This window comes from Hevea brasiliensis, chromosome 10 (genome assembly GCF_030052815.1).
Source record: "Hevea brasiliensis isolate MT/VB/25A 57/8 chromosome 10, ASM3005281v1, whole genome shotgun sequence".
Taxonomy (NCBI): Eukaryota; Viridiplantae; Streptophyta; class Magnoliopsida; order Malpighiales; family Euphorbiaceae; genus Hevea; species Hevea brasiliensis.
The window spans coordinates 1,753,932-1,823,485 of NC_079502.1; the positions used below are offsets into that span (position 1 = coordinate 1,753,932).

At 33.6% G+C, this 69,554-nt stretch overlaps 9 protein-coding genes and 1 pseudogene across 11 annotated transcripts in view; 5 read left to right on the forward strand and 5 right to left on the reverse strand.

The window, feature by feature from the left end:
• Positions 1-2,405: 2,405 nt before the first annotated feature.
• On the forward strand, positions 2,406-3,544 carry LOC110639086 (auxin-responsive protein SAUR71). The gene has a single exon (XM_021789906.2). The coding sequence runs from the start codon at positions 2,801-2,803 to the stop codon at positions 3,296-3,298; it is 498 nt and encodes a 165-aa protein (XP_021645598.1). The 5' UTR covers positions 2,406-2,800; the 3' UTR covers positions 3,299-3,544.
• A 2,258-nt stretch (positions 3,545-5,802) lies between these two features.
• LOC110639095 (uncharacterized) lies at positions 5,803-11,020 on the forward strand. 2 transcript variants are annotated; one of them, XM_021789916.2, is made up of 10 exons: positions 5,805-6,095; positions 6,181-6,353; positions 6,458-6,616; positions 6,852-7,001; positions 7,305-7,448; positions 8,331-8,487; positions 8,879-9,051; positions 9,242-9,297; positions 9,782-9,884; positions 10,885-11,020. In XM_021789916.2, the coding sequence occupies exons 1-10, from the start codon at positions 5,879-5,881 to the stop codon at positions 10,972-10,974; spliced, it is 1,422 nt and encodes a 473-aa protein (XP_021645608.2). In that variant the 5' UTR covers positions 5,805-5,878; the 3' UTR covers positions 10,975-11,020. The 2 variants fall into 2 exon arrangements, 1 of the variants encoding a protein (XP_021645608.2); XR_002491839.2 differs by lacking the exon at positions 9,242-9,297 and having other exon boundaries at positions 5,803-6,095.
• A 553-nt stretch (positions 11,021-11,573) lies between these two features.
• On the forward strand, positions 11,574-12,800 carry LOC110639119 (BAG family molecular chaperone regulator 6). The gene has a single exon (XM_021789949.2). It carries the CDS (start codon positions 11,574-11,576, stop codon positions 12,798-12,800), a length of 1,227 nt encoding a protein of 408 aa, XP_021645641.2.
• Positions 12,801-14,772: 1,972 nt separating this feature from the next.
• On the forward strand, positions 14,773-23,059 carry LOC110639092 (protein ESSENTIAL FOR POTEXVIRUS ACCUMULATION 1). 2 transcript variants are annotated; one of them, XM_021789911.2, is made up of 12 exons: positions 14,773-14,883; positions 15,094-15,204; positions 15,813-15,872; positions 15,999-16,069; positions 16,811-17,677; positions 17,801-17,894; positions 17,995-18,159; positions 18,286-19,056; positions 19,167-21,386; positions 21,472-21,532; positions 22,327-22,466; positions 22,634-23,059. In XM_021789911.2, exons 2-12 carry the CDS (start codon positions 15,126-15,128, stop codon positions 22,951-22,953), a joined length of 4,848 nt encoding a protein of 1,615 aa, XP_021645603.2. In that variant the 5' UTR covers positions 14,773-14,883; positions 15,094-15,125; the 3' UTR covers positions 22,954-23,059. The 2 variants fall into 2 exon arrangements, with proteins under 2 accessions (XP_021645603.2, XP_057984842.1); XM_058128859.1 differs by having other exon boundaries at positions 14,787-15,204.
• An 84-nt stretch (positions 23,060-23,143) lies between these two features.
• On the reverse strand, positions 23,144-27,406 carry LOC110639093 (uncharacterized). The gene is made up of 10 exons (XM_058128860.1): positions 27,037-27,406; positions 26,795-26,866; positions 26,245-26,324; positions 25,640-25,739; positions 25,506-25,559; positions 24,569-24,646; positions 24,345-24,442; positions 24,196-24,253; positions 23,654-23,775; positions 23,144-23,566 (listed from the first exon to the last, which is right to left on the reverse strand). The coding sequence occupies exons 1-10, from the start codon at positions 27,256-27,258 to the stop codon at positions 23,413-23,415; spliced, it is 1,038 nt and encodes a 345-aa protein (XP_057984843.1). The 5' UTR covers positions 27,259-27,406; the 3' UTR covers positions 23,144-23,412.
• Positions 27,407-27,419: 13 nt separating this feature from the next.
• On the forward strand, positions 27,420-30,031 carry LOC110639094 (photosynthetic NDH subunit of lumenal location 5, chloroplastic). Its single transcript, XM_021789915.2, has 7 exons — positions 27,420-27,560; positions 27,647-27,862; positions 27,969-28,119; positions 28,261-28,349; positions 28,925-28,979; positions 29,310-29,395; positions 29,747-30,031. Exons 1-7 carry the CDS (start codon positions 27,537-27,539, stop codon positions 29,903-29,905), a joined length of 780 nt encoding a protein of 259 aa, XP_021645607.2. The 5' UTR covers positions 27,420-27,536; the 3' UTR covers positions 29,906-30,031.
• Positions 30,032-32,417: 2,386 nt separating this feature from the next.
• LOC110639088 (ACT domain-containing protein ACR4-like) lies at positions 32,418-35,348 on the reverse strand (annotated as a pseudogene).
• A 16,079-nt stretch (positions 35,349-51,427) lies between these two features.
• LOC110632425 (transcription factor TCP20) lies at positions 51,428-53,019 on the reverse strand. The gene is made up of 2 exons (XM_021780649.2): positions 51,849-53,019; positions 51,428-51,752 (listed from the first exon to the last, which is right to left on the reverse strand). Exon 1 carries the CDS (start codon positions 52,934-52,936, stop codon positions 52,046-52,048), a length of 891 nt encoding a protein of 296 aa, XP_021636341.1. The 5' UTR covers positions 52,937-53,019; the 3' UTR covers positions 51,428-51,752; positions 51,849-52,045.
• A 3,213-nt stretch (positions 53,020-56,232) lies between these two features.
• On the reverse strand, positions 56,233-62,006 carry LOC110632416 (glucose-6-phosphate 1-dehydrogenase 2, chloroplastic). The gene is made up of 10 exons (XM_058128861.1): positions 61,517-62,006; positions 60,962-61,197; positions 60,743-60,837; positions 60,447-60,561; positions 58,234-58,439; positions 58,001-58,150; positions 57,795-57,915; positions 57,476-57,705; positions 57,191-57,391; positions 56,233-56,742 (listed from the first exon to the last, which is right to left on the reverse strand). Exons 1-10 carry the CDS (start codon positions 61,716-61,718, stop codon positions 56,493-56,495), a joined length of 1,806 nt encoding a protein of 601 aa, XP_057984844.1. The 5' UTR covers positions 61,719-62,006; the 3' UTR covers positions 56,233-56,492.
• Positions 62,007-69,526: 7,520 nt separating this feature from the next.
• LOC110632426 (uncharacterized) overlaps positions 69,527-69,554 on the reverse strand; it is a 2,389-nt gene continuing 2,361 nt past the window's right edge. The window contains exon 5 of the mRNA XM_021780652.2: positions 69,527-69,545. Within this exon, the coding sequence (XP_021636344.2) occupies positions 69,543-69,545 (3 nt within the window). The 3' untranslated portion in view covers positions 69,527-69,542. The remainder of the gene's footprint in view (positions 69,546-69,554) is intronic.

Consider the following 69,554-nt stretch of genomic DNA (forward strand, 5'->3'; position numbering starts at 1 on the left):
ATATTTATTTTAAAATAGAGAGACTAATAGTAATTTGTCCTATTATAAAAGCAAATTTAATTGTTTTGAATTTTGAAAATTAATTAAATATGTTATATTTGAAGTAAATGACATAAGTTATAAAAAAAAAATCAATTTTTTAATGTTTATTCAATTATCAAATGCAACATATATTTTTATAATGTTCTTCGTTTAATTATCAAATGTAGTCAATAATTTAATTATAGTATTTAATTTTTTGCAAATAGAAATTCAATATATAGGATTTTTAAATATAAAAATTCAACGTGTTAATTTATTATAATACCATTACTCATGTATAGGATAATTCAAAGAACTGTTCCTAAATTATTTAATTAATAAATTAAAAAAATAAAATAATTAATATTAAAAATGAAAATAAAATCTCAGCCACATATCTACTAATTTCATAATTGCATTGACAAAAAAATCAACAATGTAATAAATTAAATATGGAGTTTAAGATGGACTAGGCAGAGTGCTCTTTGTAATGTGTTGATTGTGCAACATACAACAAGATTCTGATGAGTCCAACTTTATGAAGAAGGCATTAATGGAATATTACGCCACAAATCAAATGTAACATGAAATTCACTCTTCATTTCCACAATCTTTTTCACATTTTCAAAACCAACATAACAAAGTCAATTTCAATTATTTTTTTTAATTAAATGGCATTTATTTACAAATTAATCACATATAATTAAAGTCAATGTTATTTTCTCAACCCAGAAAAAAAAAAAGTCAATGTTTTTTCCTCTATTAAAATTAACTTCGTTTGGATAGATGTAATACCCATCTCTTATTCGTATTAAGCTTAAAATTTATTAGAAATTGGATAAATTAAATTTGGGGTTGATGAGAAAGTTTTTAAAAGTTAGATATGAATTTGTTTGGATAAAGGTTTTTTAGAAACACAAAGGTTCTTTTAGAATAAATTATTTGTAAGAAATGAATTTTATTTCTTTTAAAATGAATTATTTTTTTAAGTATAAATAATTAAATATTTTTTATAAAATATTTTTTGTTATTTAGATATAATATTAAATTAATAATATATATTTATTTCATATATATATATATATAAATATTTAATATTTTAATAAAATTATAAAAGTGTATAAGTATTTCATATTTTCTTCGTTTTTCTTTTTTATCAAAAAAATATCTTCCATTGATTCTTTTTTCTTAGTGTCCTTAACGTTAAAAAATGTGAAAAATATTTTTTTAAAAAATATTTTCTATGAAATAAATAAAATCTAAAAAATTTATTATTTTCTTTTGATATTTCCCCTTCAATTAAATATTTAAATTAGCAGTGACAATTTTCATTTTCCCTTTTCCCAACAGTAAGAACAAAGCTACGAATTGAAACCCACTAATTCAATGGGGGATTTTCTTGCTCCACTATCAATTCATTGAGCCATGAAGAGAAATCACTTAATCATCTAATAATTAATATTTAAAGTTAATAGAAAAAAGAAAGAAATTTCTTCATGGAGCTAGCCCTTAGAGATGACTCAAATATATATATATATATGATTTGTCTTTGGTAGAAAGGGGTTTGAATTTGAATTTGAATATATATATATATATATATATATATGTATTCAGAAAAATTGGATTAAGAATTGGGTGGTGTCAGTAGCAAGTTTCCAGGAAGCTTCCTTATTGTGATCATCATGAAGGCTATGCAATTTAAATATACATGCAAACATAATTCACTTGGAAAACTTTAATTTCAAAATGTGTTAGGTGGTAAATCTAAATTATTCAGCAATAATCACAGTGTTCTACTAGTGGCCTTGATGGTGCCAAAATAGTAGACTACTAGGAAAACTTTTATAATTAATTAACCAAGGTCTATATATATTTTCTAAAACATCTACTAATTTATCCTTCATTAATATGCGTATCAATTTCAGTGACCTGATCACAAAATCTATTTTGCAATAAAACCGAAATAACGGGCTAGTTTTTCTATCAAATCATGGTTTTCATGTCATTGCAAGGATATATCAAATAGTCTTCCAATTATTAATAGATACTTGATGTGAGTGGTTTGATATTTTTATATATTAAATGTTCGATCTTCGTAAATAAAGACGATATTCATTAAAAACGTTTCACCTCTCAGTAGATTAACTCAATATAAACATAATTAATCTTGATCCGTTAAACTGAGATACCTGTGGAGTATAAAAAAAAAAATGATAAATACCATATAAAGTAAGAGGTAGACCTTTCATATGATCAGTGGGCTATATATTTACATAATTATTTAAAGAGACTAATTTTTGTATCCATTTATGCTTTTATATATACAGGCCAACAGCATCTTTTTTTTGCACGTATTTGTCCTCTTGAAGAATAATAGCAGAACCTCTCTTCTCTTCTATTTCCTCCCGAAAATTCTTGAGATATATATGCACTTCTCTTATGGCTGCTTTCTGTTGAACCCTTCGTTTTTATCAGTTTATAGTTATTCTTGGCTTGTTTACTCTTAATTTGCATGATCTCATATTTCTCTGTTGATTTAGATCGATATATGAGTAACACAATGAGGCCAAGAACAAAGGTCATGGTTCACTTAGTTTATGATAGGGGATGAGTGATTCAAATTAAACCCAATTAAATCCCCAAATCATTCTTTTCTTTTCTCTTTGGTTGTTGTGTGTGATTTTTGAGCTCAACATCCATTTCTTGCATATAGATATATATATATAATTTTTCGTGATTTTTTTTTTATTATTTTCCAAACATTAATCATATATAGTGAATGGAAGTGATTAAGGGAAAAGGAAGGAAAGCAAATTTGATCATCCAAACATGGGAGAGATGCAAATCCTTGGGCCGCAACAGCAAGAAAACATCAAGACTCGTCCGTTCTTTAACACCTAAGAGCAAATCATGGCCATGGCTCCACCCTTCAATGGAAGAAGATGGTGAGAAATACTCGAGAAGAAAAAGGCAGGTAGCTCCTGAAGGATGCTTCTCTGTGTACGTTGGACCCCAGAAGCAGAGATTTGTGATCAAGACTGAATATGCAAATCACCCACTTTTCAAGATCCTACTTGAAGAAGCAGAATCAGAATATGGTTACAACCCACAAGGCCCTCTTGCTCTCCCATGCAACGTTGATCTCTTCTACGAGGTGCTTGTGGCTATGGATGATCATAGTGATGAAACCAATCCTAAGGGATGTGGCTTCTCCATGAATCATGGCTCCTATCGCCTTCTCAGCCCCGCTCGAATGATCGCTATGAATAAATTCTAAAAGCTGAAGAGTATTTTCGAGTCAACTTTCAACACAATATAAGAAGAAAAAAGGCATTTTAATCTGTGGCTTTTGTGCTTGTTTAAATTAATCTTGTTCAAAATCAAGTATATGCATGGTGAAATCATGTACAGTAGAAGAGGATAAGCAAAAAATAATCAAAATCCATGTCTTGTAAGATCACTGCTGTTTTATCAACTTGTGCTTTGTTGTTATTATAATAAAAATTTGAAAAATTCTTGATTATGTCAAGGTATAATTAGCTGTTTAGATGGCAAAAGAAGACGTGCATTGGCTTGTTCACCACTTAATCAAATAGATAAGAAAAGGCAGCTGGTAGATGGGGATTGGGGATTGATAGAAAACAAAGCAAGAAAAGGAGATAGCCAACTAGCCACACAGAGATACAAATTATAGTCAATTAATTAAGATGCCATTTTCTTATATGTAGACCCCATTTTGCACTCTCACTTTTAAAATAGCTTTTAGTAATTTAAGTATTTTTTTTATTTATGTTATTTCATAAAATAATATTTATATTAGTATTTAGAGATTGAGAAAGTGATTCATACTATCTTCCTAACTTTTAAAAATTAAAGAAGCGTTTTGACTAAGGTTAATAAGATTTTTTTCAATATTTTTATATTTAATCGCTAATATAATAGTTATTTTTATCAAATATTTATAAATAGTTAATTAACAATAATAATCATTAGTAAACTAATTGATAGTTACTAAAATAATTTATGACTACTAAAACAATTAATATTACCAAACAATACCTTAATATATATTTTTACAGTTCGTAGTAAAGAGTATTTTTATTTGTATCATGTAATACAATTCAGTTGATAAAAATAGAAGAATTTATTTTTATTAATTAGTGTTTGATTTTATTGAAATTTTAAAATTATTTAATTTAGATAAATTAAATTAATAAAAATGTATCAATAAAATCTTAAAAAAAAATAATTAAAAACACAACTCTTGATGAAAGGTAGAGGTTTCCATTTCGATGAATGAAAATAAAGCAAAAGAAGATTGTGGCAGGCAATGTTGAAAAAAAATAAAGCCGCCATTGTCAAATTCATGGAAAAGCATAAAGGGCAATGATCCATCCCACATCTTCAATATGGCGAGTTAGTGGCTCTATATGCAAATACTACATCAACTATGACCCACTAACAAAATTATATGATTTCCTTTTCCTCCTTTGCCTTTCTCCCACCAGTAAAATGAAATCACATGTCAATTTTTTGCACTATATTAAATTAATTTTTCATCCTCAATAAGTTTTAATTTATTGAATCATTTTTAATACTGTGAAATTTTCAAATTTCATAATTAAAATTAATTATTAAAAAAATCTCAAGATTAATTACATTAAAATAAAAAAAAATGTTTCATTTTTGGTTTAATTTTAGAATTTAAATCCTAATCAACAGAATTCAATTATTTATTTAAAATAAATAATATATGACTCCAAAATTCAAATCATAATCAATAAAAATAAGAATAATTTCATTTATTTAATTTTAAAATTTTAATGAAGTAAATACAAAAATAGATACATATTATGAATTTTTTGTATGTGATGAAAATAGCAAATGTATAGATGAGAGTTCATACTCTATTTTTTTTGATGTAATTTAATTAATTTGAGTATATCAAACTATATCGACTTAATATTTAACGACTAATAATTATTAAAATAATTAATAATTATTATAACAACTAATATTAATAAATATTTTTTATAATAAAAGTAACTTTAATTAATTTGGAGTTAGATATTTCAATTTAATTAGCTGGACAACTAAACTTTTTTCTGAAAATGTCACCATCTTAATTTTATTTTATTGGTAAAATAATACATGCATAGATGCAAATTTCTGTCAGTTTCTATCATGTATCATCTGTTGGAGATAAACTCCACTCCATTTGCAACTTGTCAATTGACTATAAATCTATAATCAATCAACCACTACTTTAACTTGTTATGCTGCTTCAAGAAAGTTCTTCTCATTTCTCATTGGGTGTGTTTGGGAAAAAAAAAATAGATTAAATTCTTTTTATCAAATAATAAAATTGTTAGAATATAATTCTTTAATTAAAAAAAAATAATTTGAAAGAAATGAATTCATGTCAAAACTGGTATAATTTTACGGAAATTTAACTTATTTAACGAAGTTTTTTTTTATCAAATAACTAAAATATCAATATTTAAGTTATATTTATTTATTTATAAATAAGAAAAAATATAAAAACAAATATATTTATTTCATTTATTAATATATTTATTTATTTAATAAATATTATATTTCAAATTTTATTTCTTTTTAACGAAAATTTTCACAAAGACTTTTTCATTTTATATTTCATTTAGTTAAATATGGAACCAAAAGCGAGTTTATATACATATATATACCCCTAAAACGATTCGTTTTTAGCTGTGCAGTGGATTATATTCTAGATTGAGAAAAACGGTGCGTCGTGGGAGCAGTTTACAAATGGAAGCAACAGTGACTAAAGTCAAAACTTTTGACACAGAAGGGAAGAAGCATTGCAGAGCAAAGAGAAATGGAAATGGAGAGGAAGAGCAGCTCAGACTCAGTGACGATAATCCACAATGCAACAATCGTTACTATGGACGCCGAGAGCCGAGTCTTCAGAAATGGCGGGATCGTTATCGACCAAGATAAAATCAAAGCCATTGGTCAATCCCCTGAGATTCTTGCTCAATTCTCCGCTATCGCCCACCATTGTGTCGACCTCCATGGCCAATTCTTGCTCCCTGGTTCTCCTCTTCTTCTTCCTCTTCCTACTTTTGTTTCTTTTTGAGCCATTTTGATTGTTAATTGACTCGGGGAATTGATTGTTAGGATTTATCAACACGCATGTTCATACCTCGCAACAGCTCGCTAGAGGGATAGCAGACGATGTGGATCTAATGACTTGGTTGCACCATCGAATTTGGCCTTATGAATCTAACATGACTGAGCAAGATTCTTACATTTCTACGTTACTATGTGGAATAGAACTCATCCACTCTGGGGTTAGTATTCTTCTAGTTTTTTTCCTTTTAGTTTTTACAGATTGGATTTTTAATTGGAGGATTGTGGGTGGATTTTGATGGTTTTTGGGATTAATTTGAATTAGGTTACATGCTTTGCTGAGGCAGGAGGGCAGCATGTCTCTGGAATGGCTCGAGCAGTTGAGGAACTGGGGTTGCGAGCTTGCTTAACTCAGTCTACTATGGACTCTGGTGAGGGTTTACCTCCGTCGTGGGCCAGTCGAACTTCAGATGACTGTATTCAGGTTAAGCATTACAAAATTCTCAAGAGTGGACATGCAATAAGTGCAAGTTATTGTATTACATTTATTTTACATGCAAATATAAAAGAGCTTTATTTTTTTTAAAAGTAGTTTTTGTTAAGTATTATTGCATTCTCATTTATATCCATTGTTGATAGAGTTTTGAATCTTTTGATCGATTTTCATTTTTCAAACACCAAGCCTTGGTTGATGCTGATTTCTCACTTCAAGGGTACAGTCTCAGAAGGAGCTTTACCAGAAGCACCACAACACTGCAGATGGGCGCATTAGGATATGGCTTGGAATTAGGCAAATTATGAATTCAACTGATCGCCTATTACTTGAAACAAGAGACACATCTAGGGAACTGAAAACTGGAATCCATATGGTAATGGTCTCTCTATCTATGTGTCTGACATGCTTACCATCTGGTACTTTTTGTGCATAATTTAGGTGTCTTGCTCTAAGAAATCTGCTCAGGCATGTATGTGTTTGCTTGATTGGATTTTGTATGAAATATGAAAAATTTTGTCTATCTGATATTTGTTTTTATTCCTTTTCATTCTAAGAAACTGTAATTGGTTCATAATTAAATAATTCTTGTAAAGGCAAATTAATAAAGGCTGAACTTTGATGCCATGGAGAAGATGCCGATTTTGAAGTAGATTCAACTAATCTTTACAATCTTTAGCATGTCTCGGAGATACCTTACGAGAATCAACTTGTGATGGATACACGAAAAGTTGAACATGGAACTGTTTCATACTTGGAGAAGATAGACTTCCTGCAGAAGAACTTGCTGGCTGCTCACACAGTTTGGGTCAACAATACTGAGGTTAGTAGCTGCTACTAACTTTTTGTTAGGCACTGCAAAAGAAAATTAGTTGTTTGCCTGTTTTCGTTCTCTAAAATGTTAAAGTTACCAATGAGATAGACCATATGGTATAGTGTAATATTAGTGAAGGGATTGGCAATTGCTGGGGAACTGTGAATTTTTTTTTTTTAATTATCGAGTGAGCTTGACTGTCATGATGATTATTTTTGCTGTAAAGTTGTTTTTATTATTTACCCATTGGTGTTTCATAATATGTGTTATTTGTTCTGACATTTTTGAGTCATATAGCGGATGTTTAGGAAAATAGGAATTGCATATGTTATTTTGAATTACGACAAGGAACAAGATTTTCTAATCGGATTCCAATAGAGAATTTGTTGAATGAATTTTGATATATGCCATGCTTGCTTTCTTATAGACCATAAATAGTTAATCCCTACAGATATTTCACCTTTGCAGCCATCAGCATCTCAGAGTTTTGCATTGTGATGTGCAGTTAGCATTTTTGCTCTTGCATATTATTGCCAATGTTTGACTATTGACGCCTTATGTCTTACACATAAGGGAGAGCTGTATGAGATAAAATTCTTACATACCATTCTAAAAGTGTAGATTCTTTGAATCAAATACAACTGCAAGGTCTGTAATGGATATCTGTTTAATCCAAAGGAAATCATGCAAAAGCTTCACAGAATTATTAAGAAGCTGTGCTGCTAGAAATTGATTCTTATGATCAAGTTATATGCTCTTTAATTTACTCAATCCTTGGGTGTAATGATAATTGCTTGGTCATCAGCAAGTGCCAATTGGTCAAAGCTTTTGCCGATAGCTAGTCCCCAATATCACAATTTTTGCATTGTGACTGTTATTTGTCTCCCCCAGATTGGTTTTCTTTCAAGAGCTGGGGTCAAAGTATCTCACTGCCCAGCTTCTGCAATGCGAATGCTTGGATTTGCACCTATTAAGGAGATGCTTGATTCTGGAATTTGTGTTTCCTTGGGAACGGATGGCGCACCATCAAATAATAGAATGAGCATGGGTTTGTTTAACCTCTAAAATGCTAGTTTCCATTCTCACTTCTCATATGTGCTCAGTAATTTTCATATTACTGGGGTAGTTTATTTGCTACTTTGCCTATTTTTGGTTCCCCTTTTGTTGAACCCTATGCTATTAAAATATGGTTATAGAAGTACTCTCTTACAAGGTTTAAATATCTTGATTCACCATTATTGACATGAAAATTTTTGACCGGTGTGCGTTATATGAATAAAAAAAAATGTAAAGTAAAACAAAAGATTTATAGTGTTTATGCACTCAATATCTCGATTTTTGAGGAAAATTTTCCTTTTCATCAATTCTCATGCACTACTCTACGGTCCTCTTTGGAATATCAAAGACTTGAAATTTATGTAGGATTCACCTCTTTGCAGTTGATGAGATGTATCTGACTTCGTTGATTAATAAAGGAAGGGAAGTTTTTGCAAATGGAACGACTGATCCTACAGCTCTCCCATCTGAAACAGTTCTCAAAATGGCAACCATAAATGGTGCAAAAACAGTACTCTGGGATGATGAAATTGGATCAATTGAGACTGGGAAAAAGGTTGGACTACTATTTATTAAGTGGAATTTGGTTGCTCTTCTCCATGCCCCCTCCCCCTTTCTTTCCCAAATCTCTTTCTCTAACTTGCACATACTTCAATTACAATTAAGTCCATATCTTAGACTCCGATTTCTTCATTCTTTTCTAGAAAATCGAAGATGACTACATTTTGTTTTCTCAATTTTGGCAGGCTGACTTGGTTGTTGTGAATACTAACTTATGGTCTATGGTCCCTGTTCATGACTGGTATGAAACCATCCTTTGAAAATTTATGTGCAATTTAGAGCTCAGTCATTAAGTTCTTGAGGTTTATGTGAATTATAAGCAATCGTTAGATTCTGAGGGCACATGTAATTCTCTGTTGTCATTTTCTGTATGTTCATTGGAACTGTTGTTGAAGTTGCATGGAGGGATTGATCCTCTTTGTAGAATTAGTTCTGCTGGATGAGGGTTAAGAACCCTATTAACATTGCATCCCGAGCAAATATTGTTGTTGCAGATGGAACTGAAGGTTCTTTTTTTTTTTTTTTTTTTTTTTTTGGGGGGGGGGGGGGGGTGGTGTTTTAGAGAGCATAACATTTGGCACCATCATCTAATGTGTGTTTATTGAGCTTTCTTCGTCTTACCACCATGTGTTGTGGTTTGCTTTAAAAAGATCACCTTCCTGCGGTTCAATCCATTTGGTATTCAGCCTTATGGGTTGATTTTTCACTTTTTTCCTTTTCTGCAGCATTTCAAGCCTTGTTTACTGCATGCGGACTGAGAATATTGTCTCAGTAATGTGTAACGGCAAGTGGATTATGAAGGAGAAGAAGATTTTGAATGTGGATGAGGTACTTTTCTTTTCCCGTCTGGTGTGATCTAGATTGACAGCGGATATGCTTCATTCTCTTCAATTCATGTTAAATTTGTCCAATGAGTCTTTTGAATCCAACCCTCCATGGGAGTTCGGTATTGTAGTTTGACATATTGAGAAAGCACAACGGTAGCTTCTATAAAATTGAGAACTTTCACATGTGCAGTTTTTGAAAAATACCATTACACTAGAAGTTAAAATATTTAGTGCAATTTATCAAATGGAAATAAGCTCAATTTGCTTCCTATACATTTTAGAGATGTTCAATTTAGCCTATTTTTAACTTTTGGTTCAATTTAGCCCTTCTACTTTTTGTTTAAGTTCAAATTGGTCCAATTAATATACATGCACCATTTTTAAATGGAAATAAATTCAATTTGCCCCCTGTACTTTTTAGAGATGTCCAATTTAGCCTAATTTCAACTTTTGAGTCCAATTTAGCCTTTATACATTTGGTTTAAGTTCAAATTAGCCATTTTTTATTTTTTATATTAAAATGTTATTTTTATTTTTTATAATTAATAAAATAATAAAAATAATATTATTTAATATTAATAAATAAAATGAAAGTATAAAAAATATTTTTATATTTTCATTATTTAATTAAAAATAAATTAACTAAATTGAAAAATAAGTACAAAAAAATAAAAATAACATTTTAATATTAGAAAATGAAAAAATGGACTAATTTGAACTTAAATTAAAAGTAGAAGAGTTAAATTGGACATCCCTACAAAGTATATGGAGCAAATTAAGCTTATTTAAAAAAAAAAAAGTAACTCACGTACCAAGTGGTGCGTGAGTTGCATATTGGGCAATTTGAATTTAAATTAAAAGAGGACTAAATTGGACTAAAAGTTAAAAATGGACTAAATTGAACATCCGTAAAAAATAAAAAGTACAGTGAGTGGGCAGATTGAGCTTATTTCCTTTACCAAATTGTATGCAAACTCACCCTCTATGTTAATTTTTGACAGGGAGAAGTAATTTCAATGGCAAAGGAGGCTTCGGGTAAACTCTTGAAGAGAGCTGGTATCAGCATCCCAAACAGAATGAATGTCCTCTAATCCTTCCTTTGAAGGTCCACTGTAATCACTCTTATTCCCTCCAAAATCACTCTTATTCCCTCCTAAAAAAAACATGTAATACCTAATTCCATACTTCACAATAGTAATAAAAAGAATACCTTGCTATGAGAGATCCTTCAGCTTGGTTCTTGTCCTTTTTGTTTTTTTTTGGTCTAAAATGGAGACGTCTCATTGAAGCCTGAGGGAGGCAAATTAGATACAAACAAAGCTTGGCTTATGGGATTAAACATGAAGGAGCTATCATTAAGAGCTTTGGCAGCTAGCAAAGCAAATATTAAAAAAATAATCAAAATATTAAATGGGCCGTAGCCCGTAAGATGCAGGATTTGAGTTTTGAAATCACAATTCTGACCCATGATTCAACGCACCGCGCGCCAACAGAAGATTCGAAAGTTCTCTAGAACCCTTAGAAACCTAAATCTCTCTCCCTGAATCTTCTGGAACTTCCTGGTCCTCTCCGAATTCGGATCAGAATACCTCCCTATATATACATATTTCGCAATTAATTAACACCAAATCATCTTTCTCATCACAACACGAAAAATCAAGCAAACAGGAATCAGATTTCTTCTTCGATAATGGATAATCTCTTCTTCAGGAGCCACCTTAGCTACCCGTCCACCCCTCGCTACTATTACCCACCTGTCCGACATGTACCTGTGCACCGCCAGACGACGACGGTTCAGAAGGTGGTGGAGATTCCCGTTCGTTATGTAGAGTCTGCGCCTAGCAGGTTGGATTCTGTGGTTAAGATTCAGAAGGTGTTCAGGGGGTTTTTGGTCAGAAAAAGCGTTAGGAAGATTGCTGCGATTAGGAGGGAGGTTGATGAGATAGAGACGAGGATTTCGATGAAGGAAACTGTGGAGCTGATTCGGAGGGATTCGAAAGAGCCGTTGAAGGTTAATGAGATGCTTATGAATTTGTTGTTGAGGTTGGATTCTGTGCCGGGTGTTGATTCTGGAGTTAAGAATTGCAGGAGGGCTGTGATTAAAAAGGCGATCAGGTTGCAGGAGATGGTTGATGCTATTGTTGCTGGTGATCAAGCATTGGAAGTAGATGATTTTGCCAAGAAAGGCGAAGAAGATGACGACCAAACCCCAGAAAACCAAGTTAGGGCCCCTGACTCTGAAGGTATTGTTGCTAATTCTGCTTTTAATTCCAATTCTTCGAAGAAATTGCAAAATCATGTTGGATCTGTACCAAAAAGCGATTCTGTTTCTATTGATGATGTGGGTGAATCGGAGAAGATGCCTGAAGTGTTTGAAGAAACGTCAAAATTGCAAAACCCAGGACAACAAGACTCTAAAACGGCTCGTGAAGGCCTGGGGGGTGTGGAAGCTGAAGTTGAAGTTATAGAAGATGGAAATATGGAAGATAATGTGTCATTATCAGGGAGTGAATGTGCAGAAAGTGTGGATGTAAGTCGAGAAGAGAGCCAAGTGGATTCCTCTGGGAACCCGGAAGATGATCCCTTGGAAAACCTTGAAGCTGTAGCTGATCAGAATGAAGTAAGACATGAGAAAGAGCAATCTTGTGGCGACAAAAATGAAGCAAGCGGAAAGAGCAGAGAACTTCTGGAGAGGATGATGGAAGACAATGAGAAAATGATGGGGATGATGACGGAGTTATTTGAGAGGAATGAGATGCAAACAGGGTTACTGAGCTCACTGTCACAGAGGGTTGAGCAGTTGGAGAGGGCTTTAATGTGTGAAAGATCAAAGAGGAAGAAGAAGAAGAGAAATGCTGTTGTATTAGTGGATTGTTTAGAATCAACACAAGATGCTAAAAAATGTGGAAAGAGATAATGAATCTTTAACACATGTGATAAGAGTAAAATTGATGTATGGATTTTGGGTTTGTTTCTGTAAGTTGATATGAATGTAGATTCTTTCTTTCAGTTTGTTCAATTCCCTTTTCTTTCATTTTCACCTTCTATTTCTCTTGAATTTGGAAATGTGCATATTTGCTCCTGGAAGCTCTGCCCACAGTATTATTGCATGCGCATACTGTGAAGTGTAAAATGGAATTACCCAACATCTCCTTTCATAGCTCATTTTGACAAAATTACCAAGATTTTAGATGTGCGTCTTCCCTGTTTTGTATAGGTGTCTGTGTTCTTTTTATAGGGATTGATTCTTTAAAATTTCACATTCCTGTTTCGTATATTGGGATTGGTTCTTTAAAATCTCAAATAATGATATAAGGCTCAGCACATTTTAATTTAATGTATATATATTTTTTTTATCCAGTGAGTTCCTGAATGTTCTTATCCTTAAATAAAAAAAAAAAAAAACAAAAGAGCTTTATCCCATAGCATAAGCATCCGTAAATGTAACAATCACAGCATCAAATTCTCTATCGCACTCTGCTTTAATTCTGTTTTATTTCAACGACAGTGGTGAGTTATCATTCACTGGTATTGATGTTTTGATTAAAAAAGGTTTGCCAAAAAATATATTATTGGAAAACCTTTTTTTAACTATTTAAAAATTTTTAAAGATGTAAGATAATTAAAAAATTATAATATAAATAAACATTAATGCCTTAATGTTGACATTATCTGATTCATAATTGCTATTTAAAATTTTAAATATGGTTTGAAAAAGATTTAACCATTTATTTTAAAATTCAATTACTAAAATTATGTGAATATAATAAATCATGTGTTGGGTGGTCTGCTGGTCATAGTTCGATTTTAATTTGAAATCGGTGGTTTCAATTTGTTAGAAGTATCTTGAATCAGTCTGTAAAGTCTTCTCACGATTTTAATTTTGATTCTAATTTTAATTGTAGTTTCAATTCAAATCAATTTAATTGGATTTTGATTAAATCTAATTATTTTATTATTATTTTTAAATGAAAAAAAAATAATTTGGCTTGAAATTAAACTCATCTATTTTAATTTAGTTTTAGGTCTGATTCAAATATGATTTAAATTTCTTACAGTTTTAATTGATTTTAATTCAATTTAAATCAATTCAATTTCAATTCTAATTTTAAAAAATTTACTTTTTACAAAGTAATTTATCTTAATAAAGTAAAAAAGTTACTTTTAAAAATAAAAGAAACGAAATTTGGTTTTATGGAAAGTTGAGATAAATGTTAATAAAATAAATTAAATTATTAACTTTTTTAAAATTTAAAGTTTACTAGTGAACATACTTTCAACCACAAAACACCTTAATTATGTCTAAAAAAAGGAAAAAATTAATTCTCAAATTCTTTATGTGTTGCCTTTTTTTTTATATATTATTATTATTATTATTATTATTATTATTATTATTATTGGTGCATATATAAAAATATTATATAAATAAAATATAACAGAACAATGCCTTGAATGATATATATGTCTCTACTTTGTAAACAAAATGTTACAACTTTATAAAATTTATCTATTTTACTTCATAAATTAAATATAAAGTAATATTTTTTATAAAGTAATTGATTTATAAAAAAAAAATATTAAATTGAAGTGTAATGGTAACATTTTAAAATATATAAATGATATTTATAAAAAAATAATATAAAAATATAAATTATATTATTATTATATTTTATTATAAAATAAATAATTTCACATTTTTATTAATTGAAAAAATATTTTGTAATATAATTTTATAAAAATTATAATTACATATTTTTTATTTATTCATAGTGTCTTTTTTATATGTTAATTTAATATATTTCTTTAAAATAAATATTAATTTACATGAAATTTATAAAATAAAATATATAAATTTTATAAAATTTATTTTTAGGCTATAAATTTATGTCATTTTCACTTGCGATTAAGTTGATTTCGCTCTTCTGACCCCCTAAGCAAAAGCCCAGCCCTCCTCGCGTCGCTCTCCTCCCTATCTCTCTCGCTCGCTGCAGCCTGCAAAGGTAATTTTCCATCAGAGCTTGAAAACCCTAGAACTCCCAAACCCAGTACCAGTGGCTCTCAATCTCCTCCTTGTTATTCTTCTACTTATCTTCTCTTCTCCAATTGGTCCTTACGCCTTCGCCCTTTCTCATCCCTCTGATTCTGACCTGTTTCGATCCTCACAGCTCTCTTTCTCATTTTCTCTTACACCCGTTTTTTTTTTTTTTGAGCTTTTTTGATTCCTCTATTTCTTCACCGACCGATGGCCGAAGGAAAGCTCGATCTGCCTGACGATCTCCTTTCCTCTAAACGGTCCGATCACTCCTGGACCGTCCCTAAAGGTAACTCTCTCAGTAACTTATCATAAATATTCCCTTTTAATTTCTTGCATTTAAAGTGATTCTGAGTTAATGCTAGGTTTGTTGTTTCTTTGATCTGAACTCTGCTATATCGGGCTAATCTTGGAACACCAAGCTCGTTTATTAGTTTGTTTGGTGATAAAGAATATCAAGAATTATTTTATTTTATTTTTTATCTGTTTACAATTTATGTACTGTTTGTGGTCGTTTTAAAATTAATTAGTTTTAATGCATATTCCAAAATTTCAGTTCATTTTTCTTTTATGTTTTTCCCTTTGTTGTTATTATTATTATTATTTATATAACCAATCCAATTAGTGAGGGGCTAACATCAAGTCGTTTTAGTATATTTTTGTTGTTATTGCTGACTGAAATGTGAATTTCATATCATAAAAGAATAAGAAATGATAATCTTCACAACATATTCTGTTTTGGATACCCAATTGAGTTTCAAGTTATGTGCCTGGATGATGAACCTGATCAATAAGTTTATCATTTTTTCTTAATTCGTTGGTCTGTTGTAGCTAACCACAGTCTTCAAAAGTGTAATGATTCAAATTTTGTTTCTACTTGTCTTGGTATTGTCCCAGTGGAAGCTTTGGGAAGTGATGAGGAAAAAGTTCCTGTGGGATTACATGATGAGACCAAAGGTAGCTCAGTTTATTTTTCATTTTATCTGGCAATTGAATCTTTTATCTGATGAGAAAATTTGGTATTCTTGGTTTTGCCTTTTTCCCCCCATGGATGTAATCATGTTGATTGACCATTTATGACAGATCAAGTGGCTTCAGAAAGCAGCATACCTTTGTCTCCTCAGTGGCTTTATAGCAAACCAAGTGACACCAAGGTGGTATATTTTAGTTCAACCAAACAAGATTATTTTATTTTATTCTAGTCTGTAATTCTTATAATAATTATAAATTTGCTTGTATTGTCACTTGGTCCTCATCTGTGAACTCATGAATTTGCAACTGTGAATCTGTGAAAAGAGATATTTCTTGTGAGACTCTGCACTTCTTATATTGACACTAAATTTATTATCATTCAGAAGCAACTTTCTTTCTGCCTTTCGGTTAAAAATTCTTTTTGCTTCTATTTTGTGGCTTTGTGAACCTGGGTTTTGCATCAGTTGACATTCCTATGCTTAATAATAAATTTTGTGAAGTGGAAAGAAGGGAATACTTTATATCTTTATCCTCATGTACATGTAGTGCTTGTGCATATGCCTTGCCCTAGGGCTTCTTTTAAAGCTTAAGACATCTTTTGAGGTTTGGAGTTACTTTACAAGTGAAACTTTGAGAAGTGTTTTATTATTCTTGCTTATTTGTCTCCAAAGAATTCTAGAGCTAATTAAGATGCAAAAATCTAAGCTCTGTTTATTATCGTGATCTTCCTGCTGACATGATTTGAAAGATAAATCCTTAACATCATACTAGGTAGTCTATCAGATGCCACTAGGCCTCAGCCTTGAGAATGTGTTGTTTCTGTTTGTCATTTTTTCTGGCTTCATTTTTCCATTATTTTCTTTCTTCCAGTGTTGTTATTAGTATTGTTTCATGGTGGGTCACTTTCCATGGGTGTATGACAGGACATGCGTTCTCTAACTTCAGTGTCTCTTGGGAATTCCGCTGATCCAAGTCAGAAGGATGGTTGGCGTTTCGATGGAACCGAGGAAAAAAAAGAATGGAGGAGGACTGCCACTGAGAATGAAAGTAGCCGCCGTTGGCGTGAAGAGGAAAGGGAAACTGGCTTACTTGGTCCTCGAAGAGATCGTAGGAAAACAGATCGTCGTGCTGACAGTGTTTCTGTCAGAGAAACAATGGAGAATAGAGCCTTTCCATCCCCTGATAGGTGGCATGAGGGTAGTAACCGTAACTCTGGGCATGAAGCACGGCGAGATAGCAAATGGTCCTCTAGGTGGGGTCCCGAAGACAAGGAGAAGGAATCACGAACTGAAAAGAGGACGGATGTGGATAAAGAGAAGGACGATGCTCACTATGACAATCAATCATCTATAGTTAGCAACCGTTCTGCTTCTGAGCGTGACTCAGATTCTCGTGATAAGTGGAGACCGCGGCATAGAATGGAGGTTCATTCCACAGGTTCCACTTCCTACCGTGCTGCACCTGGATTTGGACTTGAGAGAGGTCGGGGTGAAGGTTCAAATTTGGGGTTTGCTCTTGGACGAGGAAGGTCAAATGCCATTGGTAGATCTTCATCTGCAGGCACTGCTACTGCTCCTCATGCATATAAAAGTGGAAGTGTTATTGGAAAGCCAAACCCCACATTGGAGACATTTTGTTATCCAAGGGGTAAGCTCCTTGATATTTACCGTAGGCGGAAGCTTGATTCATCTTTTGCTGCAATGCCTGATGAAATGGAGGAATGTTTACCAATAACTCAATCTGACATTATTGAACCATTGGCCTTTGTTTCTCCTGATGCTGAAGAGGAGGTAAGTGATTGGGTCATTGCAATTAACCTATCAATTTTCATCATGCCACTTGTTCATTTGGGTAAAAGAACTTTCATTTGAGCTGATTAACCTTGACCTGTATTGTGCTTGTGATGCTGACAGGTTACTCTTGCTGACATATGGAGGGGCAAGATCACAAGTAGTGGGGTAGTATATAATTCTTTTAGAAAAGGATGGTCAACTGAAAATGTTTCAGGTACTTTAGGTCCAATCACTGTAACATTTTTCACGTTCTACTTTGTTGTTGTTAATTTCTTTTTATCTGAATCTTCTTTATGTTCCTTGTTTATGTGCAGGTACTGGAGACTATGAATCCAATGAGGGAAAACTGGGTATCCTCCCCTCAGTTCCCTGTGAGGAGACTGCTGATACATTTCAAGACGCCGCAAACAATGGTGCATATCAAACTGACGGTGATCATTCCTTTTGGAATCATGATTCATGTTTAGATGTATTAAATGGTGAGCATTTATTGATTTTGCCATTATATTTATTGTACGCAAGTTTTGTATATTTTAGTAAGAGATAGGTTACTTGGCCACCGCCCTTTTTATATTTGAATGAAATTGAGTTGCTCATTATTCTAGAAAAAGAGGTTGATCATGAAGGAAACAAGGTTACTGCTGATGAAGTCACTGCCACAGTTTTGGAATGTGATGTTGCTGGGACTACAAAAGAGATTGTCAATTCTTCCCGTGTTGCTTCTCAGATTGATATTTGTGATAATGGACAGATAGTGAACTCTGCTTTGACTGCACATTTTCATTCTGACAGAGTTGACTCAACCTCTTCTTTTGATGTTAAATCTAAGCTTCCTGATGATTCAAACTCGCTATTTGTTCTCCCCTCTCCCGATCAAGACCATAGTAGTGCTATGTTGCACTTGGCTAGTAAAAGTGAGGCAAAAGATCTGGAAAGGGGTGCACCACTTGAGGACCTTTACTTCGATTACGTTGATCCTCATGGGAATACTCAAGGACCATTTCTTGGAGCTGACATCATCATGTGGTTTGAAGAGGGCTATTTTGGGACAGATTTGCCAGTTCGCTTGGCAGATGCTCCTGAAGGCACACCTTTCCAAAGTTTGGGAGAGGTGATGCCACACCTAAAACTGAGAGGAGTGTATCCCAGTTCTGAGCAGGAACAGTCTGGTGCTTTAGGAGGAAAGTTGAAGCCTAGTTTACCTCTTACTGCTCCAGAAAATACCGATGTAATAAATGAGCTGTGTCAGCCATTGTCCGATTTAACTAGCTTCTCAGCTCAGCATGTTCAGTCAAGAATGTCTGAGCCTGAAAATCCACTTCAGTTGCCACATTCTGAGGGCCAAAGCTTTCATGACTTTATTGCACATGATGAAGGTTTTTCCTTGGTTCTTAATATCTTTCGGATTGTTAAGCAAAAATAATGTAATTTTATCAATGAGGCTTCTCCCTATATCTCATTCTAACGATGCTCTTTGATTTTCCAGAAATTGTTTTTCCAGGAAGACCTGGCAGTAGTGGCTATCCTACTGTGCAATCATCGGGGAATGTTTGTGATCCTGTAGCAAAATCTAATGGTCAACCATCTCTTCCAAATGAATTGACAAAACCTGGTTTACCATATCAGAGCGATAATAAGTTGCACCCTTTTGGCTTGTTCTGGTCTGAACTTGAAGGCTCTCAAACTAGACAAACTGAGTCATCTGATATGCCTTCCAGTATGGTAAGGCCTGCTCAACTTGGTGCTATCACTGATCCAGCTGCTATTGCGGAGAAATGGTCTGATATTTATAGACAAGATATTCTTTCTGTCCCTAACTCATTTCAAGATGCCACTGCTGCTCGCCATCTGTCACGTGTTGAACAAGAGCCTAATCATTTTGACCTAGCAGAGCAGCTTATGTCACGACAATTTCAGCAGCAACGGCAGCAACAAATATTATCTCATTCACACTTGAATGAATCACTCCAAGAAAATATGCCAGGGCAGAATCTTATTCATCATCAGCGGTTGATCAACCATCCTGTGCCAGATCTGGAACATCTTTTGGCACTGCAGCTACAGCAACAGCAACAGCAACAGCGGCAGCGGCAGCGGCAGCTTCAGCTCCAACAGCAACAGCAACAGCAACAGCAACAGCAGCAGTTTCATCAACAGCAAAAGCTTTTGCAGGAACGACAACAATCACAAGCTCGGCAGGTGCTTCTTGAACAGTTGCTGCATGGTCAGATGCCTGATCCTGGCCTTGTACAATCACGTGTTGATCATATTAGAGCTAATGATGTTCTTGATCAAGTTTTGTTGGAGCAGCAACTTCTACATGAGCTGCAACAACGGTCTCATCATCATCAAAGGCACTTTGTTCCATCTGTAGAACAGCTTACTCAGCAAGATCAACAGAGAGATTTATTTGAGCTATTATCTCGTGCACAGCATGGGCAAATGCAATCTTTAGAGCATCAAATTATTCAAGAACAGCTGCAGGCAAGACAATTGCCTATGGGATTGAGACAGCAGATGAATATGGAAGAAGAGAGGTATATTGATTCTATCTGGCCACAGGTTAATGAAAATGATCAGTTCTTCAGCAGTCTCTCTGGTAATCAGAGATCACACTCTTCGGGAATTAGCCCATTAGATTTTTATCAGCGGCAGCAGAGGCCACCACATGAGGACCAGTTGAGCCACCTTGAGCAAAATCTTTCATTTCAAGACCGACTGCGGCAAGGGCTTTATGAATCTGGCTCAATGCCATTTGAGAGGTCTCTGTCTTTCCCTGATGGTACTTCAGGGATGAATATGGATGTAAATGCAATGGTTCATGGTCATGGTTTAAATATGCAGGAGTTGAATACGCGAATGCAATCTGCTGGTCAAGTGGGAATGTTGTCTTCTGGTGGCCACCTGCATAATCCTCATCACCCTATGGTTCCTATTCCTAACCAATTCCATGTTTCACGTCTAGATGCGATTGATGGCCGCTGGCCTGAAAGCAATGGGCCACTAGCAAATGACTGGATGGAATCCCGAATTCAACAATTGCACATCAATTCTGAGCAGCGGAAAAGGGAATCTGACATTAAAATGACAGCTGAAGATTCAAGTTTGTGGATGACAGATGAATTGAATGATGACAAATCAAGGCGATTGTTAATGGAATTGCTCCGTCAGAAATCAGGTCATCAACCTTCTGATTCACTTTTGAGTGATGGAATGTCTTTCGAGAAGAGGTCACCTTCAGGCATTTACTCTGGATCAAGCTCTTCAGATCACCCTTTTGCTGTTGTTTCAGACCAAGAAGCCAGTCTAAACAACTCATTTGCAATAGGGTCTTATGGTTCTAATGCTGGTGAACCAGCAGAGGTTTCTTCAGCTGGTGAACAGGTCAGCAGTATGGGAAGTACAGAAAAATTACTGTTTAGATCTGAATCGGGAGCAACATGTGAGGGACTTTTGTCATTGTTAGGTGTTAGTGAGACTTCTCAGGCTGTTCTTGCGGATTCTAACTTCATTGATAAGTCTTCTATCAACAAAGAGTACCTAGAGGTGGAAGGGAGGAAGTATGGGTCCAAAGCACTTGGTATGGCAAAGAGTTCAGTTACTGAGATTAACGATGGCATAGCTGATCAAGCACGATTGGTTACTATGGATCGTGGAGAGGTTCCTATTAATGCTCTCAGCAGGCATTCTTCTCTTGTTGTTTCTGGTAAGTTTTCTCCTGATTTCCTTTTTCTTTTTATGTATGCTAGTTTTCTAAATTTCTAAAATATTTTTTCCTGGTGGGAATGCAGGATTTTATGATGACAAGGTTGGGCAACAAAATTCGTTTGCTGAAGATATTAACTTAAATCGGTAATTTTTTTTTTGTGCCATTAGTTATTTTCTTTTCAAGCCTGGTCGCCCCACCTCCCTCCCTCTTTTCTGTTGGACTCAAATAAAAATGAATCCATTGCTGTATGATTCAAAACATCTACTCATTTCAACTTTTGATGATTACATTCATGTATAATTTCCATACCAAGGTTAGCACGGTTAGTAATATCAATTTTGCTACAATGACAGTGTTATGTTGCAAGAAAAGAGGAACAAGGTTAAGCAGGTTGTTAATTTGTTTAAAAGAGGAATGAGGAAAGCTCTATTCTTTACGAGTCACATGGCAAAATTACATGAATTATTCTTGTTGGATATTCTAAAAGGATTTTGTTTAGTTATAATCACTATCCTCCCAAATGATAGGTCAAAATCCCAACTTTTCTCTTATCCAATTGATTCATGAAATATTTCATTTAAATTAGTCCTGCTGCTTAGCACAATTCATCCTTGAATATTTTGACTTGGGAGTGTTTTCACCTGCTTACTTTTCTTCTTTTGAAATGAGTTAACTACTCGTTTTAAAGTAAGGTCTGTAGATTATGGAGGTTATTGGATTCTTGTTATCATGCAAAATGCCCCCCCCCCCCCCCCCCCCCCCACCGAATGATTGCATTGAAATCAACTTTTGCAATGATACACTCTTGAAAGTGCACTGAAGCTTTTATGTTATCAATTTGTCCTTTCTTCCAAATTCATTTATCGGAATTATTTGCTCATATATCCCTCGTTTGTTAAAGTTCCTGGAATTTGAAGTGTTGTGCTCCATATGACAGGGTGCCTGTACTGTCCAAAGGGCAAGAGAATATGTTGCTGAGACGACCACCTGTCTCTATTGCTTCATCATCTCAAGAAGGGTTATCTGATCTTGTCTCTGATACAGTTGTCAGGGGGAAAAGTTCAAGTGGTGTTGAGGGTATGCTTCTTATCTTTTTACCATTCGCTTAAATATGTTTCTTCACATATGCTGATCTTTGCAACTGTCATTGGGACAACTGAAGAGGGTCTGCCCCTAAAATTCTGCTGTTCATTTGTGTGTATGATGGTCATTCCTGAGTAATAATTTTGAATGTAAATCTTCAGGGGGAAATCCAGTGGGCCATGGTATTGACAGCACGGCTTCCGGCAAGAAAGATGTGCCTTTCCGAAGAACCTCATCTTGTGGGGATGCTGATGTGTCAGAGCCATCATTTATAGACATGCTTAAAAGTAATGCCAAGAAGACCACTGCTCCAGAGGTCCACATGACAGGAGCGGGGTCCGAATCATCAGATGGTACACAAGGGGGCCGAAGTGGCAAAAAGAAAGGTAAAAAAGGGAGGCAAATTGATCCTGCACTCCTTGGTTTTAAAGTAACAAGCAATCGGATCATGATGGGTGAAATTCAAAGAATCGATGATTAACCAGTCGAGTTCTGTATTTTCTTTTGTATATTGCTCATTTACAAGTTGTATAGGCTCAAGGTACTCAATGCCGAAGCATTTATGGATTATAATTCTTTTTTCCCTCTTTTCTCGTCTTTTTTCACCACCTCGGAGATAATTGATGACGATGATAGAGCAACTGGATTTTGTATAGATCAACATCCTAACATTAGAAAATAATCAGTTTAACAGATTCATATTTTTCTCAATAATATGTTCGAGTGTGGTATTCTGTTCTTTCATCGCAAACTGCCTGAGCTCTCCGACCCTGAAACAGAATGGACTTCCATACAATATTTTCATGCGGACTTTTATAACTTCTGAAAGATTACGAATCAAACAGGACCATTCTAAGGGGTGAAATTAACATTCCTTGCATGATTTCCATAAAAAAATGGACACTTAATATCATGATTTGCAAGGTTCGATGATATTTGCTCATGGCAGCCATTGACCTTTTAAGAGTTGCATGACTGTTTTACCCATGATCCACTCCAACTCAGAAGATGATAATGGTACTTGACTGGCAATTGAAGACGCTGCTTCTTTTGCTCCAGCATAACCACATTCTGGAATAACATATGGGAAATCACTGCAAATGTTCAAATTTACTATTAATGTTTCTGTTAACGCCATTCAATCATCTCTTGGCAGATTAAGAAAAAGGATGAAGAGTTACCTGCCCCACATGACACGGTTTGCACCGAAGCTAGAGATAACTTGCGAGAGAAGGGGCGATAAGTCTTGGTATGGGTATGACATTCTTGACACACGGAACAGGGCACTGAATTTAATATATACCTGCCATTTCAAAGGTTCATATTACATTTGAAAAATGCGTGGCGGCAATTAGAAGATCTGAACTCTAGGTGGACGAAAGGCATCATTGTTTGGCATTAATGGGTAGAGGGACACAGACAGAAAGGGTTTCCTGATACGTGAGCAGTTGTCAAAAGCTCGAAATCGACAACCTTATGAACCAACAAATCTATAATGCTCTAAATCATCTTGGCAGCTACATGGTGGTTCCTCGAAACAGAAAGTGCCTAACTTAGAGCTTTAACCATTAAAATGTGTTGTTGCTCCTCTTATTTTCATGAGGTCTGTCATTATCCAGATTCAGTTTGGAGTCTCAATAGCCTTGGCCTCCACCAATGGCAACTGACAGTATTGGGACAACTCATGCTTGCATTTTAGCTAAAACAAGCACTTAAACCATACCTGTGGGAATCTGGATAACTTCAGAAGCTCAGAGAAGACGAGACTTTCTTCATCATTGCTGCAAGAGACAAATGCACAAGAGTTCGACCTCTCACTTAATCAAAGATTGAAAAGCTCCATCTAACAAAACCAAAATAAAAAGAACTTACCTTGGTGGTTTGCAGAAACCCAAATGATCCATCAATACAACTGTAGAAGGGAATTCTGTACAAAGTTCCAGAATTTCTGCGATATGAAGATTGAGTCCCTGGAAATTTCATCTTGTAATGCCATCCCAGACAGTTTCCACAAAAAACTAATGTAGCATCATAGGACTCGGTTTTTTAATTCATTTTTTGGTTTTTGGGTTGAAAGGAGGTGTGAACAGTAATACCTTAAAACACATGAAACCAACTGGTATCCCAAGTTCTCCTGCTTTGCAAAACAATGCTTTCCCAACATTATTTGTCATCTGCACAGATTATCAATTATCATAATTGTACATTTGACTCTTATCATTATACCTTGCACTAACTGTAGATGAAGAAAAATTAAAGACCAATTAGTTAACGAAAAGTACAGGAAAAAAATATTACATCACATATTAGCAGTTTATTATCATGAATCACAAGATCATTACTTGAGTTCTGGAGTAACCAATGCCACCACTTCTCCGTTTGAGCTAAACCCAAGAACAAAATTTTTATTGATTGCTCTCACACCTGGTCCAACCCTATTGCTTAATAATTTATGGCCTGTTTGGCATTGCTGTTGAAACTGCTGTTGAGAAAATCACTTTTTTAAATATACTAGTTAGAAAGTGTTAAAAAATAATTAAAAATTAAATTTGATAAGTTTTAGTCATAAGAACACTAAAATAACAAAACAGTTTTTTCCAAACTGCTTTTCTCAACATCTAAAATGGTGTTTTTATTCAAAAAAACAGTTTCTGGCTCTAAAACTCAATGCCAAACAGGCATTTATATTGTATCTCATAATTTTTAAACAATATTTAAATTCATCAGGCTGAATATCTCAGAGTGCAGATCTCCTAACTTGTTAGTTCATGCATCCACAATATACTAACGAGAATTATAAGTTTATAACCCAACATCAGATGTTAAACAGTTGATTTTATTTCTTTTATTCTTCAAGTGAATCCACAGGCTACTGGGCTAAGAAAATAATTCACTACCTATCAGCTCATCCAAAGGAAAAGGAAATTATCGGAGAGCTTTACATACTACCCTCAAATACTGAGCTACCTGATCCAATCAGAACTAGAAAATTCAGGCTAAAATCAACATCAATTTGGACCTAAAGATTATTACCTTTTGACCAGCTGGCCACAAATATGGATTAAAGCGAACAGCATGATAACCGTCCTAACATGGAAGAAAAGGAAAAAAGTGTCAAGATGATCTCTCAAATACAGTAATAGGGTTATCTTATATCTGGTCTAAACCTTCAAGACAAGTTCTTCAAGCTGCTTAAGTCCAATTCCATCTTCTGCAGGATTTGCAAGGCAGCAACCAACAAACTTGGTTGGATACTTCTTCAGGATACTGTCCAATGAAATATTTTGAAATCATGCAATACTTTATAGTGCTGAGCTGAAAATCACTGAAAGCGAATTAAGAAAAAGAGTCCATGCAATCAGATGGAAGGAAAAACATCTACTTTCCTATGAGGGCTATGTGAATCAATAAGTCAATCTTGGGGATGATATATACCAGATGGTTCAGTTCCTATCAAAAATATTGGAGAAGAAAGACATGCTTTGCTGCCAGATCATTGATCTTTGTTTTTCAGTCTCTTGTATTGCAAGTGTAGAAGGAATCAAAAGATCTACAGGCTGAACCTAACAAGAGGTTAACCACTAATTCATCACTCCACTTGCTAGTCCCATTATTAGCTGCATTAAGAATATGCTGCAGCTTGATCAAGCACCTTCAATATTCTATCCATTGTACTTTTTGTATAATGCAGTTTCATACAAAAATAGCAATTTCTAAACTGGGTTAAATATTTTTGCTATTAATGTGCAAACACCATGCAACCTTAACAAACCTTGTCACTAAAGAATGATCAAACATATGATTAATGGGCTGCACAATTAGCGCACCATCTACGCCTGCTTCTTCCATGTTCTGTAAGAGTATAAATGAAAAATCCAAATTAGATTAGGATTATCATGGAGATCAGGAAATATTTTTGTCAAATATTTGAGGGGTCACTCACATATCCACCAAGAACTAACTTTTCTCAAAATATCAGAACTATTTACACAATAAAATATATATGTATGAAATCACTTGACAAGAATCCATCATACAATACCACAGTTGAACCAAATTAAATATAAGTCATAATTTTCCATAAAACCTCATGAAATTATAGTATGACAATATTTATCAGTACAGTTTCACAAGCTACCAAACTAAATAATCGATTTAACTTCATAATTTTGCTCTGATATATGCATATCTGAAATAAGCTCTTGAACATGAAACCAATATACCATGAGAATGAATGGTAACTTCTTGCTTCAAATATTCCACCAAAATAAACAGCAAACATAAAACAAGCACACAAATATAAGTATTACGAAACAATGTACCTGAAGCAAGAAATGTACATCTCCACTCAAAGTGGGTTCTTGGCCAGGGAAGTAAGGGTATTTATCCGCAGCCTTTACTACCCATACGAAAAGCAAAATTACAGAGCCACTTTGGAAAAAAAACACAAACTTGTTTCTATTGATGGAAAAGGAACGCAAAAATCTTAGCTTTGAAATGAAAGAAAACTAGTTTGGTGAAAAAGAAAAAAGCAGCTTCTGTAACTGTATTGGGTTAGAGTTACCTCTTGAGGAGATGCCCAGACGTGAAGATGTGAATCAATGGTTTTGACAGAATTGGATTTAGTGTTAGGTTCAGTTGCAGAAGTGGCCATTTTTGTTGATGGAGCTTTGATTTGTGGTTTATTAGAAACTGTTATAGGCACTGTGACTCCAAGAAGTGAAGGGTGAGGATAGTGTGAGAGAACAGCAGGTGAAATCAGAGGCTCCAACAGCCCAATTGCCATTGGAGAAGATAATGATTTAATAAATAACTAAACAGTAAACACCCATCCACCCCATTAATAATATTAATTTTCATTTTAATTAAAAAAAAAAACACTTACCCTCACACACGTGTGTAACATACTGTTAGTGTTAGGTGCATGGGCGGATATTCCAGATGGTGGTTCCATAAGGATAAATTTGTCATTTTGTCTCGAGTCTCGAATTTCCCGTTTCTCTCTAATCTCAAATCATCACACCATTAGCCCAAAGCTACGCATTCAAACACACTGTTTCATCAATGGCGGCTCCATTTACAACTCTGGTAATTTTCCTTCATTTCTCAACAACCAATCATCCCTCAATCTCCGACACTTTAGCCCATTTTTGCTTTTCTTCTTTTTCTTGCAGCCCAATGTCGGTTCCCTGCCAGGTCCGCGGAACGCATTGCAGGTAAAAGCACTAAGCCCCGCTTGCAATTCACTGAAGCTTCCTGGGGGCGTTAATGTTTCGCCGTCTTCATCGAGCTTGTTTTTCTCTGGCTCGCTGCGTCTCTCCCCTCTTACTTTATCTTCTTCTTCTCAGAGAAAAACCCAAACTCTTACCTCAATTCGAGCTAGTGCTGAGGTTAGGGTTTATGCTTGAATCAGCCATTCTCTTTCGTTTGGCTGTTATGTGTTTAATTCAATTGATTGCGTGTATTGAAAATTATGAGCTTTATGTTTAATTTTAGGTAGCAGATTTGCAATCGAAGGTGACCAACAAGGTTTATTTTGATATAAGCATTGGGAATCCTGTTGGGAAGCTTGTTGGGAGGATTGTTGTTGGATTATATGGTGATGATGTGCCCCAAACAGCAGAGAATTTCCGTGCTTTATGCACAGGTTGTATTTGTTGTATTGCGTGAACTTTCATTTTTAATTCAATTACTTTGTTCTTTCTTGTTGCCTTTTTTGTTTTCTCCTTTTGCTTTTTCCAACTTTCAAGTATGTTATACTTAGGTTTCAATTTGGCATCTTGATTAGGGGATAAGGGCTTTGGCTACAAAGGTTCTACATTTCATCGTGTCATCAAAGATTTCATGATTCAAGGAGGGGACTTTGATAAAGGAAATGTAGGTGCTCAGTGCTCTCGTCACCCTTTGGACTCTGTCATTTGCATAACTTCTACGATTGACATACTTTATTGGCAATGTATGTTATTAATTATAATTGAAAGTTTGTGCCCCATTTTCACAAGAATATGATCAAAGACATCAATTTTGTATTACCTGTGCCTGTGTCATTCTGGCATTATCAGAAGGCATGATTGACTGTTTTTTTTTTTTTTTATCTCACTAGAAATGGCGAGTGGAGAAAATCCAAGAAATTCAGTTGCTATATTTTGGGGCCTCAAATGTCTTTTAAATCTTGGTCTGCTTAACATTGCCCTTTGAACAACACTATTGACATAGCAATTAACAATGCCCTATATTCCAAGAAATATTATGTTAATGCACAGAAGAAGAGAATGCATTAAGGTTAATCAATACTTGATCTAATAACCAAAGGTGCACTATGATTTAAATATTCCCAGAAATGGAATTATGCACTGCATATGCATTAGTAAAACTTTCAACTAATGCTGTAATTGAGTCATTTATAAATTATATGGATACTACTAATCCTCAGGGTTTGAAAATTATTGCAGGGAACTGGAGGTAAAAGCATATATGGCCGTACATTTAAAGATGAAAACTTCAAATGTAAGTTCGATTATCACATGTTGCTCTTGTAGCAGGTTGGAAACCCATTCTCAGTAAAGCTTTCCTTTGTGGTTTCTTTGTTTGAGTATGGATGAAGATCAAGACATGTGATCCCTTTTCTATTTCTACTATTCTGTTTAAGACAAAAACAGGCTGAGGATAGAACATTTCTGCGTCTTTTGATATTTAAACTAGCATATCTAATTTTGGCAGGGATTTATTAACTAGTCTTCATAAGTTCTACCTAGTGGTCATTTTTCCTTTTCTATGCTGTATGTTGTAGCTTACATTTCATTAGATGTGTGTTCTGAGATGTGGCATGTTTTGCAGTGGCCCATATTGGACCAGGAGTAGTTAGTATGGCAAATGCAGGCCCCAACACCAATGGAAGTCAGTTCTTTATTTGCACTGTCAAGGTAGATCAATTTCTTCATTTGTAGTTCATTTGACATTAGAAGAAAGTGTCTAACCTGGTTATCCTCTCTCAGTTCTTTGCCACCCTTCCTGTATAATTGCTCATTTGACTGCTGATGTGAACCCTGATTTGGAAATACATATTCTTTTAATGCTAGTATGTGTTTTGAGCAACCATTATCGATGTACCACTGATTGGAAATTCATATCCTTTTAGTGCTAGTATGTGTTTCTGTTGATCAATTGTAGGAATTAAAAGGCTTATTAGATATTCCAGGCTTTGAAGATTTTGCAATTTGCAGCTGTCTGACATGATGTTATTGATATATTCATCTGTATTTGGCAAATGGCAGACCCCATGGCTGGATCAGAGGCATGTAGTTTTCGGACAAGTTCTAGAAGGCATGGACATTGTGAAGTTGATTGAGTCACAAGAGACGGACAGAGGAGACCGTCCCAGAAAGAGGGTGGTGATCAGTGACTGTGGTGAGCTTCCAATGTCTCAGGCGTGATCTTATGAAATTCTAGCTATCTATTTTCTTCGTTGTTGAACTTTTGATGTAATAGTTTGATTTTGAACCAGTTAAAGGTTTCAGTGGAAAATAATGAGCAAGTAAAATTAGTTGGGATTTTTTTTATGGCATGGTTACTGAGATATACATCATTGACCATTTCCTATAAGGTGAAATTAATCGGATCAAATTAAAATTAAAACTGAAAGCAAAGGTGGCGAATCTTTGATCTTGTTTTGAATCTTTTGATCCTACTGATCCTGAAACTGGAATTATTGGTCTGATTTCAAATTGAAACTACATGGAGAGTTATACGCTCATTTACCTGTGTAGCAGTCATTTATTGGTTTGGCGTTGTCCGCCAAGTGTAGCTTAAAATAATTCTCATGGACACCATTTTATCTCCAAGTGAATGACTTCCAAGTTTGAAAGAAATATCAAATATGTGGCTGGTGATTAAGGAATGGCGTCAACCAACCAATCCTTCTAACTCTTTGACTATAAGAATTTCGACTCAACTTGTATGAAACTCAGCAACTCAACAGAGTGTCCTTGTTGGATATTCAAGACGGAGAGCAACTGTGAAAGATCGGAGTCAGATAAAGAAAGATGGAGATAATCTTAGAGATAGGAGCTTGGTGTTGTTGTTCCATGATTCCCTGCAAGAAGAAAGAAAAGAAAACTAATCAACCCAATTCCTCAGAGACCTCAACTGATACTTCTGCAACTCAACAAACTAATCAACACATGGAAAGAGGCGAAAGCAACCCCGAGCTACCCATTGCTGCAGCTGCAAGCGGCGCAAAAGACAGTGATGGTGGTGGAGGCAGCAACAGCGAAGCAAAGGCCAAGATTGTAGAGATCTAAAACCAAATATCACAGTTTCTCAATGTAGCCATATTCCAGTTTGAATATTGAGAATACTACTTGAGCTATCTATTACTTGTGAAAATTTGTGTTGAGTTGAGTTGCAAATGACAAATAATTCTTGAGATTTAACAGTGTCCATTGTCTCTTATTTTATGTTCAGTGCCTCTTCTGTTCTTATTTCTCAACAACAGCAGCACTGGCTTCCATTTTCTGTATTAACAAAGAGGCTATGCCCGGGAAGGGTCAATAGGCCCAACCCACAAACAAAATACATTAATATTATTAAATTAAAATATTTTTAAAATTTATTTTCTGTATATTATTTAATTTTAAATTAATTTTTCATAATTTTATTTAATATATTTAAGAAATACTTTTTTTTTTTCTAGACAATGCCAAAATGCAATAATGATAATACATCCTTGGGTTATTGGGTTTGGTCTCTCAGTCATCACGTGCTTCCAGGAGGATTCTTTACAATCCTCAGCCACGTGATCCGCACCAGGGTCCCGGACTGTAGTGGCGGCTGGGGATGACCTGTGATCCTGATCTTGAAACGTGTAATCAGAGACGAGGACAGTGAAAGCCCCAAGTCATGCGGGGCGTGGAGTTGCGCGGCGTGAAGACTTCCTCCCCCTTGAGATTCTGTCGGTGACTTTTTCTCTATAATTTGTTCTTATTTACCTTTACTTTCTTAATCATATGATTCTGATTTTACTTTGCCTTGTTTTTGTCCATCTCCTCTGCTTTTCATTTGCAATGATTTCCCATTTCTTAAAGATTAATATACTATAAAATATTAATTTAAAAATTATTAAAAGTGACTTGTCAATTCTGTTAAAAAATGCTTTATAATTATTTATTTTAAATATATTAAATTAATAAAATTAAATATATTCAATCACTAAACCACCGATTTAATACATATTGATATTTAGCAATTTTCTTTTCATAAAATAAAGAAAATTTCCATAAAACATATGTTTTATGCATCATATCAAAAGGCCATAGGAATAGAAAACTGGGTTGGAGTTGTGCTTTTATGGTGCTTTTATTTATTTATTTCTTGGTGGGTTAAAAGTGCACCCTAAACATCACACTAGCAAGAATCTACCCCTTCTCAATCCCATTCCTGTAATGACAAGAATCTTGAAACCTTAGGATATGTGACTCTGATAATTGCCACTAGGGTCAGCTGTTTTCAGATAATTCCATCAAAGAATTTGACTTCAGAAACTAAGAGTCTATTTGGATTGCCAATTGCAATCAATTTTTAACTATTGTTAGCTAGAGTTGTTGAAGGCCCACAAGCTAATGACTATAAACTTTAGCTTTCAGGTTTTACTTTAAGATTTTGGAACACCAGCATATAGGTTTTAAACTCTACTTTAATCAGTATGGTAATCAAATACTCAAAAAAGGTAGGTCATACCAAATCTGTTCCTAATTAGTAATCCAAACACACCTTTTTTGTTCATTTGACTCCGATTGAGACTAGAATTCGAAATTTTATAATCCTGATGATGATTATAGTACGACTGAACTAAAGTTGGTTGGTAATCTAAACACCCTCCTTTAATCAGTTGAGATGGTGAGATTCTAAACAATCTACCTTCAAGAGAAGAAAATTTTTGTTCTCCGATGACTAATAGAACAATGATACTTGTATTTACGAGGCTATTTGAAACAGAGGTAGCTGGGAAAAGATATCCACAAGAACATTTACAAGTTGAAATTTGTATCAAGTTTCAGGCATGACCCAAGTTCAACAGCTGATTGACCTAAAGCTAAAATCTATGCAAACTAAGCCAAACTATACTAATATTTACACAAGCTAACAGAACCTAGTTTAGTTAATAACCTGCTCAAGAACACGATTTTATCAAACCCAAGTTGTAAAGGAACTTCTCTGACCTAGATCGAAAGAGATTACCCAAAGAGAATCTCCCATGTTCCTGGGAAGGAGTTGATTGAGCATCGTTCTTCACCCGGAGTATAGTCAGTCCAATCTCTTTTCTAACTATTTCAATTGTTTCACTCTTCACTGGATGTCCTGATGCATCAGTCACATAGAAAACATTTACAGCCTGGGAACCCCTGGTTGTAACTTCTGCTCGAGTGACTGAGAGACCATTTTCCCTAAAAATGCGAGTCACCTCAGACAATAGGCCAAACCTGTCTTCACCACAAAGTTCAAGTCTTATACCCTGCATTATAAAGAGTCAAGAAAATGAAGCATCAATCACACATGTCTAAAATTGGAGACTAACATCAAAGTCGAACTTTGCAAATGTCTGTACCTCAGGATTTCTCCTTCTAATAGCTGCCTCCAAGCAGTGGATTACCCTTTGCCTCTCTGCTTCAGAACTAATAGGGGACCAATCCACATGCCTGATATAATATTCCTATCCAACAAGAAACAAAAATGAGATCCTATACAGCAATTGTTTTGTCAAATAAAGGATAAGATTTTAAAGAACAGAAAAGAGAAGAGCAAACAAAAAAAGAATAGGCAGCAGCAATGACCCCTGATTGAGTAATAAGCTCAACTACAACCAACATATTGGTTTCAAGAGAAAGAGAATCATTGAGAATGAATTTTGATTTTTGAAAGAAAAGGTTTTTCAACTTGCATGATATTAAGAAAAGTTACCCGAATTTTTAAAACTGCCATTGAGGGAGTTAAGAACAACATGATAAGCCTCTGGCCCTTCAGCTATGACAGTTGCGTGATAGACAACATATTGCATATCTGTTAATGTGCACACGGTATCAAAGAGTAGCTTAGGGTGATCAGGGCACCTCAAGTTCACAACGGTGTATCCCTTATCAGCACAATTTTCCACTGTTACGAGGGGTTTGCACCTTTCACTTGCTGACCCACAATTTGCATCATCCATATCATAATCACGATCAGCATACATCATCTGGTGCAACCTCCTTTCCTTATGAGTGGAACCCACAGATACAGCCGTATTTGCGCTTCGTTTATCTCTGTCTCCTTTCAGAACATATAGGAGGAGCTGTTTGATCTTAGTGAGCCTATCAGGATCATCAATAGGCAATCCAGCAGCTTCATCAGTTATGTAAACAACTGATGCCATTCGTGAATTGTGGGTCCAGACTTCTGCAGCCACCACATTACATTTGAGGTCAGTAAGAACAGCGAAAACTTCTGAAAGCAAGCCTGGGCGGTCTCTTCCAGTCAATTCAATAGGTGTGTTTTCTGTGGCAGATTGAACACCTACAGACTGTCTCAAGGACTGAAAACTGAGTGCTCTTGGTCCCAGTGACGGTGACATGTAAACTAACTCATCAACATGACAACAAATGCACTTGGCTCCACAAAAAATGATGCTCAATTTTCATGGTACAGACCAAACATTAACCACTGCTTCTTCCTTGCCTAGTCCTTTTGTTATTTACTTATTGGTGTCTCAAATTATGGAGTGTGATTAAAGCAGCAAAGTTTTTAGTCTACTACTTAATTTATACAAAATAATTTGTCAATTGACTGGTGCTGTTTCTTCATGACTTTTTTAGACCAACACATTTCTCCTCCTATAACTTTACTTCTTCTAATTCTTCTTCTTCTTTTTTTTTTTTTTCAAAAAATTTATCCTTAACATTGAAAAGGAGATTTTTAGACTGAAAATTTATCCTTTGAATTGCATTGAATTTCCAGTAGAACTTTTTTAAACTAAATATTCTTAGTTTACATTAAATAAAGTAAGTAAAAAAAAATAGACTGGTTTTGCAGATCTACCTGTTGGATTTGTTCAGCCACATCATCCTCAAAGAGTTTATTCCCATGTCGATCTGTGACATGAAACACTACAAATATCCATGGAAAACAAGAAAATCAACTATAAAACAGTGAGTCATAGACGCACCCAATCAAATGAAAATCGAAAAGCAAGGAACTAAAAGCTAACCATCCATGAACCATTCCCCATCGGAAGAAATGTAAGCTCTTCTAATTATAAGATCCAAATCAGTCAAAACCTAAACCACCTCCAACAAGCTGCCTCTCTTATTATCACTATCAACCTGAAAATTATCACATAAAAAATAAAATTTTTAGTTAACCTAATGAATCTATGATAAAATGATAAGCAAAAAAAATTAAAATGATTCTATCAAACACCTTAATCAAAGTGGCTTTCCTGCTCGAGGCATTATCAACAGTAACCCTGAAATTCAAGCATCAACAAAGGCACAACATCACAACCCATGTGGCTAAAACCTTGAAACTCCAACATTTGGGCTCAAGAAATGGAAATTTCAAGAAAAACGCAAGAACTCACTTGAATTTAAAAGCAACGAGGAAATACCAACGTAAACCTGAAATCCCAAATAATCAACAGAAACAAAGAAACAGAAAGATAATAATACCCAGGAGGGTTCATTCGAATGACGAGCTTCTCAAACTCATCATCCATTGTGAGAGAAGGAGATCAGCAATCCATTTGAACCAAAAAAATGGAGAGAAATTTTCGTAAGAACCGAGAGCAGAGGTGTCTGTTTCTTTGCACTTCCTTTGTATGGTACTTTTGAATTCTGAGTTCAGTTTGCGGCTCTGCGTTCGTTGGCGTGGTGGTGGCTCTTGAGTTGGACAGAATTTTGTAGTGACCAATAATTATAAATAAATATAAATATAAATATTAACTGTTTAAAGTTTAAAGTTGACAATTGACAATAATCACTTAATTAAATGAATATTAATATTCATTGTATGATCATAATTTAAAGAGTGCATCATCTAAAACTAGTTTAATCTACTCTGTTGACTTTTATTTGTCGCATGGTGATTAAGAGATAATTAAATTATTTAAATTATAATAAAATATTTTTTAATTTAATTAAGTTATTACTTACCCCACATAATTAAGAGTAATTAAGTGGATATAATAAAATAAGTTTTTGATCATTGTGTTTAGCCGATATAAGGGTAAATTAAAAAAAATAACTTTTAATTTTCTCTGAGTAACATATCGTTATAAACAAAATAACTCCTAAGCCAGATAAAAATGAATGGGATAGTAACTATTAAATTAAATATTTATATATGATTATTATATTTAATAGAAATAAGAATAAAATTAAAAAAATTAATTAATTTTTTTTAATTTTCTCAAAATGATAAATAATTTTAAATAAAATAATTCCTACAAAAAGGCAAATAAAAGTAAATGAGAGAATAATTATTAAATTAAATATTTATATAGAAATGTATTGTCATGATCCAACCTATTGGCCGGACCGGAACTAGTACCTGGGCCAGTCTAAAGCTCCTGAGGCTCGTAGTAAGTCTAATTATTCCTTAACCCAACTCTAAGGCTCATTTGGGCCCAATTTCAAGAATTCAACCAGACAGAGTCCGGCTATAAAATGGATCTTTCAACGGGGAGTTTTTAACTCACCTGACCTCTAAACACAATATATAATTAATTGGGGAGCTCAGCTCACCCTCCACATACTCATACAACATAAAAATAAATGGGAGCTCAGCTCCCTCATCCAGCCCAACACACATGCATAAAATAATAAGTTTACAGGTCCGAAATGACAATTTATATTACAGACTCAATTCAAATAAATATTTCTAACATATGCGAAAATTCTAAGAGTTAATAGGTTTATACAAACATTAATAAACGACCTGCGAGGGAAAAAAGCAGGTTAACCTAAAAAATATCCTCCTGTGGCCTGGAAAAATATTGAACAGGAGTGAGCATTTGACTCAGAGAGTAAAATATCAATTTTAACTATAATCTTTATAACTATTTAAAGCTAATGCACCCTATAGAATGAAATGCAACATCAGTAATATTTTCACATCATAACAGCAAAAAAGTAATTTGGAGCACTCACAAACCCAGTAATGTCAAATCATAACTATATGGGAGCTGATCCCCTATACAGCTCTCTTAAATCCAACCTGTACCAGCGAAGAATTCAAGTCGGACTTTCGCTTAATAAACCAAATCGGGGTCCCAGCGAAGAACTCAAGCCTTGCCTACCCCGAAGAATCGGGTCCCAGCGAAGATCTCAAGCCGTGTCTACCCGTCCTATCCATAGCCAACACCATATCACACGCACGCCAACGCACGCACATTGCTCCAAATTATCACAATAACATCTATGGCACTTTATCAGTTGTGAATGCAACATAAAACGTGCCTAGGGTTTAACTACATAGATATATACATATAAGTGATGCATGGGCATGCATTAAACATATAATAATATCGAAATTACAATTAAAATTAATATTTTATTCACAGACTTGACAGCAGTCACTATGGCGGCTGGGCGGAAGAAGAAGGCTGTCCCGGCTGACCTGCCAATTTTATTACAATTGTTTAATACAAGTGACTCAATACAACCCAAGAAAAGACCAAATACGTCCTAAGTTGTGCCAAAAATTTGACAGAGTCTCCCCTATACCTAGGACCTACCCAACCTGCAAATGAGTTTAAAACACACTTCTATATCCACCAACCATACACCTACAACTCAATCATATCACACAGCCCCTCCTGGGCCCATCCAAACAGTCATCAATCACAATATGTAAAATTACAGTTTAGTCCTTATAATTGACCCTTTTTGCAAAAACCATCCAAATAAACTCTAAAAATTCTAAAACTTTGTCCCGCGGGTTTTAGCAATATTACTAGGCTAATGTAAAAAGAATCATAATTTTCTGAGCTACCACGAATATTTTATGGATTTTTAATCCCATTTAAGCACTATAAAACTATGAAAAAATAAGGTTCGGGTTTACCTATGCCGATTCCGAATCTGGGGACGCGCTTGGGACGTCTGACAATGGTGGGGTAGCCAAAATCTCGATCAAATTCTAAGACTTTTTCGGTAGCCAGTCTGTCTGGCCGGAAATTCACAGACCCGGACAATTGTCGAATTTCCACGAATTGAAGATACCTACACGAAGCCCACAACACGGGGGTTAGTACATAAATTTTACGAAATTTTCTAGGCTCATTTAATGCTCGAAAAAACACTACGAAGTTCCGTGGGACCCACCGAAAAACGGTATCGAAAAATTTCAAAATTTATATTGTCGAGAAGCTCTAAACGAGTAGACCGCTCTGGTACTCTCGATTTTCTCGTAGGGTTCACGGTTTGCGAGAAATCTAGTCCAAAAGTCAAAATGGGATAAAACTTTCCGGATAAAAATTGGACAAACCGCTCGATGGATTTTGGTGTTCTTGGTGTCTATGAAAAGCTCTCGAGGTGTAGATGGTGTTTGACACAAGACCCGGCCCAATAGGTGGCCGGATCGGTAGGATTTCGGCCGGGAAGACGAAGCGGCGCACTGCGCGTCTCGCAACTTCACGCATGGTTTCCCGGTGTTCCAGGTGGCGGCCGGCGATGGGGGGAGGCTGGGGTGGCGCGCCGGCGAGGTGGGGAGGGCTGGGTGGCGGCTGGCCAGCGAGGGGAGGAGGGAGGAGAGAGAAAACAGGAGAGAGAGAAGGAGAGGTCGGGACGCGCGCGAGGAGAAAGAAAAAGGAAGAAGAAGCCGGTCCGATTCAACCGGTCCGATCCGATCCAGTTCAATTCGGCCGATCAAATTCAAGATACAAAATTTTGAATTTTTACTCTGCCTTGGGACTGAAAACGAGGCCCAAAAATTTCAAAAAAATTCTAGAAAACTCAGAAAATTCGTAGACTCAAAATATATTTTTAGTTTTGCCACGTGGTCTTTAAATTAATTTTTAAAAATCATCAAAGTTTATATTTTCAAAAAATCAAACCCGATTTCTAAAACCCGAAAAAATTTCAAATAATTTTCTAAAATTTAAATAAAATAAAATACTAATATTTATCCATAAAATAATAAATTTAAAAATTAGGGGTGTTACATTCTTCCCTCCTTACAGAAAATTTATCCTCAAATTTTACACAAGGCAGAATAAAGTATAGAATTATACATTGAATAGATAAAGGGTACTTGCTACGCATGTCCCATTCTGACTCCTAGGTGCACTCTTCCACTGACTGGCTCCTCCACAATACCTTTACCATAGGGATCTGTTTTGATCTTAGCTGCCTCACTTGGTAGTCCACTATGGCTACAGGTTGCTCCTCAAATGTCAAGTTTTCTTTTAGCTCTATTACATCCGGTTGTAGCACATGAGAAGGATCAGGAATGTATTTCCTAAGCATAGAGATGTGAAACACATGATGAACATGAGAAAGGTTGGGTGGTAGCTCCAACCGGTAGGCAACTGCTCCAACTCTATCAGTAATCTCAAAAAGTCTAATATACCGAAGTGCCAACTTGCCCTTCTTTCCAAATCTCATAACTCCCTTCATCAGAGAAACCTTCAGGAATACATTGTTGCCTACTGCAAACTCTACATCCCTCCTTCTAGGGTCTGCATAACTCTTCTGCCTACTGAAAGCTATTTTCAATCGTTCCCTGATTAAAGGAACTATCTCTAAAGTGTACTGCACTAGGTCTACATCATGCACCTTCGCTTCTGCCATTTCCGTCCAACACAGAGGAGACCTACACTTTCTTCCATATAGTGCCTCATAGGGTGTCATTCCTATGCTGGAATGGTAACTGTTGTTGTAAGCAAACTCCACCAAAGCTAGCTGATCATCCCATTGACCTCCAAAATCCAAAACACTCATGAGAAGCATGTCTTCCAGTGTTTGGATTGTCCTTTCGAACTGTCCATCTGTCTGAGGGTGGAAAGTAATACTAAAGTTCAACTGTGTATCAAGTTCCTCCTGCAACTTCCTCCAAAACCGAGAAGTAAACTGGGGCCCTCTGTCAGATATTATGGAAGCAGGAACTCCATGCAATCTGACTATTTCTCGAATGTAGAGTCGGGTGTACTGTGCCACAGAATATGTAGTCTTCGTAGGCAAGAAGTGAGCTGATTTAGTTAGGCGGTCTACAATTACCCATATCGAATCATATTATCGCGTGGTACAAGGCAACCTAGTCACAAAATCCATAGTAATCATTTCTCACTTCCATTCTGGGATAGGGAGCTTGCAGCTTCCCTGACAGTCTCTGGTGTTCAAACTTCACCTTCTAACAAGTCAAGCACTTGGACACAAAGTCTGCTATGTCTCTCTTCATGCCATTCCATCAATAGCTATCTTTCACATCATGGTACATCTTAGTGGAGCCTGGGTGCACACTATACAGTGTATAGTGTGCATCTCGCATGATTTCATTTCTAAGATTGTCCACATCGGGTACACATATCCTAGAACCTTGCACTAGGGCGTCATCATTGGAAAATCCAAACTCACCACCTTTAACCTGCTATACTCTTTCTATGATCTTCATCAATTGTTGGTCTCTGTGCTGGAAAACTCTAACTCTGTCTCGCAGGTCTGGTCTCACTAAAAAATGAGCCAATAATACCCCCTCATCTGAAAGATCTAGGACTAAACCTTGATCCATCAACTCATGTACTTCCTGAATCAACGGTCTCTTCTCTGCTGAAATGTGCGCCAAGCTTCCAGAAGATTTTCTACTCAAAGCATCAGCTATTGCATTGGCCTTCCCAGGGTGGTACTGGATGGTGCAATCATAGTCCTTCAGAAGCTCCATCCATCTCCTCTATCTCAAGTTTAAATCCCTCTGTTGGAAGATGTACTTCAAACTCTTGTGGTCGGTGTATATCTCGCACACTTTACCACACAGTTAATGTCTCCAGATTTTTAGTGCAAAGACTACAGCGCCATTTCCAAATCATGGGTGGGGTAGTTCTGCTCATGCCTCTTTAGCTGCCTTGAAGCATAAGCCACTAATTTTTCATTCTACATCAAAACACACCCTAAGCCAACTCTGGAGGCTTCACAGTACACGGTGTATCCTTCACCACTCATAGGTAGTGTCAACATAGGGGCGGTGGTTAGACACTCCTTAAGCTTCTAGAAACTCTCTTCACAATCATCTGTCCAAATGAATGGAATATTCTTCCGAGTTAACTTAGTTAGGGGAGCCGCTATCCTGGAAAAATCTTGCACAAAATGCCTATAATAGCCAGCTAGACCTAGAAAACTTCGCACCTCAGTATCTGTTGTAGGCCTAAGCCAATTAGTTACAGCCTCAATTTTCTTGGGATCCACTTGAATGCCTTCACTACAAACCACGTGTCCCAAGAATGAGATGTTTTCTAGCCAAAATTCACATTTTGAAAATTTGGCATATAGCTGGTGCTCCCTCAAAGTCTGCAACACCATCCTCAAATGCCACACATGTTCTTCCTCGGTCCGAGAGTATACTAAAATGTTATCTATGAATACGATGACAAAACGATCTAGGAATGGCCTGAACACCCTGTTCATCAGGTCCATGAAGGCTGCTGGTGCATTAGTGAGTCCAAAAAACATCACCAAGAACTCATAATGACCATATCTTGTCCTGAATGCTGTTTTGGACACATCCTCATTCTTGATACTCAACTGATGGTAGCCTGATCGCAGGTCTATCTTGGAAAAGAATCTAGCTCCTTAGAGCTGATCAAACAGATTATCGATCCGAGGAAGTGGATACTTGTTCTTCACAGTCACCTTGTTCAGCTATCTATAGTCAATACACAACCTCAATGGCCCATCCTTCTTTCTCACAAATAGAACAGGAGCACCCCAGGGTGAAGTGCTCAGACGTATGAAACCCTTGTCCAAAAGCTCCTGTAATTGCTCCTTTAACTCTTTCAATTCTACTAGTGCCATCCTGTAAGGCGGCATTGATATGGGGTTTGTACCCGGCACAACATCAATGCAGAACTCTATTTCCCTTCCTGGTGGCAACCTTGGAAGCTCTTCAGGGAAGACATCCATGAATTCTCTGACAACAGGAACATTTTTCATGTTGACACCTTCTACAGATGTATCTCTTACCAATGCCAAATACCCTTGACATTCACGCCTCAATATTTTTCTAGCACTAATTGCTGACACCAAATTATATGAAGCCACGCTCCTGTCACCATCAAAGCTAAACTTTTCCACATCAGATATGTGGAAATACACCTTTTTGTTCCTGCAGTCTAAAGTGGCATAATGAGTTGCCAACCAATCCATTCCCAAGATTACATCGAAATCCATTACTGGTAGAGGAATCAAGTCTGCTGAGAGGATCTTTCCATCCACTACTACTGGGCTACCCGGAAAAACTATGTCTATATCTATGTTGTCACTAAGCGGGGTAGCTACAGACAAAGAACATTCTAAAGTTGTAGGATTTCTACCCAATCTTATGGCAAACACTGGGGAGACAAATGAGTGCGTAGCACCCGGATCTATCAAAACACGAGTCTCATAGGAACAGACTAGAAGAATACCTGCCATAACTACATTAGAAGCCTGAGCATCCTGGTGGGTCAGGGTGAAAACCCGAGCTTGACCCCTACCCTGAGTGGCAAAACCCTGATACTGACTTCTACCTCCTGATCTGCCTCCAAATCCACTTGCTCCTTGTCCTACCCGTTGGCCATCAATCGATCTTTGCGCATGCCGAAGCACCAGGATACAACTGACGAGGAACATTTGCAACAGAACCCTGTGATCCCATCTGTGGCTTATTGAACACGGGGCATTCCCTAGCAAAGTGACCTGGTTGGCCACACCTGAAGCATACTCCTGAACCCATCATACAAGGTCCTGAATGTCCTCTTCTGCACTGTGCACAAGGTGCAAAGCAGATCTGAACTGCACCTATAATCTGCATTGTCAAGTATGACCATTCCGATCCGCACTCGCCTGAACCCTCGAGGTTTGTGTCTAAAACTACTCTTTTTGTTCCTACTTTCTCCCTGTAATTACTCGCCACCACTATTCGGAGCACCCATGGGGGAACACCAAGAACCCCTGCTCTATTTTTCTTTACCCTTCCATTGTCATCCACATAGCTAATCAATCTCAATCTCTCGCTCGATCAACCACCACATCAAAAGACGATCACATCATGGCAGTTTGCATACCTCTGTCAAGCCCTTTAGGAACCTCTTCACCTTCATAGTTTCGTAGCTCTGCTTTGTCATGCATATTCAATTCCGTAAATTATGTAGCATATTCATCTACTGCTTCTGTCTTAAGGCCTCAAAGGCCCTTTTTATCTCTTTTACTTTCTTCTTGGTTGATGAAACTTTCCACAAACTAAGTCCAAACTAAGTCCACGATAAACCCTCCATCCGAGTAATATGTAGTCATTCATCCATTGTCTAGGCATAGGCCCCATGACATGCCATACACTCTACATATCTTCTATTAGTCAATCGCACTTCATTTCTTCCTCTCGTCACTAAGAATCAAAAAGCGTATGCATCGCTACATATCATAAGTACGAGCACCAACTTCTTAAAATTGATTATCTGTTTATGGTTCCTCTCTCGGTGCGGTGGACTCTGTGAGGAGAAGGTGGACCATATCATGCCATCATATCGATGGTTAGGCGCCAGCGCCATTGAAATTTGGGTCCATGGGACCTGTGCCATCAAAATGATCACAGGCGGTGGCACCGCTTGGTTGCTCTTGTATTTGCTCCTCCTCTCGCCTCTCTACCCCGCCTCCAGCGGGTCGGCGCGCGCTCACTGCCTGCCGTCATGCTTTGTCCCTGGTACAGTGTAGTGTGGCAACCTGCAGTACGCATTTTTTAAAATGACATTAGCCACAAAATTTAAAACAAAATATTACAATTTATGACTATTAGACTCATATTTATACATAATTATATGACGAGGAAACTAGAAGCAAAGATGAAAATGCAAGGCAGATATGTGGACCTTATTTTCACATGCATGTGACTCTATTAGACTCTTCCAACACTTTAGACAATTTTTGCCTATGAACTGAGCCTAAGCTCATACTACATTTGCTCACGATCTAACCTATGGGCCTGACCCAAGACTAGGACAGAGCCGACCAGAAAAAAGCCCCCCCCCATGATTAACACTACTAACCTTTTCCAAACTCTAAAGGCCCATTTGCCATTCATTTGGACCACAAAACTTAAAAATTTGCAAAAATGGACCTTTCTTTGGACCACCTTTACAATAACACAATATAATCAATAATATGACACATTAGAGAGCTCGACTCACACATAACATAATCATATAAAAATAATAAAAATCATAACAATACAACACACAATAAATAATAACAAAATAAATATCAATCCAAAAATAATAAATATATTTATTCAGTTTATCAAAATAATAATAATTTATATTATCAAATACATAATAAAAATGAGTTTTTATAAATATATTAAAAAGAGAAAAAAATATAAAAACCTCAAAACAAAAAAACATTCTCAAAAACAATGAAAATATTTGATTTCAATTCTAAAAAAAAGAAGAATATAAAAATAAATTATTAAAATCTAATAAATATAAACCAAAAATAACAAATCTATATAATGCAAAAAACAAACACAACAAAAGCAAAATCATAATATCAAAATAAATTTGCATAGCATTTCAACACATAATGTCAATTCCACACTATATAATGCTTCTGATCCCTATACTTTTATTAAATCAATGTGACTTCAAACTCAACATCAAGGGCTTTCTGACTCAAACCAAATATAAGTCCCGAAATAAACAAATAACTGTCTACCTCGAATATAACAGCCACCGGAAGATCTCAAGGTGTCCCACCGTGTCTATCCAACCCAACCACATCAACACACGCCCATCTCCACGACACCACACAACACATGCATTACACATATCCATATATGCAACATAAATAATGTGCATTAAAAATGCAATAATATTAATAATATAATAATATATAAATAATAATAAAATTATTATTAAAATACATATTTTGTATAAATTTTATTACAGAAAGATTAAATTAGGAATATCACAATTTATAAATTAAAATTAATATTTTATTTAATGAAAATGACTCAATAAAAAAAAACCAAAAAAATAATAAATATAATATAAAATTCCAAAAAAATCCATTTAAATTACACTTACCCAAACACCAGACTACAAATAATATTAAAATATAATACTATACCATATCCCTACAACTCAATCATCAATCATACTCAATATCCACCCCCATCCCACAATACATCAAATTCAATAACCATCAATATAACAACCAAAAAAATAATTTTTATTTTAAATAAATTTTAAAAAAAACAAACCAAAAAAATTAAAAAATAATTTTAAATAATTTTAAATAATATATTTAAAAGTTATTATAATATTTTTATGCAAAAATAATAAATTTTTTTTATTATTTTTTTTTAATTTATTTTTAATTAAATTTAAATAAAAATTACGATAAAAAACAAGGGGAATTTCGATAATATTCAGGTTATTCGACGGACGAGTTTGGGGGCGAAAAAACTGGAAAACAATTTCAACAAGAATTTGGGATTTTTTAATTTCATAACAGACACAAGTGCGGAAATTTTTCTAATTTCAAAAATTAAAAATTTAAAATTTAAAAAATTTTTTATAATTGGAAATACAGAAAATTTTTAAAATTTTTTTAATTTTTTTAAATATTTGAAATCATAAAATTTGAAGTTAATGTAAAAGCGTGATAAATTAAAAATTTAAAAAAAAAATTTTGCTTGAAAAATCACGGTTTCTAAAAAGTGGTCCAAAAAAAAAACTCTCGTTCTTCTCAAAAATTGCTTTCTTTAAAAAAAAAAAACAAATAAAAGTAAAAGAAAAAGGTGTAAAAATTGAGGTGGATTTCCAAGGTCTTTTGGATTCTGGGTGTCTGGGGAAACTCATGGTGGAGTAAAGTAGATTGTGTTTGACAAGTCCCACCAATTTTGGTGGAGTGGGGCTGGGGTGTTGATTTGGTGCGCTGATGTGTGCGCAGCGATTTCGGGTGTGTCGAAATGGAGGAGGTGAGGAGAGGAGAGGGATTGTTGGGGGGGAGGGCGGGGAGGAAAGAAGGGAAGGGGGGAGGGGAGGAGGGAGGAGAGAGAAAAAGGAGAGGCCTGACGCAAGGCCAGGGAGAAAGAAAAAGGAAGAAGAAGCCGATCCGATCCTGGCCCGGGGATATAAAATTTTGAATTTTATAAAATTTTGGGACAACCGCTATCGCTTGGGAGACAAAACGAGGCCCAAAATTGCAAAAATTCATGAAACTAAAAATTGGTAGACTTCAAATATACTTTTAGTTTTGCCACGTAAATGTCTTAGTTCTAAATTAATTTTTAAAATTATCAAAGTTTATATTTTCTAAAAATCGAACTGATTTCTAACTCAAAAATTTTAAAATTTTAAATAATTTTCTAAAATTTAAATAAAATAAAATACTAATATTTATGCATAAAATAATAAATTTAAAAATTAGGGGTGTTACATGTATATAAATTTAATTAAAGTGTATAAAATAAAGAATAAATTTAAATATAAATTTAATGATGGTTAAATTTATTATAATAGTCATAATTTAATTTAAATATTAAACCCGTATGAAAAAATATTGACTTAGGCACACATGCATAACATTTTTTAACATCATTTATGCATACCATTTGGATCAATTTTTTTATCATTTTGATATCTAGTTGAATAATTTTAAATATTTTTTAAAATTTTATCTTTATTTTTATTAAACACAATAATTATTTTTATAATTTTTTATAATTCATCTTATTATTTCATTTTTTTATTAATTATATAAGATAAACGATAATTTAATTAAATTATAAAAAAAATTTATTATAATTTAAATAATTTAATTAATTTTTAAATTATTATATAAAAATTTTGAATAATAAATAAAACTTGGCGTTCTCAAAGTTACTCCAACCAAACAAGGGAAGTCTTTCACTCGCTCTTTCGTTAGCATTAGCTTTCCATACGTGGTAGGATTGTGCCATGCTGTTGGGAATGCCAATGTCTCTCCATTTTCATACTTAAAACATCTTGGCATCTCCAATCCCCTGATTTCATTTTATTTTTATATAAAAATAAAAATTTTATTAAAATTATTATGATTTTAACGATTATTTTTTTCGTCACTAAACAAGTTATGAAAATAAATTAATTATAAATAATTCTCTCTTAAATTAAAAATTAAACATTTTATAATTATAATGTGTTTGTCAAAGACTCGAAGTGTTAATGGGGATTGTCAAAATAGTAAAAATGAGAATTGGAATTGATATATAAAACAATATGAGAAATGGGAAGAATAAAGAACACCATTTGCCCATCAGCACAACACTATGATGCGATAGCACGTGTTTCGCACATGGAGACTAGGAGTGATAGGGTTTGTTGGTGTGGGTAGGTTGTCTAGACAATTTGGCCACTGTCACATGCAACATGAATGATCTATTTTTATTGTTACGATGTCTAAGATGTACTTTAATACTTATGCATATATTCATTAGATGAATTGGATCTAGATAAATTAAATTGCCATTAAAAAAAACCTTAACATCTCAATTTAGATTTAATTTTACTTTTATTTAAATATTAAAAATTTGATGCATCTCTCATCGATTTTATAGGGAGATCTTATGTATTACATGTATGATTTTACAAACATATAAGTTAACTTTTGAGATTGAATCAGATGAGTTCATATTAAAACTACTTATTTATAATTATAAATAATAAAATATTTAACTTGTTTGATCAGCTAAAATTTTAAACTTAAGATTTTTAATTTCTTTATTTTTTAAAAATTAATTTATTTATCATAATTGTTAAGATATGCACTATAAATAGCAAAGATATGTGTATCTGTAGTGATTGTTTGAATATATTTAGGTGCTAAACTCGTGACAATAATTACGTATTTAAGTAGGATTATATTTCCTATTTAGTTATCCTGTACAGATTATAAATTGACACCATTGGCTTGGCTTGAGGGAATAATCAAGCTCTTCAATCATTCTCAATATTCTTCTTCTGTTCTATTTTCTCACATGGTATCAGAGCCTTCGGTGGGTCTGATTTGAAATCTGAAACAAAGTCCTCATAGGCAAGAACTTTTCCTCTTTTTTTCGGTCACTTTCTGGGAGTCCATGGCTGTCACAGTCTAGCCTAGTGGATTACCCAGCCCAGGATCGGCCTCAAACGACCTCAACCATGCTGGTCCCGTCACCTGTTTCTCACTTTTTTTGTCACTACCTCTTTAGTCCAACAATTTGGAATGTCTCGGAGTGAAGCTGACCATTCAGTATTTTTCTACCACAATGGCCATGATAAGTGCATTTATCTCATTGTTTATGTTGATGACATTGTTATTACAGGAAATGATCTTGTTGGGATCTCAAAACTCAAACAACACTTGTCCAGTCATTTTCAGACTAAGGATCTTGGAAAGCCAAAGTATTTCTTGGGGATTGAAGTGGCACAATCCAAGACAGGTATCGCCATTTCTCAAAGGAAATATGCTTTGGATATACTGACAGAGACGGGCATGTTAGACTGTAGACACGCAGATACTCCTATGGATCCAAATGTCAAACTTGTTCCTGGACATGGGGAGCCATTGGAGGATCCTAGTTGATACTGGAGATTGGTTGGAAAACTCAATTATCTTACAATCACATTCCCAAACATCTCATTTGTTGTAAGTGTGGTCAGTTAGTTCCTTCAAGCACCATGTAGTAGTCATTGGGATGCAGTTATTCGGATACTCAGATATATTAAAGGAGCTCCAGGACAAGGCCTATTATATAAAGACAGGGGTCATTCACAGATTATTGGTTACTCAGATGCAGATTGGGTAGGTTCTCCTTCAGACAGACGGTTTACTTCAGGATATTGCATTATGATTGGAGATAATTTGATTTCTTGGAAAAGTAAGAAGCAAGATGTGATTGCTAGGTCAAGTGCAGAAGCAGAATATTGAGCTATGGCTTTGGCAACTTGTAAACTTATATGGTCGAGACAACTTCTACAAGAGTTGAAGTATGAGGAACTTAAACAAATGCAGCTAATCTGTGATAATAAAGCTGCACTTCACATTATCTCTAATCCAGTATTTCATGAGAGAATGAAACACATAAAGGTGGATTGTCATTTCATCAGATAAAAGATTGAGTCTGGGTGTATTGCCACTAGCTTTGTTAGCTCAAATGATCAATAATTGACACTATTGACTTGAGAAAATAATCAAGCTCTTCAATCATTCTAAATATTTTTTTTCTGTTCTATTTTCTCACAATAATTTAATTACATTATTTCATAAGAAGTAAACTTTTTAAAAAGTAGCTGATTTGAACTAAATAATCCTTTGTATTAAAGAAATTTGTTTATTTATCAATAAATATAAGTAAAGTGATAAGATTTATTGTGCTCTTAAGAAAATTATTCATATTTAATTCTTAAAAAATATATTATTAAAAGAGAATCATAAATTTTAAAAAAATTAATTTTTTATAAAACATAAAATAAATATAAAAAATAACAGAGAAAAAAATATATTTTCTTGTTCTCAAAATCCATTCAGGCAGAAGATGCGGTTAATTAATCTGATGAGAAATTAAGAGGGGGACAAATTTTCAGTACCAGGATGTAAAAGCCCAGCAGCTTTATGCAAGTGAGCCATGTGATTATTTTTTTTTTCGTATGCAAAAGTTTGAATCGGTCCCTCTACTTCCTTCCTTCTTTTTTATTTATTTAGTCCTCGGCGATATGCTGCACTAGTGGACGACCCACTCCACTTACATAAACATAAATTTCAATTCATATAAAAATGATTTTAATAATTATTAAATTAATAAGTATGTCAATATTTATTTAATATTATTATTAAAATTATTATAAAAACTAATTTTTAAATATATTAGAGAATAAATTCAATGCCAAGCGAACTATAATTATCGCGCTTATGAATAACTATTTGCTACAACTGTGCTTTTAAGTATTTGGTGTTTGATTATGGTCCTCTTAGAAATACAACTTCAATTTAGTCTTTAACTTGGTGTTAAAACCAATGAATAATCTTGTTGAATTAATCATTGAATTAGTAAATTCCTTCTATAAAAAGAGATATTATTAGGAAAAAAAAAACTTTTAATATTGTCCAATTATATTTTTTTAATTTATTTTTAAATTATATTTAATATAGTCTTTCATTAATTAACATAATTATTATAGAATAAAATTTGTAAAAATAAAAGGATAATAAATGAATAAACTATAAACATCATAACCAGCACATGATGTTTTTTTCTTGTAGAATATAGCACTTGTCATTTTGGAACCCCTACATAGCACAAACAAACATAAGCATGTTTGGAAGGTGAGTCATGAGTTAATTTATTCAATATTATTGTTATATGAATAACGGATGCATTATAATTATTGATTATAATGAGATTCACATAGAATTCACTATAATCCATTATTATAATGTAAATATTATACATATAGCAATCATATTTTAAAATTTTTGGTGTGTAATTAAACTTGATGGACTGAAATCTAGTTTTATCTTACAACTCTATAGGTGTTCCAGAAACCCATTTCCATTGGTCCACAAAACATTGTGCCCACTAGTCATTGTGGACTAACCCACTTGTCCCAATTGGTGCAATGCAATTGTCTCTGTCTCTTTTTCTTTTGTTTTTTTTTTTTTGGAAGCTTACAGAGGATAGCTCCCTAACATCTTGTTGTTATGGGATGTTCATTACAAGTTTTGGAACCTACCAGATACTTGGCAATGAATAATTCATACATTGGCAAGATGATAATTTTTTCTTTTAATTCATCATTCAAATTTAAGCTCATTATATCCATGAAAGATAGATTCAACAGTTAAATATTTAACTCTTGATATACTTCACTAACTGTTGTTACAATTTCCCGTGAGTGAGCGATATATAAGTTATAAAATCTCTAATTGTCTATGAACTCTCTACACCTAAACTTTTAGTTAAAAAAAAAAATCTCGTTATCATAATTGAAGAAAATTTATTTAGTAATTATAATATCTTAGTGAAATTAATAGAGTTTAGTTAATGATTCATATATCTTCTTATTCATGTTTTCATAAATTATAAAAAGTAAGTCTTATATTTATATGAGCGAAAAAGTATCATTCTTATATATTTAATAATTTCTTGACTAAGGCATATATTAAGATCAAATTGAATCAAGTTAAATACACCTTATACATATGAAAATAGGGTATCTCATATTTGTGGTGTGCTACACTCATATGTAGTTGTGCACTAAAGAAATTCTCACCATCTAAGGTTTACTTAGGCTGGTGGCATTATCCTATCTTCCATGCATCAAACAATTTCCACCTACATAAATCTGAGTTTCTGAAACTTTCTATTGTATAATAATTACTCAGGCAAACACGATCAGCTACAAGAAGCAAGGTCTTTTATTCTTATTTTCATTTTATTATTTAAAAAAAATTAAAATTTTCAAATAATGATTGCACCTTTTAATAATATTTTCTTCAATAATTTAACTTGAATTCTCTTTTTTAGAGTACAGTAAGCTTTACTATTACACCCAACACTTATTGATAGAAAATGTCTCATTTTCATGCATATCAAATCTAAAATTCAAGACAATACCAAAAAGGGACATAACACACAAGAATACCCATCAAATGATTTAATTGCAATGCGCTTGGAAGAAAGATCTAAGCAAAATATTGAATGATAATCTTTCATGGGGATTGAGAATAAATAATGCCTATTCGGCTTCTATTAAAATTTAAACCCAAAACTTTAAAGGCCTGAGACGACATTGGCACTCCTTAGCTTCCATAGATAAGCAGTACATATAGCTGGCACAAAAATATCCTACTTGGAAATTTTTTTCAACATTTCTAAGAGATTTAAGAAAAGAGTGGTACTTGATTCAGATAAGCAAGAAAAAAGAGAGAAAACATGCCTAAAAGTACAAATATTTTTGCAATATATATAACAAATCCTGCAAAAATGTTTATATGAAACAAACCCAAATGCAATCCTCAAACCATGAACTCTTCAAATTTCAACCTGCATCTCACAAAATCGAAAGGAATATTAATATTTGGTAGGTGTTAATAACGCACGAAAAAAAAAGTTTTTCAGTTTGGTGAACTACAAAAGCACCTGTTTTTTGCAGACTTGGATGAAACTGCTGATCAAAAGGACTGAAGCTGGCACCCAATACTCAGTATCAGAAAACTGTTGAGATCCCCAATTCATTTCACTCAATTTCTTAGTCCACAGACAAGGAGAAACTGTGGGAGATAATTGAGTCCTTTTACTAAGTCACCTTTTCCATCAGAAACTCATCATAGTTTTTTTTAATGTCTTGATCCTTGAGAATCCTCATCAGGATTTTGCTGCTGTTGTTGATGATTGAAGGAATTAAGGCTGCTGCGGCTCTGTCCCATCTGCTGGTAGAATTGGCTTAAAGCCTGAGAATTAAACACCCCGGTATGCCCATCCTGAGAAAGCCCAAGCTCTAAACCTGGAACTTGCAGATTAGTACCATTAAACATGGAGTAAAAACTCATCAAACCCATGTTAATATTTGGAAATTCTACACCATGGAACCCAAATTTTGGCAAAGTATTGGAGTTTTCATTTCCTAAATTGGGTGTTGACTGGCTTGCATTTGAAATAAAACCTGCCCCAATTCCACCCACTGAGGGCCACATCCCACTTGCTACGTTAGATCTTCCCAAGTTACTACTCATCATTGTCCAATTGGCCCTTTCTCTGGACCCAATGCTCGGTCCCAGTCCTTCCATCTTTGTATGCAATCCTGAAGAAACAGAGATTCCATGTTGAGAAACAGAAGCCCCTGCAGCTGCAAGAGTTGAGGAAGGAATCGTCCCAGTACCAGTTACAGCAATAATCGATGGTTCAGCTTGCTGTAAGAGCCATTGAATTGTTTCTCCATCGGATTTATGACCCAATTCTCTTGTCAATTGAAAAATCCTTGCGGCACATAGAGCTGGCATCCTTATCCTTCTTCCTCTACCATCCACTTTCTTGTGCCTGTCTTTGTTGGAGCTTCTTTTGGGTGCTAGTTGCTTCTTGGTATCATCTTTATTTGCAATCATAATTTGAAAATCCTTGATCTCTGCAGGGGTCTTGTTGTTGGTCTCTGCCATGGTTGGTTTTGGGGGAGGATTCAAGAAGGTGGGGGATTCTTGTTGATGGTGATTTTGGCCACCCTTTGTTTCCATGGGAACACAGGAAAAATTAGGTGCCTCTTTAATTGAAGAATGTGACCTCAAAAGGCATATGCTTTCTTGTCCTCTCAATTTATTTGTCAATCTATTTGGCTTCTTGTTCAAATATTGGAATCACAAAGTTTCAACTTAAAGTTACTACTAAAATTAAAATTATTTTAAGGTAACTGCATTTGTCTTTTCTTTGACCAATTGGCTTTTGTTTTTTTTTTTAATCTTCAATCATTCATCAACTAATAAATCCATCCATTATTGGGTCACCTGCCTTGTAATGCAAATCCTTAGATTTTCTTTCAATCTCTCTCTAAAAAAAATTTTCATAACCTATATTTTGATTATGAATTGCAACGATGATCTGAATTGATAAAAATTTGGCAATGATTGTATATCATAATCAAATTATAGGCCAAAATTCTGAATGAATGAGTTGATGTGGGAAAATATATCTTTAAAATTGCGTAAAATTTACATTTTCTTGAAATTATAGATTAAAATTGCTTTATAATAATAATAATAATAATAATAATAATAATAATAATAATAATAATAATAATAAAGGGTGTAATGGGGCCATGAAATATGAAGTCATGGCGAAGGTCTTATTGCAGAAATTAAGTGAGGTTTTGAAGAAGGAAGCTGCATACGGTTGGACAATTTTTGGATTATTCATTCATGGAGAGGACCCTCAACTGTTTTTTTTTTTTTTTTTAATTATTATTTTTTTCAAATTTTTAATTTTTAGCCAATCTTAAACCATGGGTTATGCATATAGTTTCATATTCTTGATAAGCCAATGTGATTGAATAGAACATGCAAAGCCAAAGCAGAGTTTTAAAAAAGACAGGAATTAAATGATTTCTGTTTGGGGTTAAATGACAAGGATGTCCACTTCTAATCAATTTAATTAGTGTCTTAATTAAGCTACGTAGCTTAGTCTTCACTCCAATTTTGATGTTATTTAAAGAACAACTTGAGAAAGGGAAATGATTGACTATATATATTTATATAATCTAGTCCTTGTTATTATCTATATCTAAATCTAATCCAAAAACCTCATTATTGCTATTTTGTTTATTTAAGATAGGGGTGTAAACGAAATAAGCCGAATTTTGAAGAATTCAAACTTAATTCGTCATTTTTTTTTAAATTGAGCCAAACTTGAAATTAACTCATGTTGAACTCAAGTCGAATATTTATAAGTTCAAACTTGACTTGTTTAGAAAATGAGTTGAGACAAACAAAGATTTTTATCGAACTGACTCTCGAACAGTTTGTAAATAGCTTAACTCATTTATATAGTGAGTTTTAATTTTAGGAATATGAATATAATTTTGATTAACTTCAATAAAAAAAAAACTTAATTTTTGTAAAAATTTAAATTTAAATTACAAATAATTATATTTAATAAATACATTTTATATATATTATCTATTGATTATATCATAATTTTAAATAATATATTATTTTTAGAACATTAATAAATAAAATAATAAATATTTATAATATAATAAAATATAATAACTAATCTAAATTTTTTTTTACAAACGAGCCTATTTAATGAGTTTACTCTTGAGTTGATTCGCAAGCCTACAAAAGAGCAGGCTCATGAGTCTTGATAACTCAAACACTATGAAGTTTAAATTCGATTCATTTATTAAATGAGTTTAAAAATTAATTTTGATCACTTATGAATTGGTTACAGTTTGATTTCATATTGAAATTGAAATTGGATTTAAGGCTTTTCGATTTTGATTTCATTCTTAATTTTAATTTTGATTCAGTTTAATTTTAATTAAATTTAATAATTATTTTTTTAAAGAAAAAAATTCATTTTGATATGAAATTGGACTGGCCGAATTGATTCGATTTCAACCTAATTTAAGTCAGATTTTGATTAATCCAGATTTAATCGATATTGATTTTAAATTATACAAATTTAATTCTTATTTTATTTTAATATTGAAATTAGTTAGAAACTCTGGGCATCTAACCCTAGATTAAAGCAGTGCAATATGTGAAAGCTAAACCATAAATCATAAATTAGCATACAGAATATAAAAGTCTAAAAAGAAGGACCCCTTTTTTCCTCCTCAATTTTGTGTATTTGAAGTCTGAAAGCTACATTTAAAATTCAACTCAAAAGACTTTTCTTAAGGAGAAGAGCAACCCAAGTGGTGGTAGAAATAAGGGGTAGGTATGATTAATATTTTATTATTAATTATATTATTTTAAATACCATCGTAACTAAGATTAATTCAGTCGATAAGATTCAATTAGCATCTCCATTTAGTATTCCAATAGATTTGATCAAATTTTAAAAAGAAATTATTTTTTTCTAAAAGTTTCAATCTTTTTGCAATTTGTGAAGGAGAATGGTTGAGCTACCAATTTCTTTTAATTTCTTTTTCAAGTCCAAGTTACATTGAAAAAAATAGCTCAATCTCCCACTCTCCACCGCAATTTTGGAAAAAATTCCTAGTACTAATTAAGAAAGTTTCCTTAGCATATCCCAAAGCTGATTCTGACAATGCTCGTCTGCCCTTTTTTAATTCATCCTTTAACCATGTTATTGTTGGAAGTCATCCGTGTGTGCTGCAGCTGCTTGAACAGTTTCAGTTCCTGTTTATGTGGGTAAGGACTATGGGCCATTAACGTACAAATGAACAAAGAAAAATAAAATAAAACTATATGAAGCCTCACTGTCTTGTAACAGAAACCTTGAATTCTGCAAAAGCAAATTTGTTTTGTTGCTACAAATACAATGACAATCCATTTAAGTACAAAACTGTTTATAGATAGTGGATATTACATATCTCTCTTCAGAATAATATAAAATCTCTTAAAATTAAAGGAAATTTTTATTTTTATTTTTATTTCTATTTTCCTTATTGGTCTTTAAATCAATTGTTTTATTTTGTAATTTTATATCATAGCTTATATGGACAAAGGAGTCCCGTGCAAAAGATGTATTTGGCACAAGAATACGACAGACATATATCATGACGCCTCACAAGCTTTGATTGCAAGTGGGTTTAGGCATTGCAAGTTGTATCCATGATGTGATTCTGCACACATTCACTAAATATTTCACTTTTAAAAATATCCATCCACCCTTTCAGATCTTCCTTTCAGTAATCCATGCGTATTTTGATCTGTAAACTCATTTGCCATCAGTAGTCAAGTATTTTCCTGTAATACTAGTCAAGAAAAAGAGTTGGCAGTTGTAAAAAGCATTTAAGTCTATTAATTAGCTCAGTAATACTGAAATTTGAGTCATAGTAAGAGTCAACTGCACTCTATAAAAATGTGGTGTATTTCTTGAAATATACCATCAACCACAAGAGTGTATTGTAACTCAAAAAGTGAAAAGGATAATCCCTGTGTTCCTTGATACATTCCACTTGTTTACACCAAGGCATGCTGTCGATCTCCCATGGAGTTCGTATATGGGAGTTCGCTATCTAATCGTCCTAATAAAACATATATGAAATGAAGCTCTCTGCTCTCCCTATCCTACTTCAATGGCAAGGGTTAAACAACATTCCCAGATTTACTGTTCTATGCCAAGGTCTCCCCATCTGACGTTGTATCTTGCTGCAAGATAGTGAGCCCCAACAGGTCCCCGACTACCATATGGATAGTACTCAGGAATAATCTTTTTCTCTTCAAGCTCCTTCAGAACAGGAGTAAACAGTGACCAAGCGGCATCCAGTTCATCACTTCTGATAAATAACCTTCTTTCCCCTTCAATGGCATCTAGCAAGAGCCTCTCGTATGCATCTGGAATCTCCTTAGAATATCTACAAGATGCACAAGTCGAGCTCAGAATAAAACAAATATCATTTTATGCAGCATTATAAACTATTCAAATTTTGGATAGAAGAAAATGAATTAAAAAGATGCTGAAATGCTGAGTTTCTAAGGAATTATCATTAAACAATACGTAAACCCACAATTAAATGTATCCAAATCATGTTTTTATGATTCTGTTGCTACTGATTCAGTTTCAACCAAGATTGAAATTGTTCGTAAAATGAAAACTTGATTCCTTAATGGATGCAAAAAATATGATGCTTCAATGTATTAAAACAGAAAAAATCAACTCAAGCTTTCACTCATTTATACTACACTGTATTATCAAAATTAGTGGAGTTTAGCACAGCTGGGAATTTCAATAGGTTGTATATATATTTATATATTTCACATGCATGACATAGTTTGTGCCTTTGGTTCATGTGATTTTAGTACCTTGCAGCATAGTGAAGATTTAAATTGCTATGGTCCAATCGCATTCCCAAACCAGGGACCTTGTTATTAATCTTCAAATAAATAGCTTCATCTGGTTGTACTCGGATTACAAGCTCATTTGTACCTCGATCAAGATCTGTTCCAAAGTTCCGATTATACAAGTTACCAGGCACATGCCTGAACTGTACACGAATTTCTGCCCTGAGGAAAACAGGAAAATTGCATGTGTTAATTGTTAACGACCTAAACCACCTTGTCATCAGAGTAGTATCTAATGCTACAAACCTCTTATTATGTAATGCTTTGCCAGCCTTCATAAGGAAAGGCACTCCATCCCATCTTGCATTGTCAATGAAAAGCGCAGCTGCTGCAAATGTCGGAGTTAAGCTGTCTTTTGGCACTGTCTTGTCATCAGTGTAGGCTGGGTAAGTAATTCCTCCTTTTATGTGACTCTTGTACTGCCCAATGACCACATCTTCAAGTCGTATAGGCCTCATCGATCGTAGAACTTTGACCTGCAACTCAGCAAGCAACATGATATTTAGTTAAAAATTCCAAAGAATGACATCTTAACATAGTTGGATTTTCAGGGTATTAACAAAACCTTTTCATTTCTGATATCTTCTGCATCCAAACTGACAGGGGTTTCCATGGCAAAAAGGGCAAGTATTTGAAGCAGATGGTTCTGCATTATATCTCTTATTATCCCATAATGGTCAAAGTACCTAGTTTTAACCAATAGAAGAAAATTATTCTTAAGCTCTCAAAATAAACTGCAATTTATATGCACAGTTCGAGAAAGAAAAGTACCCTCCACGTCCTTCAGTGCCAAAATCTTCAGAGAATATTAACTGTACATTCCTTATATACTGCCTTGACCACAATGGTTCAAAAATGAGATTGGAGAAGCGGAGAACAGATAGGTTTTCCACCAGCTCTTTTCCTAAATAATGGTCTATCCTGAAAAATGAATATCCATCAGATCAGATTATGATTTATGTTTTCAGAATAATAAAAGCCAAGTGAAGTTCAAAGAACTCCACCTAAATATTTGTTCTTCATCTAGGTATTGCTTCAGCGATTTTGTTAAAGCAGCCGAGGATTCTGAATCTCGGCCAAAGGGTTTCTCAACAATGACCCTGGTCCAGCCATTAGCGGATGAAGCTGACGTGCTTGCACATTTGACTGCATCAATAAAAATATTTGGAGGGATCGATAGATAAAAGAGGCGATTGGAAAGTCTCCCACCCTGCATATGCAAATTTCATTGTCAGTCTCAAGTCATCAAAACACCCCTCTAGCCTATCTTATTCCTAAGCAAAAAGATCCAGCAACCTCCAAACATAGAATATTTATTGCACCTTAGTAGATATGTGGTTAACAAGCCGCACATAAGCTGTATCTAACCCACATTTTTTCACAAATTTGCAACACAAACTTAGCACTTCTATATATCTTATAATTTAATATACAAACTAGTCAACTTGCATTCTAAAACCAAATACACTCCGCATCATGTTTGATTCCAACACAAACCCTCATCAGTCATAATTACATTGCATTTCTTAACAATCACTCTGGAAATCATAATTTGAAAGCCTAGCACCTCTAGCACCCAAAGGCGGGCACTGTTACTCAGGGGTGTGCCTTTTGGCTAAGGCACACCCATCAGATGGCGCAAGGTATGCACCTAGGCATGCCTTTGATACATTTATGCATTTTTTTAGATATTATGAAGATCAAATCTGATGCAGCATGTAGCGCAGAAAAGAATCGACACACGATTAAACTCTTAAAAACAAACAAGATCTAATCCAAGATCTTAAGATAAATACAAGACTAATCTAAAGTCTAGGATAAAATAAAGTAAACTAGTTTTATAATTAAGAAAACTCTATTGAATGAATCTGAAAAACTTTTACATAATGAACATACAATAGGTATTTATAGAATTCTAAATTCTAATTTAGGTAGGAATGAATTAGAGAGTTCTAATCTAAATAGAAAATATATTTATATACTTAGATTAAATAGAAATAATATTTTAGAGTCCTAAATAAATTAGGAAATATAAATAAAACTTATCTAAGAAAATAACAAATCCATCTAAAACTAGAAGTCCTTGTGAAATATGGAAAAAGCAAGTAATCGAGTATGGTATTGATTTGCACACCAAATCATTCACCCACACTTTCGAGAAAATTTGGCCTCGAATTAATTTCTGAACCAAACAATAATGAAACGACTATCTCCCACGCTAAAATCTCCATCATTTGGTCTACTTTACCAATCAGCTTACCATAGGCTCATCCACACCAAATCACACAAATAATTAAGAAATATCAAATTGAAAGTCAAAAGCTTAGGGTTTTATTTTCTTCTCTGAACAGAATAAGCAAAATTGAGTTTACCGAATCAATTTCCGCTTGGATGATGAGGATGAAGTTGTGTTTGGAGATGATAATTTAACTTGGGGCGTGGTTGCTAAAGCTATTGGAGTTGAAGAGAATATCTATAGTACTAGAGCAACAAAAGACAAAAATGTTCTGCCTACATCCACTTCAAGTGTTAGGCCTAAGGAAATTGCAAAAGCATCACCTTCTAATTTGAAAGCCAATACTCTTCTATAACTTAGAGATGAGGATGAAGAAGAGATTAAGGGGTAGTCTTGATGAGGAAGAACGGATGAGTATAATGAGGATGGAGAAGAAAAGAACTTTGGAAGTTTTGAAGATGATGATAACGATGGAGATGGACATGGAGACAGCTCTACCTCTTGACGAGGATTGAGTATAACTCTTGGCTGCACCTCGCGCCAAGGCCCCAGGACCCCTTTACGCCTTAATGCGCCTTGCGCCTTAAAATTTAATAACGATGCTGGAAATCATAACACCAAGACAAGTTGCCAAAAATATGAGACATGATGTAGTGTTCTGTCACCCATATACATAATAATGGTATAATTCACCAGGTATAGGTATTGCATACAAATAAATACATATATTTTCTCCTATTCATTGCTGCCCTCCTTTTGCACATTTAATCAGGGAAATTGCAAAATAAAAGGTATAATGTACAATGCACTTCATTAGCTAATGGTAAGAATAAATCAAGCCACACGATAAATCACAATTAGAAGCAATATTTTCTTCTTGAATGTTAGATCAACATGATAAGCATCAGTAACTTAATCAACTACTCATATATAGAAATGTTTCATTATGCCAAAACTACTGGCCCACAGCCCCCAAATTACCTCATGTTCTTTCAGCTTCTTGTCTAGTTCTGTAAAATTTTCCTGAGAATCATACTGACCAGAATGGTAGAAACATCTCTTAAGAAACTGGTCCATCTTTTCACTACAGTTCTCCCTGGAAATTCAGAAGCAACAATGCATATCATGCTTAATAACAACTGAAAACATTTCAAAACTAATAAACACTATGAGCCTCCTTCCTAATAAATGTACATACTTAAAATGTAAGCCTTGGAGCAGATAAAGAGAGAGAGAGAGAGAGAGAGAGAGAGAGAGAGAGAGAGAGCCAGAATCACCTCTTATCAATTCTGCAAGTCAAAGTCTTGCTAACCATGTTTCTAAGTTCAGCATCAGTCATCTTACTCCGAGCATAACCAAACACAGTGAAGTGCTACAAACCATAATTCCAAAACTTAGCATGCAGATTTGAACACAAACATAACATCAGTTTGAAACTAACCAAATTATTGAAATAAACTACTAAGTCAAAGAAAAGAATAGAATCACAATCAAACCTTGGGAAGACAATCCTCGTAGTAAAGTGCAAAAAGCGCAGGAAATATCTTTTTCTTGGCAAGGTCCCCAGAGGCTCCAACCACAGTGATACTGACAGTTGATTCATTTTTATTCATATCAAAACCAGCTGTTTCTTTTAACTCCTTAGCAGATGTTATTGAAGACAACAACCCATCTTTCACTTTCTTGAATGAGGTCTCATTTTCTAATGGGTTTACTGGAATGGCCACTGCACCTACATTCAAATTGCAATGTAAATAAGAACAAAAACAAGGTAGGACTTCAAAAGGCAAATACACCATCTAGATTGAAGTTTATAACTTTCTGATCTCCTATGGTGTTTCAGTTTCACTCAGCTCTACAAATACATAATTGCACTGATATCAACAGATTTATAAACCTCTTCTCCATTCTCATGCGACACATAAAATTAAGTAAATAATCGAATCAAAAGCCAATTACAGGGGAAGAAAAAGCAGCAAATAAACCAAACACAAAATCAGCTTAAGAATTAAAACGAAAATGGTGGGTAATGAAACGAGAACAGAACTAACCATCTTGCATGAGAACCACATCTGGGTAGGAATTCTTTCGAGATTGTGAGAACACCTTAGCTGGTAACAACCTCTTAGGAATCCCAGAAGAAGAGAAGTTTATTCGTTGAAATTGCTGCCCATTAATCGACGATGATGAAGAAGAAAATAAAGAAGACGAATATGAATAAGAATGACAATTTATTGAAGAAAGGGGCGCCATTTTTCTGCGACTATATCTCTAATATTCCTTCTGGTGTGGGAAAAAAATTATTGGAGCTGAATAAGGTGGAAGAAGAATTAAGCTTTCTGATGGAGGTAATGGTGAAGAGAATTTCTGATGGAGGTAATGGTGAAGAGAATTCCGAGAAATGCTAAAACAGCTTCGGAAGCATCGAGGGGTGAGGCCCTTGAGATCTCCGAAAGGCTGCCAACTACCACAGTTTTTTCCCTTTAATCTTCAGTAGTTTTGATAAAGAAGACAAAGTGAACAAGAATTTGATTCCTTTAAAATTAGGTTGCTGATGCTAATTAGGATGCTTTTATACATACACATTTAGGCGTATTTTATAGAAATTATTTTATTACTAAAAAAAAAATAATAAAATTTTATAATTTATCACATGAGAAATTTGTAGATTTATGTTTTCTTATAAAATAATTAATTACAAAAAATTTATTAATTTAATAAAAAAAGTGAAGTTTCTTTAAAAATTTATATATATATATATATTAAATTAATCAATTTTAAATGTAAGATAGATATTTTTTAATATTCTTAAAATTATAATAAGAAAATTTTATTTTCATTAAATTAATAAATTTTTCATAATTAATGACTTTGTTAAAAATTATTTTATAAAAATTTTTATAAATTTATGTTAAATTATTTATTTTTTATAATAAAATTATTTTATTTTATATGAAACCAAGTATTTATAAAAGACACCTTCATTTATATCAATAACTAATTATAGATTAATTAAAAATTAATCATAAATTAAGCAATAAATTAGTTTAGTGAGTAAAAACTAGAGTTTTTTTGTTTTTCTTTTAAATCAAAATATGAGTCCTTTAGAGTAATATTTTTAAATGTAATATATTAATGTGGAATAATATATTTTCAAAATTATGTAAAATATAAGCTTAATTTTAATGTGGATAAAAATTAATTAATAAATATTAAACATAAATTAATTACAAATTATATATATATTTCAATTCATAACTTCTTACATATATTGACTAAATATCTCTCAATTAATAACCCAATTTAGTTATTAGAATTAAATTTTGTATATTGAGACTAAAGACTAATTATTAATAATATTTTTAAACTGATAATATTAAAAGTATATTTTTAAAAAAATTTAAATTTAAATCTCAATTAAAATTATAATTTTATACAAAAAAAATTATCATATATAAATCTAAAATTAAATCTAATTGAGTGAGTTATGAAAAATATTATATGTGATGCGAATTTTTACAATTAAAATAATTTATTTATTTTATTTTAGGGTAGGCTGTGAAAGAATATTCGAATTTCAACAGATGATTAAGTAGAAATTTTCTATGGAGTAGAAAATATTTTGACGGTCAAAGTAAGGCAACTGCGTGACAAGCTGTGAAGTTAGTGTAAGATTTTATTATTCTTTTTTTATTTTTATCTGTGTTTGAATATGAAGTCGTGCTTCCATAATAGACTAATATTTTCTATATTATATAAGACATGGCCGCCAAATGAAGACTGGATTTTGCTGCAGAAAATTATTATTTTAAAAATATTTTTAAATTTTAGTTTAAAATATTTTATTTATAAAAAAAAATATATATATATATATATATATTATTGGTGAAAGTTTTGGTGGACCTGGGTTCAGCTTTGGCCCATTGGGCTGCCTACTTCATTAATGGCGAGCAGCGTGTGGATGGGCCCGAAGCCCAACTCTTGCCCAAAGTCATCAAACATGAAAGCTTTTTCTTTTATTCTTATTAGAATTTAGATTCGAAAATTCATAGTTTTAAAAATGATTTTAATATTAACTTTTTAATACAATTCAAAGTCGTAATACAGAAGGAAAGTTATGATATACGGAACGCCAAAGAAAATAAAAATATAACAAAATCTCTTGAAATGGACATATGAATAATGAATAACCTCAAGTGAAGCACATATCCTCATTTAGAAACTAGAGTTTTATAAAAATTTAATTTAATTTTTTTTTTGTGTGTATTTTTTATATTTAAAATAAAAAATTTTAATTTTTTAAATTTAAAATATTATTTTTAAAAAATAAAAATTAAATATAATTGTGTGAAAATTTAATTAAATTTCTTGCTTATAAATAATTTATTGTAAATGAAGCTGAAAGTCTGATCTTAAAGAAAATTTCTCTGAAGCTTGTATGTATCCTTTAATATGTTTATCTTAATTTAAAAGGGAGATAAATAAATCTCCTTTATTTTTTGAATCAAAGGAAAAGAGGGGCTTTTCATTTTTATATTTATAAACTAATAACAAAATATGTTATTGTATTATCCTCATTTAGTTTTATAATTCTACTATTATATTTATTTTAAAAAAAATTATTTTCTTGTAATATTTTAAATAAATTATTATATTAATTCTAATAAATTATTTTTTATTAATTTAATAAAATATTTACCTATAAAATATTTTTATTAAATTTTAAATTCTGTAATATGATTGAATTATATTTTGATAATATTATAATAAAATATTAATTTAATATTATTTTTTCTTTAAAAAAATAAATTAATATATTTTTTTGTCATTTTAATAATAAATATACTTATGAGCTTTTTTTTTTTTTCTCTGATAATTCAATTAAAAAAAATGCATGCTTTGTCCTGTTCAATGAACATTAGCCTCCCTATTTAGCTTTATAAACTTTAAATAGCTGTCTTAAGCTAATTTTTGCACATGGGGATAAGAAACAACAAAATACTACACAAAAGCTCACATCCAATTTGAGTTTAGGAGAAACTCTTCCTTCTTTTCTCATAAATCTCCACAGCAATCATCCATGTTCTATTTTCTCGACATCATAGAATTGAGAGAGACAGGTTAGGCATAAGGAATCTAAATTATAACAGTCTTTTTCTTTCTGTATACCATTCATGCTAAACTCTTAGGTGCTAAGGAAAGAATATGCAGCCTACATGTAAGGCAGAGGTCAAAGCAACAGTGGATATAAGCTGGTGGGTGGCCCAGAAAAATAGTCCCCCACAATCGATGGAGTCCCGTTTGAAATACCACCACCATCTTTCAATGGAAAAAAGCTACAAATTCCCTTTGAATTTCAAATCCACCACCCTAAGAAATATAAATAATTACAACCCCAAGTCCAAACTGAGTGCCTTTCATATATGCATCACTACCTAATCACAAAATTTATCAGATTAATGGATTTATTTAATTTTCTTGATTACATGCATGGTGAAGTCGATTAATTAACATCCCTTTGTAGGTCTTAATGCATCCCAACAATGCATTCTTTTTCAAAGAAGAAAAAAAAAATCACAAGGGGCGTAGGCATGAGTATATACTTTGATTACTTTAAATACTTCAGTTTCATATGTGTGGCAATTAAATTTGAGTATTGTGTGCAATTACATTTATTTAATTTATTTTTTTTATATTTACTGTTAAATATTCTTTAATTAATTTTGTATCAAAGTTTTTTTTTTTTTTAGTGATAATAATGGGGCATTCCTTGAATCACATCAACCTGGTGCAATCAAAATTTAATTAGCTCTCACTATAATTGAACCTTTATTGATAAAAAATGAGACTCTTATCTTTAATTAACCACTGAATTAACTCTATTAGGTATTTAATTTATCTTTAAAACTTTCAAAAATTATATAATTAGAGGAAGCAACTTTTACACTGTTTTTTTGTTTAAGATGAAAATTACATGAATTTATATTTATCATAATATTTTAATTTTCTTTTTTTAAAAAGTACAAAGAAAGAAAAATAGTGTGTCTTAATTATTACCTACACATATATATATACATTAGTGTTGCTTGCACGCAAAGAAATTACAAATATGTTATAATGAATAGAGAAACCAAAAAAATACATTTCTTCCAAAGTACAAAAAAGTGGAAAACTTGCAAGATTTATTATGCGAAAATTAATAACTAGCAATAATTAAGAAATACAATTTCCATAACCCCACCTGTAGTTTAGTTATAAATATAATTACAATTAATATGAATCGATCAAGCCGAAAAAGAGACTAATAACCTGGCTTCTTCAAGCCACCTTTGTTTATTAACCCTAGCAATGAACTCTTCAACCCTTCTTTTTAGTTCCTCAGCAGGCAAGGAAGTCTCTTCTTCACCATCTCTTTCCTTCTCTTCCTCATATTCTTCTTCTATTTCAGTTTGATTAGCTTTGGCTTCAGCTTCAGCTTCAACTTCTTCTTGAGCTTCTGTTTCAACTTGATGAACTTCTTCTTCTTGAGCTTCTGCTTCAACTTCATGAAATTCTTCTGTTTCAGTCTCTTCAATGACTTGTTTGATTTCTTCTTTCACTTGTTCATCTTGAACAATAGTAACCCTTTTCTCTTCATTCAAGTTCAGCTCCACCTCTTTTTCTTGAAGAGTTGCTGATGATGGGACTCCCCTAAGGTTTCTACTCCTCTCAACATACTCATCATAAATTTCACCTGCTGGAGATGAGTGTGAACCAACAAGTATTGATTCTCCAATAAGAAAGACAACAATGACATTAACAACTAAAAACAAGCACTTGGGGCTAAAAAAGGAGGAATAGGTAGTTGATGTGAGGGATAGAAACAGAAATTGCTTGATGGAGTAACACAAAGAGGGAAACCAATAAGGGTAGGAGCAAAGTAAACTACATGTCAATGCAATAAGTGCATGAAAGAAGATACTGTGAAGAAACTGATGAGTCTTGTGAGTACTCTCCATAGCTTGAAGCTTTTTAGCCTTGCATAGTTTATCCATTTTTCTTGAAGTTGAAGGGCTTTTTCTTAGTGAGTTTTGGAGGAGTTTTAGGAAAGTTGAAGACAAGGGAGAGAACTTAATTAACTACAAAGGCATTGAGTTAGAGGATTCACATCTGTCTGAAAGTAGGGAAGTGAAAACAATGACTTATATAGTTGGTGAAAAGGAGGTGGTGTGGAGGATATTTTGGTGGGATTCAAGGAGATGCTACTTTTATTACAATTGTTTTTAGTATAGGAGATTACTTTTTTGAAAAAAGAAGCTATGGCAGGTTGAGAATGTGTGTTTTTGTTTTGGTGCTTTTGTTTTTAGCCTCCTTGCATTTGCTTTCCACCATTCTTGTTGATGGTTTTGAATTTTCCATGTGGAGTATGATCACTTGCTAATTAGCATATAAGAACCCATGGATGGTTTCTGGATTTAACTAAAGTATTTTAATGAAACTAGTTTATTTTCTTTTAGGTGCAAGATTAATTACCCTCGAATACTATAAATATTTAAATTAAGTCAGGTTGTATCTATATATAATACACGTTCACCGTTACACCAAACTCGCTTGGATTCAGTTTATATTTATTAATCTTATACTATTAGATAGAGTATTAATTTCCAGTTTCAATATATCCTAATAATACATCCTACGTATATTGAAAGGCTGATGAAATATAAAGCAAACGATTAGAACATGCTAATTTGATATGCAATTCATATGCTTATATCATCACTTTCAGTGAATGTTAATAGTAGAAAAATTACAAAAAAAAAGAAAAAAGAAAAAGTGATAACAAAACGAAAGAAATTTATTCTTTTAGCTTAACTACGTACATCAATTTTCATGCTTTTCCATGCGGCTTTAAATTAGCTTTTCCCTCTATAATTGAGGCAGCACGTGCAATGGATTAATGGAGATTAAAGGAGCTTCAAAAAGAAATTTCACGCTCTATGAACTAATAACATTAACGTCATTGTCAAAAATAGTTAACTAATTTAAATAACACTGACACCAAACCTACTAAGCTACAATTTTCGATATTTTTACTGTCAAATTAAAGGGTAGATAGCAAAACCAGATACATTATAACTGTTAATTAAGAAAATTGATTAATTTCATCATAAACCACTATGATAGAAGTGGGAAAAGTACTTTTGTTTAGGTATGAGGGAAGATATGAATAGTATACTAGTGGGTTTAAAAGAAGAAACTACAGCTGAGGTAAACAAAGCAATCAAGTGAATTTGGGTTGGCTGTGCTATTTATTTATTTATTTACCAACCTTCTTTTTCTATAGATGCAACCATCCTTTTCAAAGAGCGAAGGATTCAACGAATTGGTATGTATTTGCTTTCGCAACTAAGATTGAAATTTCTTCGATTCCCTTGTGAAAGAATCCACTATTTTTACTAGAGAATCTGTTTCTGGAGATTAGCAAGCAATGAAGTTTCATGGAAGAACTACTATAAAGGAGAGGGTGACATGCAAAAAAGCTAATGAATTCGTCTTTTAACTACATCTTTCTACTTTGGTGTCTGCCAAAGCATGTGTGTATATAGAATTGAAAATTTTGATGTAGTAATGTTAGTCTAATTGATAAGACTCCAATTAATTTAGGGTTTAACTTTATTATAAAAATTATTTAAAAATATAAATTAATGTATTAAGTTGATATACAAAATGCACTTTTATAATTTTCATGAATAAAGGGGTGCATTCTAAAAATCATTTGATGATAATATATGTCATGCATGCTATGTTATAGAACATCACATAAAGAGAATTATATAATAAAATGGTGATTTTGTATAAATATTTTATTTGAAATAATAATATTTTGATATATGGTAAACAATAAAGTTTGTAAATAATTTTTTTTTTATTTCTTATGATCTAACAACTTTTTTATTTCCAAATAAAATAATTTATTAATTTATCCTTTAAATAATTATTTTTAAAAAACTTTAATATTTTCATCTATTTATTTGTCATTCTTTTATTAATTTATCATTTCATACAAATTGTTTATATAAAATCACTGTTTTATTTTATAATTTTTATGTAAAATTATATATTAAAAAATCATAAATTAAAAAAAAAAAGCAATAAATGGAGGAAAACACCCATTCAAGAGCTGATAATAAAAATCGTTATTGTAGTGAATCAGTGCGATGAACAATCTCTTAGTCAGTCCGATGAACAATCTCTTGTTGATTAAAGAAAAATGAACAGACAAATAAAAAAAAAAAGTGAAGAAAATATATGAAAATTTTATAATTCACTGTAAAATATTATTAGTGAATAGCGAAAAATAGAAAGTAAACAACGGAATACACAGAATGCTAGGGCCTGTAGTCATGCTGTTTAGTTGAATGAATAACATCTTCAAGCGTTTTCTTTCTGTCAGATGTGGTTTAAACAATCCACAAGCACATGGTGCACAGCCGGACGCTTTCTATCAAATGCAATTGAAGACTGTTAGCATTTCAACCGCAAACTATATAAATCACTCTTCACATACAAATGACGTTGTCAATTACTGGAAATCAATGAGGCTACTTGTTGCACCATAGCTCAGTAATAAAAAAATAAATGAGAAAATAAGATGCAAGCAAGAAATAAGGGGAGGAGAGATAAAAAATGATTGCGATATACCTGCACTAACATGATCGATGTATGTTGGATTATCTGAGGTTGGCTAATTATTAGCTAGACAACACTAGCAATTCCCCATCAACTACTTCTATATCCTTCCCTCCTTATTATCAATGGGGAGGCTTTGCAACTGCAAATCCATAGTCACCGAGTCTGAACAGTAACAATGAACTGGTGGGTGCAATAATATCCAGATATCAATGTTAACTTCATGTTTGATTACTTGATGCTAGTGTGCCACTTACAAGGATTCAGGACCTTCATTTCATGTTTGATTTTCTTGCACACAAATAATCCATTTAACGATTTTTGCAACACAAAATGATTGGAAGATGGGGTTTCAACTCTCTGATGTTCATTTTCTTACAGTTGTTAGCGCCATTCAGCTTGTGTCGTTCACTGCCACAT

Excerpts from the sequence above, each read along its gene's own strand:
- LOC110639086 (XM_021789906.2), top strand. The coding sequence starts at position 2,801 with ATGGAAGTGATTAAGGGAAAAGGAAGGAAAGCAAATTTGATCATCCAA.
- LOC110639095 (XM_021789916.2), top strand. The coding sequence starts at position 5,879 with ATGGAAATGGAGAGGAAGAGCAGCTCAGACTCAGTGACGATAATCCAC. Across the intron at positions 7,002-7,304 it reads TGAAAACTGGAATCCATATG|CATGTCTCGGAGATACCTTA; the intron begins GTAATGGTCTCT and ends TACAATCTTTAG. Across the intron at positions 7,449-8,330 it reads TTTGGGTCAACAATACTGAG|ATTGGTTTTCTTTCAAGAGC; the intron begins GTTAGTAGCTGC and ends TGTCTCCCCCAG.
- LOC110639119 (XM_021789949.2), top strand. The coding sequence starts at position 11,574 with ATGGATAATCTCTTCTTCAGGAGCCACCTTAGCTACCCGTCCACCCCT.
- LOC110639092 (XM_021789911.2), top strand. The coding sequence starts at position 15,126 with ATGGCCGAAGGAAAGCTCGATCTGCCTGACGATCTCCTTTCCTCTAAA. Across the intron at positions 17,895-17,994 it reads GTCAACTGAAAATGTTTCAG|GTACTGGAGACTATGAATCC; the intron begins GTACTTTAGGTC and ends GTTTATGTGCAG. Across the intron at positions 22,467-22,633 it reads AAGTTCAAGTGGTGTTGAGG|GGGGAAATCCAGTGGGCCAT; the intron begins GTATGCTTCTTA and ends GTAAATCTTCAG.
- LOC110639093 (XM_058128860.1), bottom strand. The coding sequence starts at position 27,258 with ATGGCAATTGGGCTGTTGGAGCCTCTGATTTCACCTGCTGTTCTCTCA. Across the intron at positions 26,325-26,794 it reads ATGTACATTTCTTGCTTCAG|AACATGGAAGAAGCAGGCGT; the intron begins GTACATTGTTTC and ends ATACTCTTACAG. Across the intron at positions 25,560-25,639 it reads TTGAAGAACTTGTCTTGAAG|GACGGTTATCATGCTGTTCG; the intron begins GTTTAGACCAGA and ends CTTCCATGTTAG.
- LOC110639094 (XM_021789915.2), top strand. The coding sequence starts at position 27,537 with ATGGCGGCTCCATTTACAACTCTG. Across the intron at positions 27,561-27,646 it reads CGGCTCCATTTACAACTCTG|CCCAATGTCGGTTCCCTGCC; the intron begins GTAATTTTCCTT and ends TTTTTCTTGCAG. Across the intron at positions 27,863-27,968 it reads CAATTCGAGCTAGTGCTGAG|GTAGCAGATTTGCAATCGAA; the intron begins GTTAGGGTTTAT and ends GTTTAATTTTAG.
- LOC110632425 (XM_021780649.2), bottom strand. The coding sequence starts at position 52,936 with ATGGAAACAAAGGGTGGCCAAAATCACCATCAACAAGAATCCCCCACC.
- LOC110632416 (XM_058128861.1), bottom strand. The coding sequence starts at position 61,718 with ATGGCGCCCCTTTCTTCAATAAATTGTCATTCTTATTCATATTCGTCT. Across the intron at positions 58,440-60,446 it reads AGAAGCTGAAAGAACATGAG|GGTGGGAGACTTTCCAATCG; the intron begins GTAATTTGGGGG and ends TTGCATATGCAG. Across the intron at positions 58,151-58,233 it reads GATGAAGAACAAATATTTAG|GATAGACCATTATTTAGGAA; the intron begins GTGGAGTTCTTT and ends TTCATTTTTCAG.